Source organism: Melopsittacus undulatus, chromosome 6 (genome assembly GCF_012275295.1).
Source record: "Melopsittacus undulatus isolate bMelUnd1 chromosome 6, bMelUnd1.mat.Z, whole genome shotgun sequence".
Taxonomy (NCBI): domain Eukaryota; kingdom Metazoa; phylum Chordata; class Aves; order Psittaciformes; family Psittaculidae; genus Melopsittacus; species Melopsittacus undulatus.
This window is the reverse complement of record NC_047532.1, coordinates 56,046,186-56,118,274: the sequence shown is the minus strand read 5'-3', so window position 1 is coordinate 56,118,274 and position 72,089 is coordinate 56,046,186.

The window sequence follows — 72,089 nt, the reverse complement described above, 5'->3', positions numbered from 1 at the left end:
TTCTGAGATGGCTTCAGCTGCCCTCTTTCAGGGTGATCCATACCCTGAAAGCTATTTCCAACTCCACTGAAAGAGCAAGGACCATTCCAGGTAAAGAAGGTGAAAGTCATAACATCTGATCCTTCGTGCTCTAACATGGTTATTTGCTGAGTGCCATACCTGTCACTGAAATCCTATATTAAGCAGATTAATGAATTCTACCGTATCTGCATTATAAATGCAGACTGTACATACATGCAAACATACATTTTTAGTTGTGTAAATATTATTTATAATGGAAAATACAAAAATAGGAGCCACATGAAAATTCTGGCTTTCTCTGATTAGGAATTTAGCTAACCTGAAGCTGTGTTATGGAAATGCAGCTTGAAAGAATGTTGTGTATATCTGAGGCTAGGATCCTTTACTAAGATCATTTTCAAGTATATTTGGTTCTGGATAAATGAGCTACATAGAGCTCTAATTTAGTCTTTATGTGTACGCTGAATACACTACTTTAGTTACTACTCGCATTATTTTCAGCTAATTCAATAGCTTAGAAACCATCTTTCCTCTTTTAATGTATTCTAAAATATGTTTAAGGATCTTAAAATACAAATCAAATCTCTTCAGAGTGCAATAAAAGCACAATAAACAGTTCTAACATATAACTAAATACAATAACCACATATTTAAAGGTGAAAGATGAACTTCTATATCACTTGCAAAACTCAGCTATGTCCAATATTTCAGAACAACAAAAAAATCTGCAGTCTGAATTCAACCCATTCACACAAAATTTCCACTTCTCCGTTTCCAAAATATACAAAACTAAAAAAGAATGAGACAAAAACTTTAGAATAACAAGAAATTACTTCTTATTCTTCTCAGCCTGCTACTATAACTATGTATACTCATGAATTTATTCATCATCATTTGGAAATACAGAGAGATATTCAGTAGATGGACTGTGCTTGTCTAAGACACATCTAATTCTTAGACTAGATAAAAGCTTTGTAAACATCTCAGACCCCACAAACAATAGTCATAATTTAACTTTTTTTATCACACAGTCCTCATACAAAATTTCTTCAGCAGAGCATGAAACCACAAAGTTTATCCAGAAAAATAGCCCCAACTTTATGTCCACTTGATTGGGATGTTAAAATATCATACTGTATCTCTAATGACTATTAATAAACACATCAAGATACTTTCACTTAGATAACATGTTCTAATGACAGGCATAATGTGAGAAATTCTGCTGTTGGGTGGAACACCGGCTATTTCCCTGGTGGCTTTTCTGCATAACAACATAAAAGCATTCTATGAAAGGCATCCTCCTTTGAATTTCTACAAAGGATATATAAATAAAATTAGACAAAGAATATATCAATAAAGGAGAGAGACAAAGGATATATAAATAAAATTAGTGCATTTAAAAGAAAATTATTATTTTCTTTGTACAAAGTATGGGCAAATGACAGAACTTAGAGAGTAGAAAGATAATTTTACTCTCCAAAACCTTTTTTTTTAACTTTGATATTTTCAGAGTTAAACATTGAAAAAACTAAAAGTTAGACACTATGCACTACTTAAAGTTGTAATGAATTTGCATAAACAGCAGCAGAATTCCAAGTGAGCAACCTCCTACAAATACAGTTACTTTAAGAAGATTACTGCAGATTACAGGGTAGTTGAATACTTACAAAGACTTGAGGCCCTGATTCAGACATGCCTAAGCACAAACTGCCCTCTTACAAAATGTTATATTTAATGTTATATATATTAATGTTATATTTAGATAACCTGCACAGTAAAGTTAGACAATGCCTTTAACCACCTCAATCAGCTTTAACATGAAGTGCAATAACTGCTCTAAAATAGACAATACTTGCAGAGATTTTAGAAATCTTTGCCAGGAATAGGTTCCTTATAACAGATATTTTTTTCCCCAGGTGTTTCCATAAGTAGTTATGACTCTCAGTCCAACCAAAAGAATTAAGAAAAAGAATTTTTAATCAGGTCTTGTAACTTTTATAGCAAAAATTATTGAGAAACAAGTACTTAATTTCTGAAAATGATGTGGAAATACTAAATCTATAGAAAAAGAAATAATAACTTACCTACTGCAACACTGTTTAGAAAGCATATTAATTGTATTTAACTGTCCTTACTTAGATGTACTTTCAGAAGCAGCTATTTCCAGCAGTGTGAGAATTATTCAAAAGCCATGACGTGCTCTCCGGTACTGGTGATTGGCTGGAAAAGAACCAATTTGGAAAGCAGTAAGCTAAAAGAAAACCCTTTAAGAAAATACAAAATGTAATTGAAAAAATAAGTCTTTTTGAATAGGAAAAGTTGCTTTATTTTGCCTTAGTATGACTGGTTTACTGCTACATGTATACATTCCTACCTGTGTTTCATCCACATATGAAGGCCATGATCACAAGACACTTCGGTAAGATAGAAATGCTTTTGCTAGAAATATTATTCTTCTATCTGCCATTCTTCCTCCATGTAACCATAGATTATAACCTTCCCTCTTGTCGATACACTATTACAAATCTCTAAACAAACTGATAAATACAATTTATTCTCTTTCTCTGGTTCTCTTGGGCTGATATGCAACAACAGGAAGATTTATAAGCTTATTAAAGAAAGACAAGCCTTGGTGTTAAGGGTTCAGTATGTTCTAGAAAAAAAAGACACCAACTTCAAGCACATTTAGTAAGTAGGTGCATGACTTGTCATGTCTGTACATTCGAGCAAATGTAAAAAGAAATTTCTAATCATTTTTCTGAGCAACACATAGCTCCAGAGTCCTCAGTTACATGTTGGGTAACAGATCAGAACTCTTTCCATTAGTGGAGCAAAGGACTTTGCATTCATCACTGAGCAACACCAATAAATTATCACATGTAGCAAAGTGTCCCTGCCACACCTAGGTGATTAAAGTAGTTATCCAAATATCACTTCTACCTGCAGGAAACCATATAAACTAATAATGATATCCCAAATTAGAAACACACCAATGACTCTCCCATTTTTTATGTGCACTGAATTCTAAGAAACATCACAGTATAATAATTATCATTTCATATATTATGTTTCTGATGACAATGAAATACCAGAAATGACAATTCTGTTTTCAGGAAAGGACACCTCCAGTACAATAGCAGGGATAAAATAAAATGAGGGGGGAAAGCTGACCTTTTGAAGTGCGGTCACAACTCTTCCTAGCTTTCCCATGTAACAAAGGATGCAAACACAAAACTTATGCCTTTGTGTTCTTTTATTACTTAGGACACCAAGTATTTTGTCAGTAGATACTCAGTGAGAAAAAGCTGCCACCGGAGGAAATAGGGTTTAATTTATCTTTCAGCTATATAAATATCATCAAAACATGCATTTCTGCTAAACTTCAGAATGTTGTGTGAAGACAGACAGCTTACAATTTTGTTTTAAGGTTGTAAGTTCAGGATGTCCAACTACTTCAAACACAGACAAAATGTGTAGAAATGAAAGCAAAGTTCAGTTTTCTAGAAAAAATGATTTAGCAAACAATCACTGCTGATCCAAATACAGTTGTTTGTACTATAATGGCAATACAGTAAGAAATGTTATTCTATTATGTATCACTAAAGCTGACTGAATTAATATCTGAAAATCTTTTTTTGAAATCATGTTAATAAAGGATTACTGTAGCATTGATTTAGCATAATATTTTATTTATGACCTTATAAGCTATAATAATAAAATCCTTACTCAGATAAGGCATTTCTGTTTAAAGGAAAGTACTACTATAAAAACTTACAGTAATTGTTAAATCAGAAACCCATCCCTGAAACCAAAGCCATCATCAGTGTGTGAACTAGTCGATAGTCATAATGATTTTAGGAATAAAATGTTTCCAACACTAACGTCAATATCACCATTTCATTAAATCATTTATCAGAAAAAAAAGACATATTATTTCATTGCTTAAGTTTCTCACATTGGAGAATTTATTACCTTAATTAAAAAAAAATAAAACCAAACATGTTCCATGTTCTTTCAAGACTATGGGAAAACTGTTTCTTTACAAAGGTGCAGACATACTTTCACATTCATGGGTACATCAAAATCAACTTAAGAATTGTTGATTCTGTGTGTTTGAAAAAACCCATAGATTATTGGACTAATTTTTCAGTTTCTTACAACTCGACTGCTGCCATTAGTCTGATTTCAAAAAGTCCCTCAAGCAAGGAGTCCAATTTAAAAAGTTGCCATCTTGAAAGTAAAAGAAAGTAATGCCTCAAGGGAGTGCTTGCAGTGCCTCTTTTTTAGACACCAATTAGACAAGCTGTCTGCATATTTTCAGGCAAAAATACAACAGTGAAAGCAATACTTTTACAGAGGTATATCTGAGATAATGAAAAAGCAGTAGGAATAGACCCTACACTTATAAAAACAAAAAACAAGTTGCTACTCACACTCAAGTTGCTACCCACACTAAACATACTATTAAAAACAAAACAGCAGAAAAATGCTAAAGAACTATAGGCTTCAAGCCCCAAACACAACTGCCACTCAGTTTCAAAGGTCTAGACGTCCTCGCACCACTGGTTTTATTTTACATAGTCCTATCAATCATAAACTGATTTTGGGAAGATAAAACTGGCAGACAGAGTTTCAAGAGCAGTGACAGATGTGATCCACTGAAATGTTAGTTAAAAACCAGTAAAACAAAAGAGCAATACAAGTAAAATATCAATATACTTTTTTTTTAAGAGGAGAAAATAGAAAAAAAATCTGAAACCTTAAAAATGTGAAATGCAATAAGCTTGTACTTTACTGCTATCTGGAAACAAAATTTAGAAGTAGGGAACACTGTCAGTTCCATGAAATTAAGCTGTAGATGGTACAGCTGTAGATCCAAGCAGTACTCTTTTCTCCTTGAAACGTTAGGAAGGACATGAAAATCTTTTCACTATGTGCCTATAAATTCAATCTGATTTCCAAGCCATATAGTATACTATTAAAAACATCTAATGGACTGAGCTTAAACAAAAAAAAAAAAAAATACCACTCTGGAAATACAGTGACATACAACTAAGGAAGTAATTAAACCTCAACATTATTTATCAAGTCTTGAATCACTTCTTCCACTGTTGGATTCCTTACAGAATAACTCAGTCTAACAGCTCATCACAGTATTTCACAGATTGGCTTCTTCCCACACAGAGAATACTGCTCCAAACTGGTTTACTAGCAAAAGTTAGCATGAGATTTTGCATTCATTTCCATGTGTCTGGGACACTTAGTGTAACTGATGTCACACTGAAGAATTTTATTTTTGAAGAGAAGTTGCTTTCTGTAATACTACCCAAAATATCATTGCCACTGATTTATGCTTATTCTTCATTTGATAGTGAATAACAATACCCTGGGATAACTACAGATGAGCTCGGGGTAAAAAGTAAGCAGATGAAAGCAATTCAGTAACTGGGTATTTCATTAAGTTTCTTGACACCTGAAGATAAGATATTGTGGCACAACCGATCTAAACTATGAGTCTTTATATTAAATAATATACAACCAGATTTCTTTTTCAAACACAAGCTAAATTTAAGAACAGATTTTGAAGCACAAAATTCTGCAACATCAGTTCAACCAGTTCATGGACTCAACCAATTCATGATTCAACCAATCAGTTCATGGACTGCTCATTCAAACCACTATAATGAAGTTCAACAGTTTAAGCAGTCTCTCTGTAGTATACTGTATCACATTCAAGCATTTAACATAAGTAGATAAAAGCCAATGTACAGACGATTAACTTCTTTTTTGGAGGGCCTTAAGGTTCCAGAATCCATTCAGATTTTTGAAAAGCCAAGATCTATTTGTCCCAGCTAATTATCTAAGAGAGTGTGAGTCACCTGAAAAAAAACATCACTTTGATTCCTAAGCTATTTGCATGTTTTTAAAACTGCTACTGCTTATCCATCGTGCAGCACTACTGATGATACTAATGTACATGATAGTCGCGTTGGCATATTCTAGAGATACAGTAATACAAGAGAGGATTATTTTCTCATATCTATATATCATAATTTATAAATGTGTATACATATAGAGCGATAAAAACTACATGACACTTAACATAAAGTCTCCTATCTGTACCTTATCAATTTACAAATGAAGAAAAATCCCTAACACTTGATAATATTAGAGTACTGGAATGCATATATAGTCAGTCTTGTCCCTGAACATCCCCAAAGAATTGATAATCAAGTGATGCCTATTTTCATAAACTGTAAGATCTCAAAACTGAATTTTGAGCATCGTCATTTTAATCACATTTCCATATATATAGTGGTTTTGGCTGGGGCAAAGTTATTTTTCTGATAGTAGCTCACATGGTGCTATGTGGATTTATGACCAAAACAGCACTGAGCAGTGCTTACACAGTTAATACCTTTTCTGCTTCTCACAGCACCCCACCAGCAAGTAGACTCTGGATGCACAAGATGATGGGAGGGGAGAAGACAACTGGGACAGCTGACCCCAGCTGACCAGAGGGATGTTCCATACCATATGGCATCATGCTTACCAATAAAAGGAGGAAGGCGAGAGATGTCCAGAGTTAAGGCATTTGTGTTCCCAAATAACCATTACACATAACAAAGCCCTGCTTTCCTGGAAATAGCTACAGATCTGCCTGATGATGGAAAATAGTGAATGACTTATTTATTTTGCTTTGCTTGTGTGAACAGCTTTTATTTTATCTATTGGAATGACTTTATCTTAACCCATCTGTTTTCTGTCTTAGCTTTCCATTTCTCTTTTTCATCCCACTGAGAAGGAGTGAGCGAACAGCTATGTGGGGCTTGGATTCCTATCAGAGTTAAACCACAGCAAAAAGTCACATTTCAGGAGCATCCTTCAGAATAGCTGAAAACATTTGTGTTATTCAGTAGGTATATAAAAGAACCATCAATTTTACTCGCTTTTCACAAGAAAACAAAGGTCGTCTTATACAAAAGCAATTTTCTTTTTTCACTCCAGTTTTCTTGCCAAAAGAATTAATCTTTATGAAAGTTTGCGGGATGTCTTGGTTTTGCTGATACAGCTTAGAAACTGTTTATCAACATTATCTATTGCTTGTGAGTCAACATGCTATCAGTGGTTTTCATTAGCTACAGGATAAAGATCTTTGCAAGATACCTGGATTTCTTATTTTTGATTCATACAGATTTTAAGCTAGTGCTCTTGTGCAAGACCTTTCTGTTCTATAGGTAAACAAAAGTTTGGCATGTTGAGTATCTCTGATTTATTTTAGAGATGTAAGGAACACCAAACAATTCAGTTTCCTTGTGTCAAGCTTGTACTAAACAGAGCATTACCTACTACTACTACTTACTCGTTATAAAAACTACATGGAATAGAATTCTCAATGATTACTCATTATCCAGAGTAAAAATTACAAGACAATCTCAGATGGCATTAATTGGCTTACAAGAGAAATTTGTCAAAAACAGAAAATGAGAGGAAGTTCTAAAATTAGGAAAAAAATTAATATATTCAAACTGTTTACAACCACCTCCCCTGTAACACAACTCTTCTGCTTCTTTACTCTCTGCTTTTGTACATAAGTAGTGTAACAAAAAGTTGAAGCAAATCGGTGATTTGGAACAGCAGCCTATGATTTTAAAAATTTCCCAGGAACTGCCTTACTTTACAGGACTCAGCACATCTTCATTTCAAGAACTTGCAATGAAATACAGGTGAAAAATACATCTTGCTAAGCAATGCACAGCCTTCTTTTTCCAAGTTACACTTAAAATGATGCATCTTACACAGTAGTTGCTCCTTATTCATCCACCTTATGATTTTACTCTTGTAACCAGAATATTTCCAATAGCTGTATTTGAGACAGCTTTCTGTTTGAATGACCTTTCTCACATATTTTACATCAACCAGGCCTACAAAACAGTGAGCCTGGTGACTGCCTAAGTGCAGTGGTGGTTCAGAAAACATAGTAACTCTACTGCACACTGTGATTTTCAATTAGTGCCTGTGGGAGATACTGTTACACCAAATACAACTACAGTTATATTTATCTATACACTAGACATCGTGATTCCAAACAAGACGAGAGATTTGTGGAGGAAAAGAACCTTCCCTCACCTTTTGTGAACCCCTAGTAGTTTTTATTATTTACTGTAAGGTGATGATCTCTTATGGCTTCTGAACTTTCACCAGGAAAAACTGTGAATGTCGAGCTGTTGGGTAAACAATTCTAGCTCATTCAGAATACATGTGTCCCTGCTAAACAAACAGATGTATAAATATAGGAAAGTATTTTAGCTTGGTCTGCAAGTCTATCTGGCCTTCACAAGGGATTTCAGAGAAACAGAACATTCTTTTACAAACAGATCAAAGCCTTATATCTCACAGAGACTTTGAGGGTATTCCCCATTTGTTACCCTTTTGAAAGGTCAGAAAGTTTTAGCTTAAAACAACTCGAGTCCTCAGGCAGCAATTAAAGCAATGGTTAGTAGATGGGGAAATACTATGCTACAGCTACCATAGATCAGAGACAGTCACAAGGCCACAAAAAAGACTTTTGCCTAAGGCTGTGCCTAAACTCACAGTCCACAAGATGGTTTTTGGAATAATGGTCCTTGAAGGAATAGAGAACTGAAACTGGAAGTTAACTATGGCTGGGAAATGTTTCACAAGTTCATATTTTTAGTTTGTACTGAAAAAGCTGTAACCACAAAGAATGATTAACATGGAAAGAATTATCTTCTGTCCTTGAAATCCAGTTTAGGTAGGCTAAACTGGTTGCAAATGTCAACAACATGCAATATCAGACTTAACTTTTAAAATCAAAGTTTTGATCCATTTAATTTAAATTTTAAATTAATTAATTTTAAAGTAAATGTTCTTGAAAATGATACCAAGGAATTTAAAAAATAATAAAAATTCTCTCTATGGGTTCTCTTCAAAGAGGAAATATTACTCCAGCAGTTAGGAAACTGTAAAAAGAGTAGAAATGCATCAAATGTGTCCTGCTGGTTTTTTTACTTATGACAGCACTTAGTCTTCATCATCTGAAGTGTGACATTTGATAGTGGTTGTCAGATTTGGGGGTTGCTTTGAGTTTTATGTTTTGGTTTAAATATTGCCTGTTTCTTTAGAGCCCTGGATATGAGCCTCAAACAGCTTTAAGAAATGCAGTATGTTTTGTGTGAGTGATAAAGTTTGGCGGGGGTTTATTCGTCTGCCATTCTTACATGCATATCCAGTGTTTCTGAAACACAGTTGAAATTACTGTTTTGCTCAGTTGAACAGAAAGACTTTCTACTTTTCTTCAAAGTTATAGTGATCAGCTGTTAAATAAGAAAAGTCATTATCAAATCTCTAGTTATTTTTATAATTAATCTAGATACCACGTAGAAAAATCTGAAGTATTACTTCATTCAGCCCATGTTCTTCATGTCTAGATGGTTTAGTATTTCAGGGCTCCACAGTCTTTGCTGTTCCTAAATTCAGGAATTTGAGAGCTGACATTCATACTAGTTGCATGCCAGCTCCTAAGGTTCTATTCTATCTTCCTGTCAAGTCTATTTGTTCTCCTTCTGAGGCATTTCTTGTGCTATTTAGAGTTCAATAACTAAACAAATTAAATATAGTCTAACCCTTACCTTAAAAAGGAAACTCCTGCACTATTATGGCAAGTAGAGTCATTTTTCAAGAAGTCAGCTTTTGACAATGCTTATGCACTAACCTTCTGATCTTTATTGTACAAAGTTAATGACAAAATTCCCATAGGCTTCAGTTCAGAGTACCTATTTCCTTACAGTTGAGAAATACAGTAATTTTGATTTTTAACAGACTTACAGTAATGATGTTAAAAATTAAGATAGTTATATGCAATCTGCATCCTAATTTGTTCTGCACACACACTAAATTTCAAGCTGTGAAATTTCTTTCAATGTTTACATCCTTTAATATAACGTAAAATCATCAAATATTCATCATTTTAAATATTAGAACCTAGCTGCATTGGATTAATTATAACTGCATAAACATTTCTAGAAAACATGGTTGTTTAATTACCATTGAAAATGTGATCATTACTTAATTATTATTGTGCAAAGATATTGCAGCAGATTACAAATAAAATTACAGATGCTGATTTAAGCAGAGAAGTTTGCTATCTTCATTTTTCATCACTGCCATCAAGATAAAGAGAAAATCTGGTAAGACATCAGGGATTCAAACTTACAGCTAACCCAGGTGTTACTCATTAGGGTAACTGAGATGAAAACTGTTATATAAACTAACAAAATCTCTAGTAAGAATAAAAGTCTCCATTCTACTAATATATGTTTGGGTTTAGGCTTTCCAAGGATAAACACAAAAAAAAAAATATAAACTGTACGAGTAGTGCAATAATTCATATATTTACATTTAACTATTTGTGATACAGGAAAGCGAGAGTATAGTGCAATTTTAGTCAGAGGAATGATCCAATTTATTAGCAACTTTTTTAATATCAAGTAACTATAGCAGAAAAAACACTTTATTCTTATCTATTTTTCTATAATTATGTTGCCAAATATGCTATGTATAAAAAGAGTATTTCCTATAATAGCACATCAAACAAATTTTTCCCTCCTATGAATTCTCATCATCATAAGAGGCTGTTTTCCAAAGTAATGCTGTTTCTTGATAATAGCAAAAGGAACTGATTATCAGTACTGAAATTCAGACCTAACAACCTCACCAGTTTTTAGACTGTTAGCTTTGTTACCAAATAAATTAATTGTTCTTCAGAACTGTGACATAAAATGTCTTCCTTTAGAAGAAATTCCTGCTGATTAATTTCTGCACATGCAAATGCATTTATGTTATAAATATAGCTCCTCACTAATCTCTATTACTAGTTTAGTCAAGGATGTTAATTTATGAGAAGCTAGAAACAACCATAAAGTTTTAATAAGTACTCTTTGAGTCCACACGTCCATCAAGCTAAGGCTGTCACAACTGCATTTACTGTTTGTTTACATCACTTTTGTGAAACATCACATTCAATAAACAATTTACTGACACTTTGTGCCTTGCTCCATCAAAAAAAAAAAAATCATATTTGCACCTAGAAATATGTTCACTATATTAACAAAACTGTTCTAATACAATTGGATGTGATAGCTCACGTATTTGGGTGACAATAAACTAAGCCACTTCACAGCAAAAAGTGAAAGAAGGCTTCAACACATAAAGACAATGGAGCTAATATTCTTCAAAGGCTGTTGACATTTGAGCACAAAATCTAAGATTTTGAATACCTGGTTTCAAAAACTATCATCAACTAAAAGTATCATTCCTGCTACTAAATGCCTATTGAAAAGAATAAGAAACAAAATACGCAGCTTGAGAGATAAGCAATATTGCCAGCCAATCGCCTTTCAGTACTAGGTCCAGAAATAAGAACAGCTTTAGCTTGCCTAGGATATATCAATAATACTGAAAAATATGGGTGAGTTTGTACTTGTATAATGTAATATTATTTCAATTTTAAATTAAGAATTTAATCTGATGGCCGTAAATTGGAAAATTTTTTCAATTAGACCACTATCTGCATAGAGGTGAATTTCTCCATTTTTACTTGAAACTTTGATCAGCCTCTGATCAAGAGCACATCAAAAGTTGACCCTGATTCTGACAATGTTTTTGATTCTGCTTTATGTATCTGCAACTCATTTTACTTAGATAAAGCAACTGAACTGAAGCATTTAACTTTTCTATGCTCAAATAATGCAAAGGTTTCTTAAAATGTAAAACCATGTGAGATGCTAAGTCTTGCATACAAGTAACAAAACAAAGAAATTTTTACTATCTACACTTGAAACTTCAGGCTCTACATTTGATGTGTATAAACTTCAAAATTTGAAGTACCATTACTTGCTCCTTGCTTTGTTCATCAAAGCAACTGAATTGATTTTTTTTCTTTTGTTCAAGATCAATTCACATGGTATATGTGAAATATTTCAAATCATATTATTCTTAGTAATAAAAAAATATTAAATCCATAAATGTAATCACCATGGGAAATGTGATGTTATAGATTAGCCTGGCAATATTAATAAAACTTCAGGAAAGTTTGAGAAGGTGCCTCCCAAATACAGTAATAAATGACATTTTCTAAAAATATTTTCAGATAACAATAGTTTTCCTATAAATGTTTATATTATTGAGAGTAGAGGAGTGGGATTCTACTGCCAGCTATGATAAAATACAAACTGCATTACCCAATTGGTCCATACATTTGGTGCTTGGAAGCTGTGCAATACACAAATCTTACAAGATGACCACTGTGCACGGATTGTGTCTGAAAGCAGACTGTGTTGGATTTGATTAATAAAACTTAAAGATAAGGCTTTTGTGAAATCATACTTACCAAGTCAAGCACTGCCTGATCGGAAACCTTCATACTATTTTCTTTAAAGGGATCCTTTACATTTCAATTTCTACTTAAATGAGATTTGCCTAACTTGAAAAGGCAGCAAATCAGTTTTTGCCAGGTGACAAGTATTGCAACAAGTTTAAAAATCAAAGAGAAAACTTTCATCACCTGTCTTTCTCTGTTTGTAAGTTACAGATATGCTGAGTAGCAGCATATGAATGAGAAACAAATTAAAAATATGCTAATATATTGTATTTCTTTTATGATATGGCAAGAAGTATGCAGCTTGGATAAATCAAACTACACAACATCATTAAAAATCAAATGTAATATTCCAAAAATGACTAATAGAAAATGATAAAGAGTTCATAAATAGGAAGTATTAAACACACTAATTAGTACATCAGAAGCTGCAAGGGAGCTGTGTATCTTAAAACTAAATGTCTGCTCCCCCTCACCAGTAAGAAAACACTCAAACTAATCAACACAAGCTGATATATACTGAAAAATAGCTTCTGTATCTTTAATAGCTAATGAAATAGTCAAAAGCCTGAGAAAATGAATAATAATCTTTCATAACTAAGTTAACAGCATTTGTCTTGGCTGGTATCCTTCTCTAAGAAGCTACTTTTCATTTGCCTGTTTTGAATACTTCTTAATACAGACCCTCATATATCTTTAATTGTCTTCAACCTTGGTGATCTCAGAAGAGTCTTCCCAAAATCACAAAACAGTTTTGGCTTACTTGGCTTATCCTCATGAAGGTTCTCCAAATCAGAACAGAAATGAGGTTCCACTTCGGGTTTTATTAGTAACAAAACACTTTAAGGTAAAGAAAGGTATTCTCAAAGAAAAGTAAATACTCTCAGGTTACTTACAAATTCTTCTTATAGGTATGTTGCTATTTTAGACTTTAAAATGCAGAAAAGAATGACTATCAAGTTTGTTAATTAAAATATTTATTCTGCATCTATTGTTTCACTTGCAGAACGTTAAAATAAGAGTGGATTAAGGAATCTGTAAAACACTAAAACACTTTAATATGTATTAGAAACAAAAACCAATAGAAAAAATCCTGGAATTAAAATTCTTAAAAAAAAAAAAAGAAAACATAACCCAAACAAAGAGAAAGAAAGAAAAAACAACAGCAAAATAAAAATAATTAAAAACAAACAAAAAACCAAACCAATAACACAAAAAACCAAAAACCAAATATCTAAAGAGAGGCAAAGCTGAAGCTATGCAAGTTCTTTTACTTCTACATTGTTATGAGAAAAAACACACACTTCTCACAAAACATGCATATGCATAATTCACATACAAACACGGTGTTTAATGACTGCCACGGCCAGGTGGAGGGGAGAAAACACCGATACGATGTAGATTCACAAAATGCTCCGTTTATTGATTACAAGGCTGCTCTTAATATACTGTCTTACACGCGATCACGCATTACTTGATTGGCTGCTTCGCTTTGCCCACGAGGGATACACGCTCCCCTTTACCTCTCCTGATTGGTTTCACACCTTCGCTTCAGCTTAGCGTTACATCATGCTTCTGCAATTACTGGCATCTTGTTATTGCATTCCTGTTTTGCTGATCTTGACACTTCTTTTAACCTGGGGTCATAAGTTCACTTTCTCACAGCTTGCTGTAAGCCTGTTAAAGCGCCCATGCTCGACTCCCAAAATCTCCCCCTCTTTTTTCAAATAAGGCGTTCGTCATCTGCTGCATGCGTTGCATAATACATTGTAACAAACAAGGTCCAAAAAACAAAATTAACAACATAATCATTATTGGTCCGCTAAACATCATGATTAAACTCCTTAACCAACTACTTATTCCTAACGATTTTAACCAAGAGTCTATAGGATTTGTTTCTACAGTAAGTTTTTTCATTGTGAATAGATTCAGAATAATCAGAAAGATTTATACAACACATGCCCAGAAGCATTCTAATGCAAAGGGGATGTGAAGCAGCTGCAGAAGTAAACTGTACAGTGTTAACAGTCAAGGAGTTACACTCCCCCCCCTTTTTTTTTTTTTTGATCAGACAAAAAGCCATTTATTACAAAGCATTAACTCCTTATATACTATTGCTTACACACACCTACAGCAATTTGGCATATCATGATTGGATACTTGTCTTGAGGACCCTTAGTGACTAACATATAATTGGTTAAGCACAGGTGTGAGAACTTGACCTCGAACGCTTGCCAACAGTCCACAGTTCTCATAACTCAGTGAATTCCAGCTTCTTCTTATCTTGCTTGCTTAGGCTTCCTCGGGCCTCCCACAGCCTTGCTGTATCCCTCGGAGTTATTCAGAGCTCATGTACCAAATATTCATTTTCCTGTGAGAACACAGTCTCCACATCTCCCCCTTTTTAGTTTTATTAAAAGTTTTTTACAATTTGGTGTGTCTGCTCTAACACTGCTGGACTTGTGTAACATAACAACCTACTACTCTAGGTAGCATTATTTCAGTAAGACTGGTCTGATTTGAAGTCACTTGATGTCACCTTTATAACATGTGGCATACCAGTGAATCCTACACACCATGTAACAGGATGGAATAATGAGGATTTAACAGATGTGCTCAGTATACTTGTCCATTACCCATGGTCACACATAATAGAACAGATATTACAAAGATTTTACAATGATTTCTACCATTGCTGTTTCTTTATGTGGTTGAGTTCTGCGGCTTGGTATGTTTCGCTGGCAGCCAGTATGATCCTGTTGATAGCTGTACACAGCTGGGCCTACCCTTTTCTCCTGGATAGCTCTCTGATAACAGTGGAGGCCATCCCTCACATCAAGGTCTGGCATGACATGTGTCCCCACCGCTCCATGCCTGCTGGGTTGCAGCCAGCAGCGAAGCTAAAGGTTCTTCTTGGTTGCAGACACAGAGGCCAACCCAGTCTTGCCCTTGACTGTAGTAGCAGGCATTTGGTCAATCTCTGTCCTTGCACCTTTTTGTCAATGCAGAGTTTCACCTGCTTCACCCAGTAACAAGTCACTACTACAGCAAAGCACACACAGATTTACATTAGCAGAGTAACTATCACAGAGTGCATCAGCATGTTGAAGATGCTGATGACAGCAAGTGACTAACCAAAGAAATTTCTTACAGTGGAGTTCTCCCACCCTCTTAATTTGTTCAATTACCTGCTTTATAACAGTACCATCATATTAGAATCTTTCTAGCTTTTACCTTAGCATTTTCTAGCAGCTACTGCAAATCTGCATGTTCTAACATCTCTTTTACAAGTGACAATTCCATACAATACAAGGTATAGTTTCTTGTTAGCAACTGGCTAGTAAATACAGGTGGTTTTATATGCAAAATCACAACCTCTAATAATAGCTACTTTACAGGCACGCATACTCAAGTTGTTACTTTTCAGTTGCCCTCAAGTGATGTTTTACAATCATTTGTTTCTCTCTATCTCATTCTGCTTGGGGTTTCATGGTCAGCTCCTGTAGCTGATACATCAAGTTCTTCCACTCATCTTTTTTTCTTCTTTTTTTTTTTTTTTTTTCCAAAGTCGCTCACCCTGCTTTGCACAGCTAAAACCACCGGCTTATCGGCAACTGCACTTTTGCATTAACCTTTTCTTGCCCGAAAGGTTAAACTGCTACCTGTTAAAACTTTTACATGAACCTGACAACAAAAAATATACAGAACACTGTCTGCCCTCATCACACACACACACACACTCATATGGGATCCCACAAGCACACTCCACACAACTACAGTATTTGAAACACAAAATCCAGACGATCATTGTTCCCACTACACAGTCCCACATACAGGACATGGCACAAGGACCCTGTAAAGACTATCAGGAAACCAGCTCCAAGGAGCATCATCACAGTGCAAGGTGGCAGGCTCAACCTTAGTGGGCGTCCCCGCAGAGACTCTACCTCCCTCACATCGCATGAGGCTTGGGCTTTTTTACTGACCAAAATGCACACTCGTTCCAACACAGGTGGCCAGCCTATGTTGGAAGAAGTTGCCAGCAATACCTCTAAAGGTTTCCAAGGGTTGATAGAAACATGGACATACTTATATTTACCAACTTCTAGTACATGAGTATCACAGAGAGACTGTATCAAAGGAGTTGTATTTGGGGTCCCAACTCCACGGTCTGACACATTCTGCCCGATACCCCTGATAAGAGCATACAAGAGACTTTCCCACTGCGGGTTTTGAACCAGCATATACACCACAAGGAAACCGTGCAATACATCTGCATCCCCCACCCATTTCACTTCTCCCTTTACAGCTGCCCATATATCACGAGGATCTGGGGGATATAAATCAGGCTTCTTTTCCGGATGAATAGGCTCCAGGTCAAGAGCACCATCCAGGTCAGCATCAGCATTATCAGGCGTCAGAATCTCAGGAGCAGCAACAGCAAACTGATGAACGTGCACAGGCTCCTTCTCGGGGTCAATAGGATCTGAGTCGAAAGCATCATCTTCATCCCCGACATCAATCTTCGCAGCCATAGCGGCAACCGGCGGAGATTCGGGGGGGTGGGCGGGGGCGCACTGGTCTCCATGATCTCATTTTTTGACTTTAACATCTCTAAAACAGTTCTCCAAATTACTAACAAACTTTTCACAGCATCATTGCCTTTCGTGGCTGCATTCCACAGCTTAACTCCTGCCCCATTCCACAAGGATATCTCAAATCCAGTAGACTCATAAATCTCTGGGTAACGTGTCTTCGACCATTTCAACATTAACTTTAGGTCCGTCTCTTTAAGGGTTGCTCCCTTCACCTTAGGAAGGACTGAAAACATCCATAAATCAGGGGCTTCTTCCTTAGTAATTTTCTCCCAAGTCTCGAGATTAAAAGCTTCACCGACTCCCACAATTCTTCCCCTATCTTGCGCCATTGATCTTTGGAGAATAACTGTCCCGTATTTTCTAACAACCCCCTTCGTCGGCACCAAAAAATAAAAAGTCCACAAGTTCCTGTCGGGGTATCGAGTACCCTGTTTTCTTCGCTACGCATATCACTCCTTCTATCGTAGCCTTTTCTATCGCTGATACAGCGAAACCCATCCCGAACCAGACCGCAGTCTGCCTGACTCACCGGTCAGCCGTGGCCACGTAATTTGAGCTCCTTTCCTGCCTCTCTCGGACAGCCTGCCTCTCTCGGGCAGCCGGGATCTCCACCTTCTCTCGTCCGCGGTCTCTCTCTCTCCTGGTATCACATCGGGGTCACCAGAATGCCGCGGCCAGGTGGAGGGGAGAAAACACCGATACGATGTAGATTCACAAAATGCTCCGTTTATTGATTACAAGGCTGCTCTTAATATACTGTCTTACACGCGATCACGCATTACTTGATTGGCTGCTTCGCTTTGCCCACGAGGGATACACGCTCCCCTTTACCTCTCCTGATTGGTTTCACACCTTCGCTTCAGCTTAGCGTTACATCATGCTTCTGCAATTACTGGCATCTTGTTATTGCATTCCTGTTTTGCTGATCTTGACACTTCTTCTTCTTTTAACCTGGGGTCAGATGTTCACTTTCTCACAGCTTGCTGTAAGCCTGTTAAAGCGCCCATGCTCGACCCCCAACAATTGACAATTTAAATGAGGTCTTTAATATGTTCATGTTTCCAATTTAGACACTGAATGCTTCTTTTTCTGGGATGCTACTTGCAATTATTTGAAGAACAGCACATAGAAAGAGCCAAATGACTTGCTGAACAACTGAGTAATAAAGTACAGATTGTAAGTATCTTAAGTGTTCTTGCAGATTTAAATCTTTCTGACAAGCCCTATAGAAGCAAGAAGAACATTTGTGCAAATTCATTTAAGACCCCTAAAAGCCTTCTGCTCTATTCTTCTGGAGTAAAACTTGTGAGGTGAATTTAAATACATGCATTTTTTGGAACTACTGGTTGGGTTTTTTTCTTCCAAGCATATAGCAGCTGCATCTAAAAAACAGGAGAGAATGAAAACCCTACATACATAACTAAATTAGGTTAATATTATGAAGTTATATAGTAAGAAATAGTTATGTCATGAAAATAAATACTTCCCTGGTAATGCACTAATGATCTGCTTCAAGTCTGAGAGCACTTGCACTCAGATGATGATTTTAAAAGCTGCCAAGTATATTTAGCTATAAAATTTCTACCAAAAAGGAACTGTATAACTATGTTCATCATTAGCACTAACAAATAACACTTTTTTGAGAATATTAGAGAAGGGGCTTGTTCTACTGATGGCTAATGTGCTGACAGTTATCAACAGACATTAAGTGCTTGTTCAATAAAAACCTTTTTCTTTTTTTTATCCTTTCAGTGTACCTGAAAAATGCAAATGCAGTTTGGGGAGTGCAAGGAGGTCTGCCTGCCTTCTATTCTGCCACCAAAATAGTTGCACAGTTTTATTACTGAAAATAAATCCCTTATCCCAGATTAAACCCATTCAAATAGTCCGTTCTGGAAATGCAAACAACATCCTGGTTGTAAAAAGCAGTTGTGCAGGTGACTGACCATATCACAATACCATGAAATCTGAGCATTGTCCTGGGTTTTGGTGGTTTTGTTGTGTTTAGTTTAGATTTGTTTGGTTTCTTTTTGGGGGGAGTGTAGGTGTTGGGGGGGAGGGGTGGGATTTATGTGCCCCCCTTCCCTTCCCTTTTTTAAACCATGGCTTTTATGACTGAGACATGAAAGTACAGGCTACTTAGAAAAAAGTCCATAGTTTTACCTACCAGACTGACAGAAAACAGAGCATGTGCAAGTTGAATCACAGAAATAAATATGAAGATAAAACAGCGTTGCAAAGGTAACACCCGATAGCTTGGGTTGCAACAGCAGAACTTAATATATCTTTAAATGTTTTCATTAAAACACATTCCCTTTCTAACTTGTCAGCTTTCTTGGGCAGATGTTCTCATTCAAATGCTACAGGACAAAGTTCTGTTTTCTAACCTAACCCTGTATGGAACAGCTGGGCAGCCATAAGGCACATGGGCCTCAAATGGTGCCAATTAATCACCATGTGGGTTCAAGCTAACACAATGCATTTGGCTACTGGGTCATCAGTAATTAGGTTCCCCCTGAAGCATCAGCTACCAATTAAAATAAAACCTTCACAACCCTAAAAGGCCACATATTACTGTACATCAAAAAATTCTGGTTTTGTAAAACATTTTATCCAAGTTCCCTTCAATACAAATGCTGAACAACTCCTTTGTTGAGCACCAACATGAAAGTTACTCAAACTTTTCTGGTTGGGATAGTAAAAACCAGGAATGTGAGAGATGGCATTCATACTAGTTGTATGCCAGCTTCTAAGGTTTGCTGGTATGATTTGCTCTATAAAGACACTTCTGTTCACTGACTGCAAAGAAACATAACAGTACTAAACTTCAGGTTTTCAAACTCATCTTTGTTAGATGCCTGAAAATGATAGTAGACACACCAGAACATTAAATATTCAGTGTCACCATATTAACATTAATGTGTGAGTCTTCATCCAGAATGCGCATACAATTATAGTCTCCAGACTTGGAAGAAATAAAAATTATCATCCCTGCTGAATCTGAGGTCACCTCATTGTCATGGTTTAAACCAAGTCTCCCAAATCCCGGAGAGTTAGGAAGGAAAATCCAAAGAATGTAACCCCCATGGATTGAGATAAGAACTGTTTAATAGCTAAGGCATAACACAGAATCACCACTGCCATTACCACTGATGCACGGATAGACTCCACAACTAGTTAAAGTTGTAAAGTAGGTATGCTTTTATTCAGTGCTGAGGTGCATGGGGATAGCTCCTGCAAAGCATGCACCCCTCAGGGTTGTTGTCCCTTTACATTTATTCTCTTAAGGTATACATAGACATGAGGTTGCTCAATCCGCCTATACATATTTATTATCTATCCCCGCTTCGTATTATAATGAGCCAGAAGGTCCTTTGCACTTGCGCAGTGCCCCTTCTGATCATGGGCAGGGGTCTCAGGATGAAGTAAATGAGTCTTCCTCCTGTGGGCAGGGGTCTTCAAGATGAAGTAAATGAGTCTTCCTCTTCTTAACCTTTACACCTTTTAATCTTCAGACATGGATTTAGGGTTAGTCGGCGCCCAGTCTGCTTCTCCTGCCGCTTATCAGTAGGACCCAACACCTGTGCTTTTGTCATGGTCTTAAGGCTTGGTCACCCAGTCTGCCTCTCCTGCCGCCTATCAGCAGGACCTTTCATCTGCTTTTGTCAGTAGAATTAGCATCTGTTTCTTCCCCTCCAGCAGTAATCAATGCCTTGGCAAGATGGCAATGGCAGGTACTTAGGACAGACAAGACTTTTGTTTAAGCAAAGGAATTCCTTTAACTCCCTTGTACAATTTCTCTGTATTACCCCCCTGTACATTGGTTACCCGTGTATCACCACTACAAATAATAATGATACAGCAAACAACAAGTGAAGAGAATACAACACCCCACCAGCCACCAACCCATAACTCAGTCCACCCTGCCCGGCTGAGCACCGCGTGCTCCCTCCTCCATTTTCCTCCAGAGCTCCACCCCTCCAGCTCTCTCTCTCCCAGTTACATCCTGGGCATCACGTGCTATGGTATGGAATACCTCATTGCCTAGCCTGGGTCAGGTGTCCTGTCTCTCCTTCCTCCCAGACTCCCCTCCTCCACCTGACTGGAAAAAAAACCTTGAACAAAAACACCCTCAAAACATGCTCAAACCATGACACTCATCTTTAAGCATCTGAAGCAATGCAAACCCCCTGTGAGAAACACATGGCCTGACAGGACTTTCATGTAGGTTACATCATAGGCATTGGATAAATTTACTATGAAAAAAGTAATTATGAATGAAAATTTACTGCGTTAAAAGTCTCCCTGTAATTAGCACTGAGAGGAAAAAAAAGAACAATAAAAACCCCTACCAATCAGATGTCCCCCTCACTCCACAAAAGGTTCAAGCAAACACTAACTTACGAAGACCACTTCAAAAAAGTAGAGTATTCCAGGTGTTTATCTCTCACAAAGCTCTCACAGAATCCTGCACATCATCTACCTGTTTCTGTTCTTTAAAGGCAATGTAATTAAGTCAGATATTGACTACCTGCCTGCCTTGGTTGATTAATCTCTGATTTACAATGTTGCTTTTAAGAAATCAAAAGTGGCCTTTAAAAGGCTAAAAGCTAAGCAGGAATAACAGTTACCCAGTGCAAAAAGTTATTTCATGTCTTCTTTAAAAATACCCAAGACTGGCTTGAAAGAGAGAAAGGGTAGGGCCTTAATACTGATGATGAGATTTCATGTCACATCAACATTCAAAGTTTAAAGAAGTTACTTTTGTGAAAATCTCTATTACTATAGAAGTTCCTACCAATCTCCTGCTTATGGCACGTTCACACAATTACGCAAGATATACCATAGAAATCTGTTAAGTATGAAAAGATGCTATTTCTATTAAAAACACAAAGGAAGTCCTGAACATGAGTTGTCAATTGAAATCACTTTCTCCTGCAGTTTTCATGTGGAATTTCAAGTTTAGGTGTACCTGAGAATCAGAACCATGTTGAAAGCCTTGGCAGAATACTATTTCAGTGTCATTTCTTTTAAGTCTTAGAAAATATCTAATATTGAAACAATCATATGAAAGGCTGTCATTTGAGTTTACTAAAACTATAGGTTCTAATTCTGCTTGTGACAAGCAATTGCAATGTGACAAGCATAATTCCATGGTTTTTTAGACAAAAGCTATGGATAGCAGTCATTATAAATTAAGGATGAGTTAGACTTTAGTGTTTGGGTCTGGTTCAAATAAGCTTGAAAAGAACTGGTTACTTATTTAATCTCTTAAGTGAAAAGTTTTTAAACATATCCAAAGCTGAAACATTTTACTATGCCTATTACAAAACTAAAAGCCTTTTGCAAGATGTTATGTGCTTTTTTTGTGCTAGCATTACAGTCTGTTGGTAGGAATAGCAATAAACACTGCATGAACACCTTGAGCAGGGGAAGTCCCACCACTACGCTGTCTTGCCATTGATATATCCTCTCCTAGGAAGCAACAAGAGCTACTCACAGCACTGCAGACAGCATATGTGCAAGTGGCTGCTCCCTGACCCTGCTTCCCACTGTCTGGAGAGCTCAGCCAGCAATACCTAATTTCATACAAGCATAGAAATCAGTATCACCATAAATACAACAAAGCTTCTCTAAGAAGTCCCTGTGCATTGCAGTTCCCTACTAGCATACTGACAGCAATACACAAACAAATTTCAGCTTCAGTCCTCCATGAAGAATAGGGCTACTCAAGCTTTACAGTGCTTTAACAAGCTGCTTGTGTTTTCAGGACTTTATTATAGTATTACAATGTAGTATACGCTACCAAACACAAATTCTTATTCGGAATACCAATTTTAAAAGCTCATCTTCAGATTACAGTAGATAGTAGATATTCTTGGAGAACATCTGTTCTTTTTTTGCATAACTGAACCTTCTATTGATAACAATGAAAATCTTCTTAAGACAATATTATGAATCATACTTCAGAATGACTGTGCAGCAAACTCATTTGCTGATGTTACCTTCATTTCCCTTTCACAAATAGTATCATACTTTGAAGGAAAAAAAAGATAAAGAAAGATTGACTATACACCCTGGAAGTACAAAATGTAGACTTTTGAAAAGAGAACAGAGTATTATACAAGTTGGAATTAACAGCAGATATGTACCGCATAATCAGTATATATGCTCTTAGGTGGCTTCCTTCTTAAGAAACTATTCCAAGGAAGTATTAAGAGTACTACCTCATAATTAGAACATTGTCTCCATACAGTATTTGAGAATTGATCATTTGTGAAGTAATTTCAAGCTGAATTATCTTGTGTTGACATTTCAGATATATATTCACTAAAGCATACAATAAAAGTTTAATGTAAGCTTTCTGTCATCCTTCACTTTCTGTTGCACATCAATTCATCTGAAGGTAGTTGATTCGGAGAAAACTCCAGGAACAAACTTGCCAACAAAGTTTTAAAGCTGACAAGCAGGTATTCTTTATTGCGGCACCGGGAGACACAGGGGATAACTCCTCCTAACGTGTGTCTCTCTATTGCTACACAAGCCATCCTTATATAGTCCCTGGGCATACATACATATTCATGAGGCTACGTATGGATTACATCATTTTCCAGAAAGCTCCCCGCATGCGTACAGAATTGTGGTGGTGGTCTCTGAGGGTCGTTTACTTCTTCCAACAATCTTCATCACTTCTGGCAACCTTTGAAGCACACACAGTAGATGCTTATAGCAGTTTAATTGGTTCACTAGCACCAGAGACATAATAATCCCCCTATCCTCCTACTTATCAGTTAGTTTACCCGCAGCCTATCCCGGACACCTGCTATTCCCAGATACTCCTTATCTCTGCATCCTGTTTTTCTAGACTGTTTTTCTTAAGACCACATCAACTATAACGATTTATCTTGTGCCAGTATGTTCTCTAGCTGTACTCTATTTTTTCTATGTATTATGCACCTCAGTAATTTTCCACTGCTACTGTTACAAAGCCATTGAGCTTAACATTGCTTAAAACTAATTTTAAAGGTTTATAAATTCCATTTTGTGATTTTGTGTTCCCCTTATTTCAATTCCCCCCTTTTCCTGTCCTTTTGCAAATTCTTTTGCAACATTTTATATATTGCCGTTACCATCAAAAGTCCTTTGAAATAATTTCCCATTTCTACTTGGTGCTTAATTTCATTCCTTTTCCAATCTTCATAATTTATCATAGATAGTTTACAACACCAGAGGGAACATTGTATCATACCACAAGTAATCAATATTAAAATATTTAACATCAATATTCTTGCAACCAGTTGCCTCAACTAGGAGAGATTTGGTAACTATGAAGTTAACTTTTTCCATATTTCTTCAAAACCACAGGAGGTGTCATCCACAGCCATCTCATGAAATATCTCAGTTTGTTTCCAAATTTCCTCCAGATATGTTTCAATTATGCCACTTTGGTCTATGTAGGAACAACAACTTTCATTGATTATGGAACAAACTCCTCCTTGTGATGCCAATAACATGTCTGGAGCCATTTGGTTTTATACCACTTTAGATAGGCTCGTTATGTTTTGTTGTTCTGCCTGCATTATATCAATATCTTTACCTTCCATTTCCTCTATGGTTGCTGAGATATTTACAATTGCTTTCTCTAATTCACTTACTCCCAAAGATGGAATTAGCCTTCTCACAAAACTATGAAATGCTGTGTGCTGTTCAGTAATAGGGTTAAACCTTCGCTTAACCCGTTTAACAAAACTTCTAATCCAGGTTCCGGAAGGATACCTGTCGATAATAGTAAAATTGGGTATTATAGCACCTAAAGTGCCTGCCCCTTTCCAGCTGGGGGGTAAAGTCTTATAAACATTTTCTCCACATAACCAATACCATCCTTTCCCTTTAGGAACGGGCCACCACTGAACTATGATACCATCTATAATTTGAATGGTGACCTACATCTGTGGCATTTAAGCAAGTATAGTTTCCTACCCTGGTTCCTGGTGTAATACATTTTTGTGCACAGGTGTAATATTTATTGCCTGGATTAGGATTAACTATTCCAAATTTTAATCTTTCGTTTGAATACAAATTGCTAGTGTTCACCCACAAATTTGTCCATGAAACAGTGTTATGAATTGGAACTCCAATTAATGGGAGTTCCAGGCTTTCTCCTGATTTAGGCAACTGTGCACACACTCAACAGTCACTACGATTAAAAACTTCAATAACATTTTGCATTAATTTCAGGTATAAATTCTGGTCTCAAGCTTGTGCACCAGTTATCATATGAGTCCAAATTATGACCGACGCAATTTCATACGTAAGGGTCCTGAAGGTTCGATCTGCCATGTCTTCTCTGCTTCTGGTGCTTTCTTTATTCTTGAATAATGTATCCAAGCAGGTTGTTCCTTTATCTTCACTGCTGTAAAGGTGGTCAGCAATATCTGGTACAGTCCACTCCAGTTCTCCTGTAGAGGATCTCCTGAAAAATTCTTAACATAAACCCAGTCTCCAGATCTGAACGGGTGAATCGGATAATCCAAATCTCTTGCTCTTGTCCCTGCTACTCTCTTATTATCTCCTCCCATTCCTTTCCCAGATTGACCAAAAACTGTCAGAGATAGCCTTCCCCCACTTCCTGAAGACTTTCTCCTTTAAACTGGGACTGTTATGGTCTTCCACATAGAATTTCAAATGGGCTAACCTCTTCTTTCGACCGAGGTTAGTTCGAATTCTCAATAGAGCCAGTGGTAAACCTTGGTACCAATATAATTTCATTTCCTGACATATTTTACTAATTTGTTGTTCGATCAGATGGTTTATCTTTTCTACGTGCCCACTGGCCCGAAGCCTGTATGGAACATATACTTGCCAATCAATTTCCAATTTTTGCTAATTTCTTGTAACAAGTTTGCACTAAACTGCAAACCTCGGTTGGAAGAAATTGCTGCTGGTACTCCAAAGCAAGGTATTATCTCATTAAATAATGTTTTAATCAGTTGTCTTGCATTATTTATCCTACAAGGGAATGCTTCTGGCCAGCCAGAAAAAGTATCTGTTAACCTCAACAAATATCGATAACCCCCTTTTCTTGATAATTCAGAAAAATCTATTTGCCACTGCTGTCCCAGGCAACTTCCTCTCACAGTTGTCCCAATTTGATTTCTATTTTCAGTTTTATGCATATTCTTAAGACATAGCTGACATTGTTTTGTCACTGATTGAACTGTGTTGTATAGATTTCTTCCTACAATTTGTTTGTCTAAATATTTATATAAAGAGTTGCTACCCCAATGAATTTTATTATGTTCTCCTTGAACTAACTTCCAGAGTTGGTTATAGGGGATTACAATTCACCCATCAGGTATCTGAACCCAATCCTCTTTATTTTCCTGTCCTTTTAGATCCTCAATCAATTTTTATCCTCTTTTGAATACCTAGGTTTAGATTTTTCAGTTGTTAGTTTGCCATCAGGGATTAAGGACATGATTTGTGATTGTTCAACTGCTCGTTTGGCTTCAGAATAGGCCAAATTATTTCCAATTTCCTGATCAGAGTCACCTTGTTGATGTCCTTTACAGTACATAATAGCTACTTCTTCAGGTAGCTGAACAGCCTCCAGTAATTGTAGAATTTCTGTAGCATGTTTGTTCAAAAGTCCTCATTCTTTCCAGATAGCACCATGTGCATAATCAGTCCAAATATTTATCCTTTTATCTTTAGCCAATTCCAGGGCTCTTGTTAACGCTATTATTTCTGCCTTCTGGGCAGAAGTATTCGAGGGTAAAGGTTTAGCCCCTGTTACCTGTGAAGTGGTGTTAATGGCATATCCTGCCTTTCATTTACCATTTTTCATGAAGCTACTACCATCAGTAAACCAAGAATCAGCATCTTCCAGGGGTTTTTCTTTCAAGTCTGGTCGGCTCAAATATACAGTCTCTATGGTGGCCAAGCAGTCTTGTGTTAGTGGTTCTGTCGATTGTTCCTGCAAAAGGATGCTGGATTGACAATGTTAGTGACCACACTTTCTATATCATCTTGTTCCACAAGGGTGGCCTGGTATTTAAAAAACATGAAGGAGATAACCAGTGGGCTACTTTCTGTTCCAGGACTGCTGATACAACATGGGACATTAACACAGTAATTTTTGTCCCAAGGTGAATTTGCGAGCTTCTTCAATATTCCTGACAACTGCTGCCACAGCCCTTAGGCATCTGGGCCATCATTTGCTCGCTTCATCCAGCTGTTTTGAAAAACACATCACTGCCCTTCTGTAGGGTCCTAGTTTTCGAGCAAGGACCTCCAGAGCTATTCCCTGTTCTTCATAGGAATAGAGCCAAAAGGGTTTAGTTACATCCGGAAGTCACAGAGCTGCAGCTCTCATTAGCTCTGTTTTTAAATTTCTAAAATCCCCCTCTGCTGAATTAGTCCATTCTAAAGAGGGAGGGTTTCCCTTCAACAGTTCATATAGTGGTCTTACCAGAACACCGTAATCATGGATCCAAAGTCTGCACCATCCAGTCATTCCCAGTAATGTCCGGAGCTCCTTGCCAGTTGATGGTCGTGGAGTCTGACAGATGTCTTCTTTTCTAGAAGCTCCAAGTTCTCTCTGTCCTCCTGTTATTTCATATCCTAGGTAGGAAACTAGGGTTGGGATTAGTTCGGCCTTTTGTCTGGATACCCAATAACCATTCAGTCCCAGAAAAGTTAATTCCACTGTCCACTGGATACATTCTTTCTTTATTTCTGTAGCAATTAATAGGTCATCCACATATTGTAACAGAGTCCCCCTCTGAGCAGGTGGCTTCCATGATCCTAGTTCTCGTGCTGATTTCCAGAAATTGCTGGACTGTTTTAAACCCTTTAGGTAATACTGTCTAAATTAATTGAGTTTCCCTTCCTGTGTCAGTATTTTCCCATTCAAAAGCAAATAAATTTTGGCTTTCTTTGGCCAATGGTAAGCAAAAGAAAGCATCCTTTAAATCCAAGATAGCAAAACATTTCTGATTATTATTCAATTTAGTCAATAATTCATACAAATTAGCTACTACTGGACAAATATCCTATGCAGTTTTGTTGACTGCTCTAAGATCTTGAATCAATCTACAACTTTTATCATCCTATTTCTTTACTGTCCAGAATATTATATTCCAATTCACATTCAATTAATAATATATATTTTAAAATTTATCAATGACTCTTTTTTTTTAATTCCCTTTAATCTTCTAATTTTCAGGGATATTGTTTTATTCTAATTGGGCAGGCCCCCCTTTTTATTTCCACTTTAACAGGCAAAGCATTTTTCACCTTACCTGGAACTTCAGATGCCCATACTCCCAGATATACCTGATTAAGGATTTCTTCTATTTCAGGGAGGTCCTCCTGTTTGCTTTTCTGTTGAATTAAAGATAAACTCAAAACTGCAATTAACTTTGTTTTTAACTCTAAATTCCATTCTGCCTTCTTTAAATATTGCTTCTCACCCTAAGAAATATTTTAGAGAACTTGGCATGCATAAAAATTTATGCATTCCTATTTGTTTTCCCAATTTGTAGTTTAAGGGTTTCAGAAAGAATGCCTCGGGTTGTTTGTGGGTTTTGGTTTTTTTTTCCTCTTTTTCTTGGTGGCCAGTAGCTCCCACATCTGTAACGAATTCTTTTCTCTCAGATTTAACACCGAATAAGTTGCTCCTCTATCCCCTAATATTCCACTTAATTTTCTCCAGTCCCTATTTTTAATTTAACCAGTGGATCTGCTAGGGTAGATTCCCCAGGTCCCTGTCAGTCTAGTTCCCATTCAGTCGCTGGAGCAACACCATGGCACTACCCTCCCCCCCAAGGGCAGTCTGACTTCCAGCATCCGAACTCTCCCCCCCCCCAGTTTCAAAGCAACCACTGCAGCTGTGGCTATAGCACGACCCAGCTTTTTCTTTTCTACCTGTTCCCGGTTCCTATACGCTCTCCATGCTTCCTCCTGTCCACATTTATTCAACAACCCCTCAGTCCCGTCCGTGAATATGTCAGTTCCCACTTGTTTGCCTGCACCAGCACCCATCCCACACTCAAACAGAGGAGCTGCGTGAGCTCCCCTCCTTTCCCCCTTGGTTTTCCTTTTTTTTTCCTCACAGTTGCTCACCCTGCTCTGCAGGGGCTGCAGATGCCTGCCTCTGCAACAGCACTTCTGGTTTAACCCTTTCTGAACTCGGAATGTGCATCTGCCGATTGGTGCCAGTGACAGTGATCTCTTGCTCCTTATGAATATCAGATAGGACAGATGCAGAGGATGCTCCTCTCGGAGGTACCTGTGAGAATTTTACAGCCTATCTTCCTGATTACCGCTTTTTAACTTTAAGCATCTTTCCCCAGTATCACAGGCTGAACAACATCTCTCCATCTTGACTTTCAGTTTTTCCCTGTCCTTTTCCAAAGCCAAAATTAAGGGATCTGGCAGAGCCATATTAATTTTGCATTGCGTCTGTCACTCCACGTGGTCTCTTAAAGTGAAAAACATATCGCCATACATTACTTCATGCCATTTTCCTTGCAGCCTCAAAACAACATTAATTGCAACAATGTCTTATAGTTCAGGTTCCATTTTTAGGACATTTTTCCTGATCTTCCAAAGTATACAAAGGCCACCATCGGTTACAAAATTTTTCAAAACAGCTGGACAACATTTTCTTATTTACCGAGCCCTAGGAGACCCTCCCAGTTCTTTCCAGTGTGCCAAAATGCACCCTAAAGGACTCTTTTGCATGATCTCTTCACTCTGCTGATTTTCCATTATCAGTCTCTCACTCACACACACACAGGATCCCACAGACACAGTCCGCACAGTTACAACACTTGAAACAGAGACTAAAATTCTATCAAACAAACCACAGTTAATAACACAGTTATAATATCCTGTCATCAATACCAAAATCACAAGACCAAAATCGTTAATGTCACAAGCCACCACAAGATCCAAAACAATTTCCACGAGACACCCCCTGCATCTTGCAGGACCCAAACCACAAGAAGCCCCCTGCTTCTTGAGGGTGTATACCAGTAAAATCCAAAACCTTTTCTACAAGACTCCCACTGCGTCTTGCACGACCCAAACCACAAGAAGCCCCCTGCTTCTTGTGGGTGTATACCAAACGGACGCTGGCAGCCGGGTATACGCCTTTACCTACGAGATTTCTTATCTCAATTTACGGAAGGCTTCCAAAACTTGCGTACGCTTACCAAATGAACCCAATTACCAATGTAGTCTTTATGCAAGATGACCCCTGCACCTTACAGACTATAGAAAAGAAAAGAATACCTTTTATGAAGACAGTCCTTGTCTGCTCCCGCAGTGATCCGAATGAGTCGAGGGGTCCCTCCGGGAAAAATTCCCGAGGGCCCTAGGGAGCCCTGTCCTCAGTGGGTCCTGCAGCCGAGCAGAGAGGGTCCCATCTGGGTCGCCAAATTGATTCGGAGAAAACTCCAGGAACGAACTTGCCAACAAAGTTTTGAAGCTGACAAGCAGGTATTCTTTATTGCGGCACCGGGAGACACAGGGGATAACTCCTCCTAACGTGTGTCTCTCTATTGCTACACATGCCATCCTTATATAGTCCCTGGGCATACATACATATTCATGAGGCTACGTATGGATTACATCATTTTCCAGAAAGCTCCCCGCATGCGTACAGAATTGTGGTGGTGGTCTCTGAGGGTCGTTTACTTCTTCCAACAATCTTCATCACTTCTGGCAACCTTTGAAGCACACACAGTAGATGCTTATAGCAGTTTAATTGGTTCACTAGCACCAGAGACATAATAATCCCCCTATCCTCCTACTTATCAGTTAGTTTACCCGCAGCCTATCCCGGACACCTGCTATTCCCAGATACTCCTTATCTCTGCATCCTGTTTTTCTAGACTGTTTTTCTTAAGACCACATCAACTATAACGATTTATCTTGTGCCAGTATGTTCTCTAGCTGTACTCTATTTTTTCTATGTATTATGCACCTCAGTAATTTTCCACTGCTACTGTTACAAAGCCATTGAGCTTAACATTGCTTAAAACTAATTTTAAAGGTTTATAAATTCCATTTTATGATTTTGTGTTCCCCTTGTTTCATAGTGCAGTTCTTGATCCCTCCTAAATTACTCTTCTCACAATCTTGTGTAGACTTCAAAGCCTCCTCTCCTTCACCTTAGCTTTCCTGAAGAACATAGCCTAACTGGTAATAAATTTTAATGGGCCTTCAGAGATACCATGGCACTGCTAAGCTAACACAACTCAACAAATAAAGTGAGTCTATGTGAGCTGCACAACAGAGCTTCACAGTGTTGAAGATTTTTCTTCAATGAAAAAAAAATCTAAAGTTAACAAAGGCAAGAAAAATGTGATTAGGAGACAGATTTCGTCCTGCAGGTACTTGATTTCACAGCAGTTGGTCTCAGAGGTGCTGAGTAAAACTGCACTTGAAATAATATAATCCCTAAAGATCCATACTGAACTGCTAGGCAGCATGTCTTGAAAGAATGGAAATAGCAGTCCTGTTAAATTTGTTTCTCATACGCAGAAAGAACATTCTTGGAGTTTAAATCTTTATTATCTTGACAGGATACGTGAAAAAGGGAGATATTTGTTAAACCAGTGACATACTGTAAGACTGCAGCTCAGATTTATGCTTTTGTCTAACTAGCAGTTACACAAAAGGAGGACTGAAGCGACCCTTTTCTCTCTTTGTTATGTAAGATTTCTATGCTGATTATTACAACTTATTATCAGACTATGTCTTTCCAGTATTTCAGTCTAAGTACAATATAATCTTTCTCATTAGAGCAATAACAACACTTCCAGTAAACAGCACCCAAAGCCACTCTCAGAGAGGACAAAATAAAGGCATTACTAGGAAAATGAGATATCGTTTCAGTAAAGCTGAAGTTACTTCAAAACAAGTTTCTTGGTAGATTGGTAAATCAACACTGTTTTACAGAACTAATACTATTCCACTAAGAACAGCAGTGGGGAGTGGTGGTATGTCCTCTGTTATACAGTCTCCTAGGAGTTCAGTAGGGCTAAATATTGCTACAATGGAAGAACAGATACACTGCAATACAGATCCAAGGAAGGCAGAAAGTCCCTTAAAAAGAGTTATACACACTTTTGCCTATAAAAAACACAAGCTCAACCAGTGCAAAAAATGCAATGGCTTTTATCTAACAGGATGGCATGTTTTGAGAAAGCCTAAGACTGGAACTCAGAAGTTTCTGTTTCTAATTTTTTCTGGCTCTTCAGAAAGTACAGAAAGTTAATCTGACCTCTCCAGTTCCGATATCCTTTAGGGGGAAAAAAAAAAAGAAAAAAAAATATTTTAAGTATCTCTGGAAAGCAGTTTAAGATGAGCAGATTGAAAACAGTCCTATAAAATCTAGATAGTCTTTATTTTGAAAAGAACTGGTCATTAGATGTGGCCACATCTCTGGAGTATTACATCTAGTTATGGGCTCCACAGTTCAACAAATACAAGGGATTACTGGAGAGGGTTCCTCTCTAATGAGGAAAGGCTGGGAGAGCTGGGCCTGTTAAGCCTGGAGAAGACAATTTAGAGCACAAAGTAAGTCTGTGCTAACAGCAACCTCTTTGCATCTCTGCATATACACTCTGGTTTCCCTGGCAGTGTTTCATGGGGGAGTGGGTGGCGTAAGAACAGCTTTGCCAAATTAACCACTTCAGTGATGTCCTTTCTTGGCAGCTTTCCACTGTGTGTTTTATCCTTCAGGGAAATCTGCTCAGAAGCATCAACAAATTGGCACTCCTGTTAATTGAGCTCAGTCTGAAAAGATTATTTTTATTTTTTTTTAAGAGAATGATTACAAATAATACACATTCTTCCTTGCAAGTACACTTACACAGCAGTGGCAGGATCCTTACTTAAAAAGATAACGTATCCTTTATAAGGCACGTATGACGCTTCTGAATGACACGCACTGAGAATCAATTTTTATAGATTATCATTTGTTAGTTCCTCCTCACTCACCCCTTCCTCCATAGAATGAGAAATCATCAAGGAGACATATGACGAACCATACAGGAAGCAACTGCCAAAGTGTTTCAGTGTGAATCTGACAGTTCAGAAAGTGGAAAATCCTTTATACATTTCTCATGTAGGAAAAACTAGTGCATGCAGATTAGAGTGCCCCAGTTTCTTTGCAGAGGAAGCTCTCTTCAACCACCTTTTCTTTTTCCAAATTAGATACTGCTTTTCTCACTAGCACAAAATCCTAAATTCAAACATGATTTTTAAAAGGATTTTTGTTCAGCAGCTAAATATAAGGATACTATGCTCATTTGATACTACAAAATTATGTGCTCCCTTTTCATTCTGAACTCTATGTCTACTTCCACTCTGTTACACAGATAAACCCTTAATTTCCCTTTAAAATCTCTTTTTTTTCAGTATGATTAAATGCTGACCCGCATGAAGCAGCGATGATGCTGACAGTGAGGAAACAGACACAGATACAGTATCTGCCTTAAAGAAAAGGCAAGAGAAGTAAAATGACACAAGAAGGTGATCAATGAAGATGACTGAAACTTAAAATATCTCAGCATCACAATCTAATATGTAAACAGAGAAAGAAAAATATACTTTGCAGTACACACACTGAACTTGTCTCCAGAAGGATATTTTTTAATTTGCTGCTTTTGTACCTTATGTACAACCCTCTATAAACAATTTCAAGGAGCAGCAAGGGCAGGCTGTTTTGTAAGGGAAATTTGAGGCAGGAATGACAAGTCACAGCAAAGGAGGCAGGGCTGTGCCCTCAGCAGCTCAGATGCAGTCCTGCAGGAGCCAAGCAAGGCATAGAGAGCAGATCCGGCAATGCTCACAGGTTCTGCCAACTGTCCTGATCGTCTGGCATGTCTGCAATGACAGGGCAGGTCTGGGTCAGAATCAGTATGAGAATCAGGGAGCTACAAGACTGGGCATAGGCATAGCTGCAGCATAGCTCAGGCAGAGACAAAAAAGCAAGAATCAGAGCTTTAAAGCTGCCATGTTAAAAAAGGGTCATGTCCCTCCTGAGGATCCTCAAGGCTGCAGAGCTGTGCCATATCAAAGGTGGCCTAGATCCCCACAGGAGGGCTTGTGCTCTGAACTTGACGGGCAACAGCATTTTGTAGGGAAAAAGTGAGTGAGAGTCACAAGGGATAAGATTAATTCCCATTTTCGTTATCCACCCACAGTGTATTTCTGAAGCAAGTTTCTTCACTTTTTTTGTTTCTTCTACCTCTTCTTGCCTGTTAAATCACACCCTCTCTCATTCAGGGACCCCTTACATTCCTGTCTGCACGACTCAGTTACAGTGGAGTCAGGTGCTATACGACAAGCAATAGTGATAACCGTTTTATCTCCCTGCTGTAAATCTTGAGACAGGAAGGGTTCACATTCAAGAGTGCAGCTCAAATAAAAAACAATGCAATTTCACTATATGTTTAGAAAAATCCTTATGACTTTAGTTACTCCAAGATAAACTTCATGCATATGAAAGATTCAAATCTCCAGAGACCAAAGATCACCAAAAGTTTTTGTCGTGGTTTAAACCAAGTCCCCCAACTCCCGGAGAGTTAGGAAGGAGAATCCAAAGAATGTAGCCCCCACGGATTGAGATAAGAACGGTTTAATTGCTAAGGCATAACACAAAACCCCTACTGCCATTTACTACTACAAATAATAATGATACAGCAAACAGCAAGTGAAGAGAATACAACACCCCACCAGCCACCGACCCATAACTCACTCCACCCTGCCCGGCCGAGCACCATGTGCTCCCTCCTCCATTTTTCTCCAGAGCTCTCCCCTCCAGCTTTCTCTTTCCCAGTATGCCTCCTGGGCATCACGTGCTATGGTATGGAATACCTCATTGCCTAGCCTGGGTCAGGTGTCCTGTCACTCATGACTGTCCAGCCTTGGGAACAGTCTACTGGTGCTCCTATGTACTTGTCTAACCTTAGACAAGACCCAGACCTGACTCTGCTTAACTTTTGGGATCAGACAAAATGGTTGTGGATGGAACACACTCTGTGTGTGTGCCACCATGCCGAAAACCATCACAATCAGCAGGCAGGTCCCAAGGGCACCCAAAAGCCATTCATAACCGTCAGAACTCCCAAATGATGCTGCTGCACTTGTCACTGGGGCTGATGTAGCTGCCCTGCTTGCCAGTTCTCCCACCTGGCTGGAAAAAAAAAACCTTGAACAAAAAACACCCTCAAAACATGCTCAAACCATGACAGTTTTAAATAAGGTTTCCTAATTATCAGAGTACAAAGACAAGGTCAGGTCTGTTGTGCACGCAGCTTTTCTTCTCAAGGATGCAAGAAACAAAATGAAACAGAAAAGTAAAATAAAATCTACTTCTGCCCTGAAAATGAACAGAAAGAAATTCTATCTGCAAAGTAAATCTTCCAGAAAACAGCTGGCACCAAACCCAGAAACTAAAATAAAATTTGCCTGTAACTACAACAGTGCTAACAAAATTCTGTAACATGAATTAATATTAAACATGATAAAAATCCCCAACTTTCAGTTCACACGAACAGTAATGGAAAAGTGTTCTTAAAAGAACCACTAATATGTTTGAGGAAACAATGTTGCAAAGAACAAACACAGTCTGCCTCTCTCCAAGTAGTCAGCTTTTAGTATTTTTCCATCTATTCTGAAAGCCAGGAATCACCTGGGAGAACAATGTATTGATGAAATGCAGAAAAACAGATACTTACACATTTGACTGCCTGATGGAAGAGGAAAATGATTAAGAAAATCTCAAGAGGACAAGATCACAGATCTGAAGAATGATTCTGATAGTTTCATATGAAATAGTTTTGGCACTTAACATACCCTTTTAGAAGTAGAAGCACAGATTTTAAAACTAATTGTGACAAAGATAATACATGATGATCAACTAAGAACATCATGTGATGATACCCTGTATTTCAATTCATATATTAGAGAAAAATGAGTATAAAAGACTTTAAGTTTAGACTTTAACTGAGTTTGTTCTAAAGCTTCTATAAGCTGTTTCAATATACATAACTAAAGATGCCTATTCTGTGTGAAACACAAAAAATCTGTTTCTAAATTATTTGTTACTGTAAGTGTTCTTGTATCATTTCAGATTAACCAGACAGAAGGAGCTAGGCAAGACTGACTTTGTGGTTTCCAAAGACATCAGCATTTACTGAATTTGAAACAAGTAGCACTTTGGGAATCTCAGCACTGAACTGAGTAGGAGTCAGCACTGACAGAGCTCCAAAAGTTTTAAATTATCTCCAAGACTTCTTTACATCATTAAAAAGTGTATTGTTTGGGAACAAAACCAGGACATTGGAAAAACAACTCTTTAACTTCATCATAGGTAAAGCAGGAAACATAAAAGCATTTCTTGCAGTTCTTTACTTCTTCATTCATTTTTGAAACTGGAGATCAATGTTGTCAGATAATGAGGGACCGCAAATAGGCTTCGTAGAAGTAAGCTGGGACTGCATATGTGAAAAATCACATGGTGCTTCTAAAATGTCACTGAGGATCCACTGTGCTTTAATCTTACTGTTCCACTAAGTGACTATGCAACACTGAGCAGATCCTGTAGCAGGTACTTTATGTACAGATACCGAGCCTTTTGTGTCTGTCTTGTTCTTAGAAAAAACAATTTTCTTTCTAATTACGACTGTGAAGATAGGAATTCAGAGTGTGAGAGAAGAAGCATTAGCCTAAGGTGCCACGGCCAGGTGGAGGGGAGAAAACACCGATACGATGTAGGTTCACAAAATGCTCCGTTTATTGATTACAAGGCTGCTCTTAATATACTGTCTTACACGCGATCACGCATTACTTGATTGGCTGCTTCACTTTGCCCACGAGGGATACACGCTCCCCTTTACCTCTCCTGATTGGTTTCACACCTTCGCTTCAGCTTAGCGTTACATCATGCTTCTGCAATTACTGGCATCTTGTTATTGCATTCCTGTTTTGCTGATCTTGACACTTCTTCCTCTTTTAACCTGGGGTCATAAGTTCACTTTCTCACAGCTTGCTGTAGGCCTGCTCAAGCGCCCATGCTCGACCCCCAACACTAAGGGAAGATTTTTAAAGACAGATTCTTTTTCTTTATTGAGGCTAGCAAATGCCTAGAAATATTCTGCTGCTGTCTGGTTAGACAATATAATCAAATGCACAACATGCAACAGAACATTGCAGGCAAAACATCCCCCCTTTGGCTGAAAAGAAACCTGAGTTTTTCACAAGAAAAATGTTTTCAATATCATTTGTTTCATTCACCTTAGTGAATGGTTAAGCCTGTCACTATTACAAGATCAGACGTACAATTTCAGTCTCAGTAGAATGTGTAGAAATTATTGGCATAACTGCAGTAATTCTTGAAAGGGATCCTCGGTTCAGCTTCAGGGTGGGAGGCAGGAAGGAATGATAAGGGGGAGACACAGGATCCTCTGGGATATCATAAGTGGCACCCACACTAACTTCTTCCAGACAGAGTTCATAGAATCATAGAATCATAGAATACTTAGGATTGGAAAGGACCTTAAGATCATCTAGTTCCAACCCCCCTGCCATGGGCAGGGACACCTCACACTAAACTTTCCCACGCAAGGCTTCATCCAACCTGGCCTTGAACACCGCCAGGGATGGAGCATTCACAGCCTCCCTGGGCAACCCATTCCAGTACCACACCACCCTAACAGTAAAAAATTCCTTCCTTATATCAAATCTAAACCTCTGCTTTTTAAGTTTCAACCCATTACCCCTTGTCCTATCACTACAGTCCCTAATGAATAGTACCTCCCCAGCATCCCTGTAGGCCCCCTTCACATACTGGAAGGCTGCTATGAGGTCTCCACGCAGCCTTCTCTTCTCCAGGCTGAACAGCCCCAACTTTCTCAGCCTGTCTTCATATGGGAGGTGCTCTGGTCTCCTCATCATCCTCATGGCCCTCCTCTGGACTTCTTCTAACAGTACCATGTCCTTTTTAGGTTGAGGACACCAGAACAACACACAGTACGCCAAGTGAGGTCCCACGAGAGCAGAGTAGAGGGGCAGGATCACCTCCTTTGACCTGCTGGTCACGCTCCTCTTGATGCAGCCCAGGATACGGTTGGCTTTCTGGGCTGTGAGTGCACACTGCTGGCTCATGTTCATTTTCTCATTGACTAACACACCCAAGTCCTTCTCCGCAGGACTACCATGAATTCCCTTTTTGCCCAACCTGTAGCTGTGCCTGGGATTGCTCTGACCCAGGTGTAGGACCTTGCACTTGTCATGGTTAAACTTCATGAGGTTGGCATCAGCCCACCTCACAAGTGTGCCAAGGTCCCTCTGAATGGCATTCCTTCCCTCTAGCCTATCAACAGAACCACACAGCTTGGTGTCATCGGCAAACTTGCTGAGGGCACACTCAATTCCATTGTCCATGTCAGCAACAAAGATATTAAACAAGACCGGTCCCAACACCGATCCCTGAGGGACACCACTTGTTACTGGTCTCCAGCTGGACATTGAACCGTTGACCACAACACTTTGAGTGTGACCATCCAGCCAGTTCTTTATCCACCGAGTGGTCCACATATCAAATTGATGACACTCCATTTTAGAGACAAGGATGTCATGTGAGACAGTGTCGAACGCTTTGCACAAGTCCAGGTAGATGACGTCAACTGCTCCACCCCTGTCCATCACTTTTGTTGCCCCGTCATAGAAGGCCAGCAAATTGGTCAGGCAGGATTTTCCCCTAGTAAAGCCATGCTGGCTGTCACCAAGCACATTTCTCTTTTTCATGTGCCCTAGCATGCCTTCCAAAAGAATCTGCTCCCAGATTTTGCCAGGCACAGAGGTGAGACTGACTGGTCTGTAATTCCCCGGGTCATCCATTTTCCCCTTCCTGAAAATGGGGGTTATATTTCCCTTTTTCCAGTCATCAGGAACTTCACCTGACTGCCATGATTTTTCAAATATGATGGCCAGTGGCTTTGCAACTTCATTCGCCAGCTCCTTCAGGACCCGCGGATGGATTTCATCAGGTCCCATGGACTTGTGTACATTCAGGTTCTTAAGATGGTCTCGAACCAGATCATCTCGTACAGTGGGCCCAAGGTCTAGGTTTTCACAGTCCCTGCGTCCGCCTTCCAAGACTTGGGTGCTGCGGTCAGAGCCTTTGCCAGTGAAGACCAGGGCAAAGAAGCCATTCAGAACATCAGTCTTCTCCAAGTCCTGTGCCTGAAAGTTTCCGGAGGGGTGCTACATTGTCCTTAGTCTGTTTTTTAGCTGCTACATACCTATAAAATCCCTTCCTATTATCTTTAACATCCCTTGCCAAGTTTAGCTCTAATTGGGCCTTAGCTTTCCGAACTTGGTCCCTAACTACCCGGACAACATCCCTGTATTCATCCCAGGCCATCTGCCCTTGCTTCCACCCTTTATAAGCCTCTTTTTTCCTGTTAATTTTTCTCAGCAGCTCGTTATCCATCCAAGGAGGTCTCCTGGCCCTCCTGCTGCACTTCCTTCTAGTCGCGATGCAACACTCTGGAGCTTGTAGCAGGTGATCCTTGAATATTAACCAAGAGTCTTGGGCCCCCTTGCCCTCTAGGGCTATATCCCATGGAACCTTGCTAAGCAGGTTCCTGAAGAGGCCAAAATCTGCTATCTTGAAGTCCAGGGCAGTGAGCTTACTGCACGCTCTTCTCACTGTCTTGAGGACCTCAAATTCAACCATCTCATGATCACTGCATCCAAGACTTCCCTGGAGAGTCAGATTTCCAACGAGCCCTTCCCTGTTGGTGAGCACGAGGTCAAGCAGGGCACCTCTCCTCGTTGGCTCCTTTATTGCTTACAGAAGGAAGTTGTCTTTCACACAATCGAGAAACCTCCTGGATTGCTTGTGCCGGGCCGTACCATCGCCCCAACAGATGTCAGGGTGGTTGAAGTCCCCCATGAGAACAAGGGCCTGTGAGTGTGAGGCTTTTCCTGTTTGTCTGTAGAGTTCTTCATCCACAGGTTCCTCTTATCAGGCGGTCTGAAACATATCCCCACAGTAATGTGTCCCGTCACCAATTTCCCCTTAACCCTGACCCACAAACTTTTTGTTAACTGATCACCTGTCCCCAGACAGAGTTCCATACTCTCTAGCCTATCCCTAACATAAAAGGCAACTCCCCCTCCCCTCCTACCGGGCCTGTCTTTTCTAAAAAGCCTATAACCCTCCATTCCAATGCTCCAGTCAAAGGAGCCATCCAACCATGTTTCAGTGATGCCTGTTATATCATAGCCCCGTAGATGTGCTCACATCTCTAATTCCTCTTGCTTATTCCCCATGCTACGGGCATTTGTATAGAGGCATCTGATCCGAGCTCCAAATGAAGCCGGCTCAGTGGCTGGAGCGGCTAGAATATTACTACATTGCTCAGAGTATTTATTATAGGTGCTGGCAACTGACTGGCTGTGTTGGGATGGAATGATGCTCCCCTCCCCCAATGCTACTAGTTTAAAGCATCCTTGACAAGTCTGGCAAGCCTCCCAGCAAAGCCACTCTTCCCTTTCTTTATCAGAGCAGTTCCACCAGCTGCCAGTAGGCCTGGCCTACAAATGTGGGCCCCATGTCCAAGACACCCAAACCCTTGACTATGACACCACCCTTTTAACCATTTATTAACCTGTCCAATCCTCCTTGCCTTTGGAAGGTCCTCCCCTGTGTCTTGGAGAATTGTCGAAAAGACTATCTGAGCTCCCAAACCCCTGACCACCTCTCCCAGAACTCTGTAGTCCTTCTTTATACTCCTCAGGGTACTACTATCTATATCCTTAGCACCCACATGTATCGCTAGAAGCGGGTAATAGTCCGTTGGACTTACTAGAACAGGCAGCCTCTCCGCAACATCCCTGATCCGTGCCCCAGGTAGGCAACACACCTCCCTTGCGACCGGGTCAGGCCGACAGATAAGCGCTTCTGTCCCTTTCAAGTCAGAGTCCCCTACTACTACAACCCGCCGCTTTTTCCTGGCGGCACCAGTAGAGATCTTCTGTACCAGTGCACCAGCCGACTGTTTCTGATGCAAGTGCATTTCCTCATCAGCCCCCTGCAGGACAGCAAAGCGGTTCTGGGTGGGTACAGCAGATTTAGGAGGAAGCCCCTTGCTTTTAATTGCTCTCTTCCTCCTTTGGTTGTTTTTTTTTTGTTACTAATTCCCAGCTTCCCTGATCAACAGCCTCCTTCTCTCCTCCATGAGCTACAGGGGAATTTTGAGGCCCCTGTGCTGTTTGGTCCTGGAGCAAGCAGTCCTGCTTCCTCTCAGCTTCCCTGACATCTTGCAGCTTACTGACAGCATCCCGTAGCTCAGCCACCTGCTGGAGGAGGACCTCCATCAGGGACCAGCGAGCGCAACCCTGCCCATTCTGCCCCTTTCCCTCACAAGACCAGTGCAGGCATTCTCTACACTCCAAGCTCTGCACCGCAACCTCCCCACTTACCGGCTCTGTCTGTGTGCCTACGCTGGCCACCACTGGGGCAGCTGGGGCAGAGCTCCCAGACTGGACCTTGGTTACACGGCGACTGCTCGCCATCCTGCTCGCCTGCCCGCTCAAACTGCCGTGCAAACTGCCTCGACCCACTCTGTTTGCCTGCTCTGTTCACCGCGCTCCTGGTCACCACGCTCCCTGGGTAGATTTTTAACCACTCACAGTTGGTGCCCCTCCTCCTGTCTCCGCCCCCGGTGAGTCACCTCCTCGCAGTAGCTGAGCTCTTTGCAAGTCCTGTCAAGGACTTGAGGCTCCCTCCTCAGTGGCTCTTGTTGCTCTGTGGTGAGGTTTCTGGACGCTGATCTCCCCCGGCTCCGCTCCGGTGCCACAGGCGTTCTTTTTCAAGCCACCCCCCTCAGCAAGTGGAAGAATTTTTTACTGTATCACATCAGTAACTTCCCTGAAGACAGACTACTCTGAATAACAAAGGGATTCTTGCTGAAGAAGCAACTAATGGTTTCAGATTCAGCTTTCAGCTACCTCAAGTGGATAACTGAATAGAGCCAGTTTTCAGTTTAGCCTAATGTGAAGGCATCAGCCTTTCAGAAAAATAGCATGGCAATCACTTCACACCAGCAGTTATACTTCAGTTATCTTCAGGTACAGGCTACTTTCCCGTTGATCTTGACCAGGTTTGTCTTCTGATATCTCTATACATACTGACTTCGGTATCATGCGCATTTTATAAACATTTTCATCCCTTAGCACAATCAGAAAGCATCTTTTGGATATATTTTTCAAGGTGGCAAGCAGGCTGTGGGTATGTATATGCAGATCGCCTCCTGACACAACAACTAGCTTTTTAGAGTTAGGGAAAGCACCTACCAATGCTGATGAGGCTTAATACTAACCAGCAATGTATATGGATTTACATTACAGAATCCTGACCAAATATATATTTTATGGAAAAATGTAATTAGGCAGGTTGCTTTTTGTTAATATACAAAATTAAGATGCAAATCCAATAACTATATTAGTTATACAAGTATTTTGTAATTGGTTTTGGAATTACAGCTGATTCAACACATATTTGAGGTTGTTTTACTTGGTAGATATTTCTATAATTTTCCTCTTTATTTTCTTTCTGACACATTCTACAATTGCTATTTATGAAAATACAATACACAATGATTAGGGGGAAAAAATCACTTCAGTAAGCAAGTTGTGAGAAATGCCTTTAGAAAAATTTAACTAAATTTAACCAAAAACCTTTAGAAAAATTTAACTGGGGACAAAGTCAGTGGAGCAAAGGTTTATTTACAGTGCTGGGTGCATGCCTTCATATCCTGCATGCACATTTGCAAGTACAGAGTCAAAGTTTCTTACAGTCAAGCCTTTTACGTAATCATAGGAATTTCAGGAAGACAAATCCCACCTCCTGCTGGCTGACGCAATCTTCTTTCTTTCTTCTGTGCATATCCAGAAGAGTCTTTTAAGAGCTAGGTGATAAAGGCTAGTAGTCTTCTTTGATATGAACCTTTGACCTACTTATACCTATGCATGTGCCTAAAGCCCTTATATAACTTGTTCTGTTACTTCCAGATTAGATATTGGTTCAATTAAGCATGACTGTCATATATCCTATGTCCGGCCATAAAAGACCCTTGTTCCTGTTTGTTTCACAGTTTTGGGAGCTTACATTCTTCCTGTCCACCTACGTGGCTGTGCTTAAGCAAGATACAATGCAAAAACAAAGATAAAGCAAGCTTTTGCTGAAGCAAACTATTTATACTGTTAATCACACCTTTAACTTTCAGAATAAACCACCGAATTTTATGTCTTCAGTGAAATATGCTTACTACAAATGAACATGCCATTCCATTACTTGAAGAGCACTTACACATAAGGCTGTGCTGAAAACAGAATTATTTCTCAAATCAGTGTTACATGATATTTCATGTTTTGAATTATTTTAACAATTAAGACTTTTCTATTAACCATCTGCATATTTTCTTCAGCTGTGACTCAATAACAGAACATTCTGTCTCATGAGTGCATTTGACTCATCACATGAAGCACAATATATTTACTTAAGAACACTTGTGCTTTAGAACTAGCTGTTAACATAGGATGAAAGCACCTAACCAGAAAAGGCACAAAAAGAGCTTCAAGCAGGCTGTACCAAAAAATTTAAGATAAGTGCAATAATCTATATGAAACTTGGTATTTTTTTACCCTTTCACAATTGAAAGATTTTAAAAAATATTTCCATCATGATTTAGATTGTTTAGACTATGCACATCTAAAGAGTAGACATTGAATTATGCCAATAAACAGAGAAACATAAGATGTGATTTCAATTTCACTATTTAATATAATCCAACATGATTCTCTCAAGACTAGTGTCTTGACACGCTTGAAGAAATTGAAGAGCTTCCTTTGTTTCAGAAGACCTGGTTAGTATCATCTACTTTTACCTATTAACAAACATTTTATGTTAGCAAAGGTAATGAAAACAAGTTTCACCATTTCTTAGACAAGTTACACTGCTTTATCAATAAACAAGTCTAGTTACACAGCACTGAGAATTGCTGCTGGGTTGAGGAACAGCATAATTTGATTTTACTTATGTAAGAGTTAATTCACCACAAAAGACTTAAATTACCATGTTCATCAAGATCTCTCCAGAGATGACTATAGAGAAAGTGTTTCTTAATAAGCAGCATTTACTGCTTGGCTGATTTTCATTTACTTCCCCTCCCCCCTGCTTTTTTTGACAGAGCTGTATCTAATAATGTAATTATTAACACCAAGGAACAGCAATCCTTATTACTGTGCATATAGGATCCTAGAAATCTGCGGAAGAAAAGAAAACACTTATTATTTTTAGGATATTGAAAACTCCAAACCTCATAATGCAAATCCTATCCCAGAAATTTATATCTCAAATTCTACCTGGCATTAAACAATGGGCTGAATCCTTCATTTTATAGTTGCTGTCACTTCAGTCAATCACTCAGACTACTACAGTCTACACAATATTATGTTATTCTCCACATAAGCAACCAGCACTTACAATTAGCTACCTCTATACTAGCTCTCCCTAGCCTTACCCAGCAAATCTGCCTACATTCTGTGTTCCGGTCATTTATACTGCTCCCTATTTATGACTGAACATCTGGTCCAGACCTAACTTTTTCAATCAGGTGAAGACCATTTGAGTGACCTGTAAACAGCTTTAAAATTTTTCAGACTTGGTGAAAGACTGAAAATGGAATACATTTATACACTGGGCAATAGAGAATTCAGAAGCACTTGTCTTCTTAGAAAGTTTATTTGCCTGTCCTTATCTGTCAAACTGTCTCATTTCCACATTCTCAGACACCTTACAGAGACCAGTCCTTTCACACACAGCTAGGTTAAGTAAAACAGTTGGCAAGGATCACCACTGCACATAAATACAACTTTCTAAACAGATGGATACATTTATTCTTAGCCCTTATTTGAAAGAACACTTTGAGAAGACTCAGAGAAATATACCAAGTGCTTGTTCTGTGATAGGTCATGCATACAATCCTGCTGAAAATGATAGTGGTTGTAAATTATGAAAAGCTGCAGTCTAGGATCTCATAACTGGGTGGCCTAAATATTAATAAGGATATACATACTAATGATGATGAAACAGTTGTCCATGGAAAAGCTGATTTAGAGAATATTCAGTTTTATCTTTCTGACAGCTCACATGGCAGCACATACAGTATTCATTCCTTTTCATTGTGCTAGAGTCAAATTAGAATATTGTTTAAAGATAAGGGGCACTAGCATTCCACTTGTTTGACCTACTTATTCTATTCAGTACTTTCTAATCTTTAGCAAGAAGGGCTTTTAGACACAGGGCAAATATTCAGCTCACAGCAATATAAAATTTCCGCAATTGCATTTTGAAAAAGAAGAATTATTCCAGATTTACACCAAAATAACTGGGAAAAGATTGTGATGTTTGGGTTGTTGTTTGTTTTTTTTTTTTAAATTTCTCCCTTATCCAAATATGAGAATAATATTGAACACAAAGCATTGAATTCTCTGTTCTACATAGCATTTTAGCTAAATAATATTTGTATTTTGGGATGTATTAACCGATTAACCCCAGTTTATATCAATATAACTTAACTGTAATTTTATCATCCATGCCTGTGACAGTTACAGAAACAGAACACAAAGTCCTCACACACAATTCCTACACAACCATGGTCATGACACACTGTGTTTTACCTTAACATCAGGCCCAGAATTCTGTCTTGTGTCCCACACCAGCCACCCAAATAGTAACCATTTTCCTTATTCTGTTGTCTTGGTGATTTATTCTTTAAGGTATATCAGAAACAAAAGTTTCAATTGATTATGCACAGGTCACTTAGGATATCCTTAAGCAGAAGTTCAAACCAATCAAAAGCAACTTAGCCCTGGCATTCTATTCCTGAATTTCTTGTTCATAATCACTGACATAGTTGGTATGATTTCTGGTGAGAACACTTCAGGTTAAAAACTATTACAGGACCCTATGGCAACAAAAGCTCAGGAAGAATTTCAAAACAGATTTTAAGGCTCACTAACCTAAGAAGAGTTAAAATAAGTTATTTCCCATTTAAAATGTAATGTGTAACGTTGTTCCTATTCTGAAACATACTAGATTCATACTATCACCATCACAGAATACAATTTGTGATAGTAAGTTAAAACTACTTATGGTAGTAAACTACATAAAATCATAGAATCATAGAATTGTTAGGGTTGGAAAGGACCTTAAGATCATCTAGCACCAACCCCTCTGCCATGGACAGGGACACCTCACACTAAACCATGTCACACAAGGCTCTGTCCACTCTGGCCTTAAACACTGCCAGGGATGGAGCATTCACAACCTCCCTGGGCAACTCATTCCAGTGCCTCACCACCCTAATAGTAACGAACCTCCTCTTTATATCCAGTCTAAACATCCGCTGTTTAAGTTTCAACCCGTTACCCCTTGTCCTATCACTACAGTCCCTAATGAATAGCCCATCCCCAGCACTATATATAATAGTCCCCCTTCAGATACTGGAAGGCTGCTATGAGGTCTCCACACAGCCTTCTCCAGGCTGAACAGCCCCAACTTTCTCAGCCTATCTTCATATGGGAGGTGATCCAGTCCCCTGACCATCCTCGTGTCCCTCCTCTGGACTTGTTCCAACAGTTCCATGTCCTTTTTATGTTGAGGACACCAGAACGGTATACAATAAACATCAGAGTTTACTCAGAATACAGTACTGATCTTCTCCTGCTGTGCATTTCATAATGTAAGGTTTACACCTCTTAAGGACAACAAGTTAATATAGGCAAGATAAAAAAAATCCTGTGCTCTTGTTTAGAACATACTTCATCAGAACCAAAGCAACCTCCAAGATGAGATACTAAAGATATTTACCTGTTTTTAGAGTTTGTAACTTTTTCCACTGTCATGTCTCAAACCATGAACAACGTGTGGATACAGAAATTAGATATTTGGAAAACAAAATGCTAAGACGTCCTTTAGGTCCTCAGAAACTGATTCACAGCTTGACCACTGAATTCAACTAATACTTGCCATTCACTTGATACAAAGATTGTGAACATCATTCAGCACCTGCTTGCATTTTAAATAACAGGAGAAAACTTTCAGTGCCCTCTCATGAACAGATTGATACATAAAAACTGTGGTTTGTTTCTGATTTGCATAAATTCATTAAAACAGCTGAGAAATAAACCTTCTCAAAATCACCTTTTAAAGACCTTGGTTCAAGAATGATCTCATAATTCTTCACTGAGACTTCCATTTGTCAGCCATTGCTATAGCAATACAAGTTAAGAAACCATATACAATAGTAACAAGAAAAAGAACCAATTCACTTTTCTCATTAAAAGAATTTGTGTCTGAAAGTTCTACCAAACCCAAGTGCTTAAGGAACAGCTAGCACAAAGTCAAGTCTACTTTCTGAGACCATGATGCTATTTTGAAGTCTTTTGCCAGACTAATGAACAAAGGCAAAGCCGAGTAGTGCACATGTGAATAAATGCAGAAGTGTTATGTGGTGCTTATAATAAATGTTTGGCCAAATAAATGCAGGTAGCTGCATATCCCATAGGTAAAAGTAACGGAGGGAGTATTCCCCACATAGGTTGATGAAATCACTCAAGACTGTAATATATTATGCCGTACAGCATATATAAGAACAAAATAATTTTCTCATGCACATTGTGCAAAAACTGCATCAAGAATTATTTTCAGTTTTTCCTTATAACCAACACATAGTGTATTTGCCAACATATTTCACTTTAAGTTATTGAGGACTTGAAATAACTGAGATTTGGAAAAAATATGGAAGATTGAGACAGAGAATTTAAGCAAGTCAGCCTGATTTCAGTCCCTGGGAACACATTTCTGCACCCACAACTAGTATGATGATTGGCAACTGCAATGGATTTGTAAAGGGTAAATGACGTCTGACTAATCTGGTCACCTTTTATGATGAAATGATTGAACTTGTGAAGATGGGGAGAGCAGTGAACATCATCATTTATCCCAAGTTTAGCAAGGCTTTCAACACTACCTTTCACAGTATTCCTGTGTTTAATACAGGAAGTTACAGTCTACCTGGGTGGACAGCCAAACAGATTGAAATGGCAGTTGGATGATTAGGTTCAGAGGGTAGCGAGATCAGTGACTCATGCTCTACCTTGGTGCTGATAACAAATGCAGTACCACACGGGTCATACTCAGATCTTTCCCTTTTAATATCTTTACCTCTTACAAAATAAGTTCAAAAAGGACTTATGGCTGTGAGACAGAACACTCCTGAAGTTTGCAGATGACACCTATAGAACAAAATAAGTGAGAGAATCTGGTTAAATATGTTCAATAAATTTCCTTTCTATAATGCTGAGATTAAACCACAGATTTATGAAAGAATCGCAATTCCAACACGTCCTTTTATCATTTTTGTTCCCAAGTGGTTTCCTAAAATATTGTTTTTTCCTGCTCTTCCCTGATAATTATTTCACTTGCTGAATTTCAGCTAAGAAATTAACAGTATTTCAGTCAAGATTCTTCACATAAAATACTCCAGTTGGTGAATATATTACTGAAAGAGACAGAAATAATTAAACTCCCTACCTAGTCTGAAATTCTGTTATGATTACTTTTCACTGAATTAAAAAATAAAAATAAAAAAAATTGAAAGTTTAACTGAGAACATGTCTTATATACTGGTCATAATCAACTCAAAAAGCAAAAAGAAACATTACAGAACATCAGTACCACTTGTTCGTGGTTTTAAAATAGAGAACAAAGTAGTACTGAGTAAGGCTATTGCTGTAGTCAGAGATAGGATCCAAAAACAGGACAAGGGAATAAATCAGCAACAGATTTATATCAGGAGCTATTTCTTACATTAAAAATGTGTCTTTATAAAGATTTGGCATAAAGCTTTCTGTTCAAGAACATGCCAGGTCCTCATATATATACTGCAGAAACCCCACAGGGATATGTATGAGAAAATGCTGATAAGCGAGCAACAACAAAAATAGAAATTGCATTGAACAGACTCAGCTGAAAAGCCTTTATTTAGACAGAATAAAGAAATTCAGTCAAATAATTAAAAAATTACAACCACAACACCAGCTTCTTTTAAATCCAACACGTATCATGTATTAGCTGCTGACAATTCTCTGGTGCCTATTCAAGGCAAAAAATCAGGTTTTACAATCTCATACTTTGGTTACACACAAAGATAATAGTTAACAAATAACAACAAGTGCAGAGATATGAATAACAATGTTCTTATACGTTGATTCTTATCTGATGAGCCAGAACCTCTTCTAGCGTATTTGGCCATATCATCACACACTAGACTAACTGAACCCTGTATTCTGCCAGTGATAACGAACACCAAAGGAAAACAAGCTGACTGTAGCAAAGTTCTTGTTATCAAGCCTGTGCCTTGTAATTCTGCCAATTTTGTGGGCAAAGTGGCAACACACTGTTGGTTTGTCAAAGCTGGCATGTCTCCAGGCAATGGCTTTCCTACCTCCAGCTGCTGTCTTGAAATCCTTTAGTGTCACTTAAAACTGGGATCTAAATTTTTGCTTCAAGACCCACATATTCTGAGTGGACATACAAGTGAGAATGACATTATTGATAAGAGGATGTTGAGGAATGCCAATGTGGGCATATCTTTGCCTTAAAGAAGGATAAATTTACATAAAAACTAACCTTAATGAAAAAGCATTAACATCCATCTATGTATGCACATTAAGTAATCCTCTCTTATTGAGTCATAAATTGGTCATATTAGATGGAAACCCCTAAAATAGGATTTGAGCACAAGAACCAAAATCATCCATGTAGAAGTTCATCATTGTTCCTGTAAAGATGAGGATGAGTGTGGTAATACAAAAGTAACTTTAAATAGCTGCTGCCAATTTAGATTTTTCTAAACTCCTGGTCAGATCTCCTCTGTTAAAGCCTTTCAGTGGGCTGAGTCAAGTTTTGTATTTCAGTTTGTAGATGAGTTAGATTTAAACCATAAACAAGCATACAGCCTGCAAGATGGGTTCCACCTATGAGAACAACCTGTGTCTCAGGATCTGCCCTGGGATGTTTGGTACCTCTTCTATTGACGGAGAAATGCTTATTGAGGGACTAAAACACCACTGAGGAATGTATGATAGATAAATGCTTGACATGATAGATAAATGTTTGTTGCTGTAAAGAAAGAGCGCATTTGCACTAGTCACAATATCAAAGGCCATTTGGTTTGCATAGAGAGCTCCAGTGTTCACTTCCCAGGATGGCTGTGCATGTGACAGCTGGAAGGATTTGCCTTCCCTTACATTATCAGATGTGTATGTCAAACATACAGGCAGACACACTTTATCATGTGCTAACATCACATGAGACAGTCTACAGGGCTCAACAGACAGTTCAATAGCCAGCTGTACAAGCTTTTTCATGGGAAAAAATGTTCACAACTTTCACTTAAGAAACTACTAGTATTATAACAGGATTTTAAGTTTTGCTCAACATTCACATGTACTGAGTTCTCAAAGCAGTTCAGGCTGAAAAAAACAAACATGCCAGTATTTACACTGATATTAACTGAAAGTGTAGACATACATTGATTCAATATTTTTGCTAAGAGGACAGCTGTAGGTAGTTTGATCCAAGCAGAAGGAAACTTAAAAGAAGAAAGCAAACATCATTTTTTAATAAATACTTCTGACAATATCTGAGGAACACTGGAAAATTTTTCTAGTCCTGTTTCTGAAGGACAAATAATAGATAGTAATGCAGCATTGCCAAATGTTTGACCAGTTACATTTTTTTCCTAAACAGACTACTGATAACTGTATGTATATATTCATGTTGTCACCCTAATAAAACAGCATATGTTAAATTATTTAGAGCTACATGTTTAATTAATAGATATAAATTCTATAGTTGATCATACTGTTATATTACTGTAACATATATCATTGGGAGTCATTAATATTTTCCTTTCAGCTAAAATTGGTCTCAAGTTATAAATACAAGTCTTCTGCAAACTCTTTTGCCACATTTTTTTAGTTCATACACAGATGCAATTTGTGTATGTTACAGATGCAAGTGCAGACTGAACTCATCACTGCAGTCTAACAAGTGAGGGGAACATGCCCTCAGAAGCAGTGTTCCTGTGATTAATGTCTTTCTCATGCTACAAACACATGATATGCATGGACTCTTTCAAAAGCTGTATTTTAAATTCAGGGTGTAAAAAAATGCTTTAACAAATTTTATATAACTAATTCTGCTTTGCAAAATATTTGTAACTGAGATGGCTGTCAGAGTGCGATGTAATACACGAAGCAAGTTACCACTGATAATATAAACTATGGCTAGGAACATACCCAACTGCCAAATACAGATCACTGTATTTAAAATTGTTGCTTTTCTTAAAATGCCAATAAAGAAAAACTCTCTACTCCATTCTGCTAAGAAACAAATGCTAGCATCATAGGAAAAATAACCAGAAAGTATCATGAGCTAAGGCATACTACTTACATGGAGGCATGGGATCAGAACATGAAGAGCCGTATCATCCAGCAACAGAAACAGAAAGCACAGAGGGCAGAGTGAAGCCTGCCAACCTGCAAAAGAAGCAGAAGGTCTGGGTTGCTAGGTACCAAATTTTGGAAAGCAGTTCTCTGGCAAGTGGTTAGGAGAGACGTAATCCTCATCCCAAAGGTTCTAGGTGTGTCACTTTAGTCAATCGGAACATAGTGTTAATCACAATTATCACTTCTTAACTATTAAAGGAGTGAGATTACTATTAAGGAGGAGAAAAGCTACAGTAGACCCATATATCCCTTGCTATTCATTAATATGCTCAGCCTGTAGAAATCTCTGCAAGTTTGGTGGCGTCAAAAATCTTAACCGATTTATAGCAATAAATATCTAGCTTATGGTCATTCCTTTACTCCTTTAGCTGCTACTCCACAATGAATTTGAGACAGACAGTAACAAAGTAAAAGAGCAATCCTGGTAAATGATAGATAATTCATTCAAGTATCTTTAAACACCAGACCTCAGCAAGAATGCCAGCCAAGTCTGGAATCCTGCTGTCTTAAACATACACTGTTAGTTACAATTAGTAAATATTAACATATTTAATTTGCATTTACAGTCTCTACTCAAGAACAAGATAAGCTATGCTCTTTGTGCAACAAAACTTTCAATTCCAATAACAGTATCACGGAGATCCTCAAGTTTCATTCTTCCACACAGGTTAGCCTTAGATAACCATTACAAAGCAGATGGAGACGTTACGCATCATATCAACATCAAAATGATCCAGTCTACTCAGCTGCAAAAGGCCAGAAGAAAACCTAATTCTATAGAAACAACAACTGAAGTCTGGAACGTTTCTCTGAATGTGTATTTTGCATTTGTAGTCTGATGTATTAGAATTCTCCTGGGTTAGGTCCTTTTTTTTTTAAATTTGACCATAAAATGAAGTTATCTGAAAATAACTTCAGGCTGTTACTGCACTGAAATAATGCTAAAGGCAGTGTTTTATTGCTCCAGAACAAGAGGGACTGATGTTTAATCTCAGTGTCCTTCAGTTGGGAGCAGGGGGAGATGGGCAGGAATAAGGCAGAGAGGGAACTTTCAAATACAGTCTTACAAATACTTATCATACCAGAAAATATTCTCTAGAATTAGATTTTCCATGCATTTAAGGAGACAGATTTTGTATGTCTGGTCTAGATTGTAAGGATTCCACCATCACAGTTGTAATTTTAATGAAAAAAATCTAATAAAATTGGAACCTCATTTTAATATGCACTACACACACAAAACCAGGAGTTTTGCCCATAAGGTTTTAAAATATGTGCTATTAGAAAAGACTCCTAATTGTTGCAAGGGAACTGCTGTATTCTACTAGAAAGAGATATGGTTAACAGTTAATTATTTAGGCTTCTATTTATTGATATGCAAAATATATTTCCTCAAACAAGAAGCAAACAGATATTGTAGTCTTGAACCTTTTAAGTCACCTCACAATATTATGAATACCTCAGAAAAAGACTCAAGAGATGTCCTCAGTCTTTGAACTCTCCACTCTTATGACATCATATTTTTCATAATAAACATTTCCACCTATAACCTGGTTTCTTTTTATTGACATACTCTTCTTCACTTCCTCAAAGCAAATTTCATTCTGCTTTTCTGATTGTCTGTCGTTTTACTCCTTTGGCTCTTGAGCCTTTCTGACCTATTCATTCCTCACCCCATAAACCTGTCATTCTCATTTTTCTATATGTTTAAGGAGGAACATATTTAACACTTCCATGAACAAGCAGAAAAATATGATCCTAGCAACTGAGGGCAGAGGGAATGATTATGTCTGGACTAAAGACTACTGTGTTGTTGACATGATAAACATTTATATCCTTTAGTGTGTCACTGTTAAGCTTTTTCTTCTAACAGATTATCAGTAACAGACAAGGAGGGAAACTGTAGCTGAGTGTAGTAGATAAACACATACTAGATTGTACCTTAAACCAAAACTAGAACATATACATAAAAAACTCTACTCATATCTACCTAAAATAGGCTTTAAACTCATTCTGCATTTGGCTCTTGTGGTACTCAGGCTTTATAACTCAATTCATTCAATGGTTACAAGAAAGGGTTTGATAAAAGAAGCACTTCCTAACTTATACTATTACTAACTGGGGGTGGGAAGGAGGAGGAGGGTGTGGTGAATTAAAAAAAAAGTACATATCTTTAAAACCAAAACTTCCTCTGCAAACAGAAGCTGCCTCAGAATGCATGTAGTAAGAAAATCTTCAGCAGATGTTATCTAAAATACTCTTTTACAAATAATAACTAAAGATTTCCACATGAAACAGGAAAGTTTCCTTCAGTACAAGTACTAAATTTTATACAATTAGCACAATACCTGCATTTATGATTCACCTGTAGATCAGCATGTTTCCTTGTTTAGAACTGTAAGCATGAGTTAGTGAGCAAAACATTTTATTGAATAATCTCTGAATTACTATCATCATAGCAGTCTGACTGCTATTACCGTACAGAGTTTAGTTTCAGTACTACCCTGGAAGATGAAAGCAAGAAGGGACTGACATAACACAGTTCCTTACCTTTCATTAACAGGAATAGGCTAGAAATATTTCCTTAGAGAAAGATGCCACTGCAAGTAAAATTTGTCTGTGACAGCACAATAGAAACTAAAAGATCCACAGAACATCTGAGATAATCAGGATAAAAATTTAAAATTTTTGTTCATTCTTTTATAAATTATATATTATAAATTAGCTTAAATTCAATATTTTATATATTTTTAAAATAATGTATTTATAAATTAAGAAAAGCTTTTTTAAATATGGAGGGGAGAAAAAAGTCTTTTTTATCAATATTAAAATTCAATACAAGTTCATTAGCTTTCCAAAGGCCTGCCTTCTAAGTGGGGGGATGAAGAGGTGGAATGTAGGGGTGCATGTAGATTTGTTCATGTCAAAAAGAAAAAAGTCTCCTAGAAGAGTAGATACCTTGCTACAGCTTTGTTCTGCAGACATGTGGTCACAAAGCACATTAAAAAAACACAAGTAAAATGTTAAAAAACTGACTTGAGCTGTATCACACACAAAAGATATTCAGAACAACTGTACCAGAGACCAGGCCAAGAAACTTCAGGCTAAAATAAAATCACAAATTAATGTTGGGAAGCAATGGGTTGTTTTGGGGTGTTTTTTTGGGGTGGGTTTTTTTTTTTTGGTTGGTTGGTTGGATTTTTTTTTTTTTAAAAAAGAAAACACAGAAATTGTTCACAATCTTGATTTATGAAATAAAATTGTTCACAATCTTGATTTATGAAACCTGGGATAATTTTGTCGCCTAAGAACTTTAGCCTAAACATTAAGAATGCAGACATTACTGCTGGTTTCTATCGTCTAGGCAAGGATGAACTTCAGTTCAGCAGAAAATTAGTCTGGTAGCTAGAGGGGAAAAAAAAAAGAAGAATTAAAAGAATGGTTTTTGTTTATGAAGCCTAAGGCTGTGAAATGAAGTATTTCACAAAATGATTATCTGAAAAACACAGCTTTAGATTTAAATTTTCATCTTGCCATTGACTAGATTTGTTCTTTGGAATACTAATTATTTTGCCCACCCTGGCTTCTCTTCCTACCTCCCACCTTTGTTTTTTTCCAGAAACTGAATAGAAAAAAATATAGTTGGAAAAGTTAGTAACAATGTAAAACATTAAATAAAATTATAATTGTAATTTATGACAGTGCGTTAGAACTGCCTTATTCATAAATACAGTTTCCCTTCCCCATAAATATTGTTTTTACCCTTGAGTGAGAACCAGTAAGATAAAAGTGTTGCTAAACATCACCATGGTCCAATAAAGCACAGCGAGCTTGCAAGCAGGGAAATCTCATTTCAGGTGTCCTGTTAACACTCTGTGTTCTAATTCTGGCTATGACAGAACCTGGATTGGGGCTGTCCCATGTTTTTTGCTTACAAAGCAGCTAGTTCAACAAGTTTTTCTCTCTTCTGGGGCTGTCAAAGTGCAGCAGTACTACAGAGCAATACAACTTGCTTTTTGTGTGTGTATGTGTGGGTACGCATGTGTATAAATATATATAGCTACTACCATTTCACACCTATTTAATTGGGCTAACAGTGTGAAGACGGAAGCAAAAAATTGCATCTCTGAGGAAAGGTATTTAGCTTAAGAAAAATACAGATGCCTGGGTAAAAGCCTAGTAAGTCATAACCCAAATAAAATATATAAAACAAAAAAATTGATAAATTCTTAGTTTGATAAAATCTCTGATCCACTAATATAATGCTTAAGACACACTCGCACAATATTCATTTACATGTTCTCATATTAGCTGTAAGAATGTTTGTCATTCTAGATGATAATGTAGGAAACTCATCTTCCAGAGACAAAACTGTTTCAAGCTCATTCATATTTGTCACCGTGACAAAAATAAAACCAGCAGCTAGTTACTCCACATGCTTTATAGACACCTCACCTGCATGCAGACAGACTGAAAGGTCATGTAAATAAATTACTTTTATGTTATATTTGAATACAAGTCAGGTAAAGTTTGTTGCAAGTGAAAACCAGATAAAAACGCTATTTACCACCTTCAGATTATGAAACAAATTCTGAATTTCAACTAATGCTCTAAATCATAGAATCATAGGATCATAGAATAGTTAGGGTTGGAAAGGACCTCAAGATCATCTAGTTCCAAACCCCCTGCCATGGGCAGAGACACCTCACACTAAACCTTCCCACGCAAGGCTTCATCCAACCTGGCCTTGAACACCGCCAGGGATGGAGTATTCACTACCTCCCTGGGCAACCCATTCCAGTGCCTCACCACCCTAACAGTAAAGAATTTCTTCCTTAGATCCAGTCTAAACCCCTGCTGCTTAAGTTTCAACCCATTACCCCTTGTCCTATCACTACAGTCCCTAATGAATAGTCCCTCCCCAGCATCCCTGTAGGCCCCCTTCACATACTGGAAGGCTGCTATGAGGTCTCCATGCAGCCTTCTCTCCTGGGGCTGAACAGCCCCAATTCTCTCAGCCTGTCTTCATAGGGAGGTGCTTCAGTCCCTGATCATCCTCGTGGCCCTCCTCTGGACTTGTTCTAACAGCTCCATGTCCTTTTTATGTTGAGGACGCCAGAACTGCACACAGTACTCCAAGTGAGGTCTCACAAGAGCAGAGCAGAGGGGCAGGATCACCTCCTTTGACCTGCTGGTCACGCTCCCCTTGATGCAACCCAGGATACGGTTGGCTTTCTGGGCTGTGATCGCACACTGAAGGCAGCTCATGCTCATTTTCTCATCGACCAACAACCCCAACCCTCCAGGGCTGCTCTGAATATCCTTTTTGCCCAACCTGTAGCTTTTCCTATTTGTCTGTAGAGTTCTTCATCCACAGGTTCCTCTTGATCAGGCGGTCTCTAACATATCCCCACAGTAATGTGTCCCATCACCGATTTCCCCTTAACCCTGACCCACAAACTTTTTGTTAACTGATCACCTGTCCCCAGAGTGAGTTCCATACTCTCTAGCCTATCCCTAACATAAAAGGCAACTCCCCCTCCCCTCCTACCGGGCCTGTCTTTTCTAAAAAGCCTATAACCCTCCATTCCAACACTCCAGTCAAAAGAGCCATCCCACCATGTTTCGGTGATGCCTATTATATCATAGCCCCGTAGATGTGCCCACATCTCTAATTTCTCTTGTTTATTCCCCATGCTATGGGCATTTGTACAGAGGCATCTGATCTGAGCTCCAAATAAGCCAGCTCAGTGGCTGGAGCGGCTAGAATATTACTACATTGCTCAGAGTATTTATTATAGGTGCTGGCAACTGACTGGCTGTGTTGGGATGGAATGATGCTCCCCTCCCCCAATGCTACTAGTTTAAAGCATCCTTGACAAGTCTGGCAAGCCTCCCAGCAAAGCCACTCTTCCCTTTCTTTATCAGAGCAGTTCCACCAGCCGCCAGTAGGCCTGGCCTACAAATGTGGGCCCCATGTCCAAGACACCCAAACCCTTGACTATGACACCACCCTTTTAACCATTTATTAACCTATCCAATCCTCCTTGCCTTTGGAAGGTCCTCCCCTGTGTCTTGGAGAATTGTCGAAAAGACTATCTGAGCTCCAGAACTCCTGACCACCTCTCCCAGAACTCTGTAGTCCTTCTTTATACTCCTCAGGGTATATATATCCCTAGCACCCACATGTATCACTAGAAGCGGGTAATCCCATGGATCCTTGCTAAGCAGGTTCCTGAAGAGGCCAAAGTCTGCTTTCTTGAAGTCCAGGGCAGTGAGCTTACTGCACGCTCTTCTCACTGTCCTCAGGACCTCGAATTTGACCATCTCATGGTCACTGCATCCAAGGCTTCCCTGGAGAGTCACATTTCCAACGAGCCCTTCCGTGTTGGTGAGCGTGAGGTCAAGCAGGGCACCTGTCCTCGTCGGCTCCTTTAAAGCTTGCAGAAGGAAGTTGTCTTTCACACAATCGAGAAACCTCCTGGATTGCTTGTGCCGGGCCATACCATCGCTTCAACAGATGTCAGGGTGGTTGAAGTCCCCCATGAGAACAAGGGTCTGCGAGTTTGAGGCTTTTCCTATTTGTCTGTAGAGTTCTTCATCCACAGGTTCCTCTTGATCAGGAGATCTGTAACATATCCCCACAGTAATGTCTAAGATTTGAATAATTATCCCTTGGGTTCTTGAAGGACCCAGTAAAAACTAACCTGTCAAGTGCACTGATCCATGAAAAAAGCTTATTCCAGTAAGAACAAAAATAAAAGAGGTCACACACCAATTAACATAGGAACCCTGTATGATCTTCACAATCTAATTATGCATTTTCATTTTCCATTGCTTCTTCCCTTTCAAATTTTAAACAACTTTATAATCTTTAAATGGAAGTAATAAAATTAGTTTGGCCTTCTATTTTGAGACTATTGCTAAGATTTATCTTTAATTTACTCCTTTGTCTGACAGAAACCATATACGGTTATATCAGCTACCTGAAATAAATAACCCAGAATCAGAATTGAAGGAGACCATAAAAACGTTCTAGTGCTTTGAATAAGGATTTTGAGATTCACTTGTGAGAAAAAAGTACAACCACTGGGTGTGAACAGATAAGTCCCGAGTCACACTGATGGAGTATTTAGCCTAATAAACAACAATCAACACAAGCCATCCCATATTACCTAAATGAATGCAAACAAAACAAAACAAAACACTGTCTTGACAGGACAAGAGGTAATGGGTTAAAACTTAAACAGGGGAGGTTTAGATTGGATATAAGGAAGAAATTCTTTACCGTTAGGGTGGTGAGGTGCTGGAATGAGTTGCCCAGGGAGGTTGTGAATGCTCCATCCCTTGTAGTGTTCAAGGCCAGGTTGGATGAAGCCTTGGGTGATATGGTTTAGTGTGAGGTGTCCCTGCCCACAACAGTGGGATTGGAACTAGATGATCTTAAGGTCCTTGCCAACCCTAACTATTCTATGATTCTAAAAAAAAAAACCCAACTAAAAAACCCTCAACCAAGCCTTTAAATCTTCCATATCCAAAAACACTAAACCTCTAAATAATGTAGTTCATTTGTCCTAACCAATCTAAGGGCATTCATCTTCAAGTCCACTGATGTACTGTGGCATCTCACTAACACTGACTGAATCATCTTCAGAGCTTATCACATTTGGAACTTCACGAAGGCATGCAACACTGGAGATGCTGTTGAAATACCACTGAATTATTTAGGATTCATTGTATGTTAAGAAATACAAGTAGGAGCAGTTAACATCCTTATGGTCTTCCACTGAATGAATTTCACTGTGTTCTGCATACCAGACTTTTTCCACTTTACCAAAAGTAATATTGGATCTAAACAGAAGAGTGCAAGGCAAACTATTTTCTCTGTTATGCCACAGTTGCATGGCCTTCAGCCTCAGATGTCTGCTGTTAGTTTTCTGAATATTTTACCAGGAGTGCTGGTAAAACTAGCTTTTTGCCATATGTTTTCAATCCTCAAATAGGTTTTTAACTTAATATAGGTTTTTAATCCTGTAATTGACTCAAGATAGTAAATGTAAGTTTTCTGAATCCAAAACCACAACTTGTAACACACAGCCCTGAGCAACAAAATGTCAGGAATATTACCTCAAATACCCCAGAATCTTTCAGATGAAAAATGTATTTTTATAGCAACATACAGATTTATAAATATTTAGGCTGCCATAATTATTACCATCTGACATCTGTCACTTTTCAATACACATTTTTCCTCAAGTGACAGCTACATTCCTCCTGAGAGCCACAGTTCAGAATTTTGAAGAGTTGTGTCATTTTAAAGAGGAAGAGATACTGCACAAGAAAAAGCAGAAACCTATTACAATTTTGGGCTCTTAATAGTGCACAAAAATTCAACTGATGTTGTCTGTGTCAGGTTATCAACAGGTTATTTCCACATCTCTTTAAAAATTGTGTAAGTGAAAAAGGGAAATAAAATTAGTTCAGTACTGATTTTATGTTTACTATTAAGTATTGTAACTTTAATGCTAATTGCATGGTATCAATAACACGTATTAGGTTTTAGGCTTCAATTTCTAAACCATACCTTATATTTTATATGTTAATCTAATAACCTCGCCTCCATTTTCAAACAGGCAATCTCACAAGTTTTATATTAATGTCTTCTATTATTTTTTTCTTTCACAGACCCCATGCTTTTTCTGTATTTAGCTATAATTTAGCTGTATTTCTGTTAGCTAGGCTCTTTGACTAAGTTAGGGCATTATTTATTTTGCGTATCAGCTTCATCATTAAAATGAAACAAGGATGTCTTTTGTATTGGATATATATTCCACTGATACCACAGATATAACCACTGATACTGCTCACAACTCAGCATAATTCAGAATAGAGCTCATCCAGGAAGTTAAGAGGGGTTTTATGTTCTCTGAATGTCCCCATTTTCTATGGAAGTCACAGCACAAAAAGTAACTTGAACATTATTTAGGACTGCCTTTCATATTTATCAAGATACTGAACTGCCTGGATGGGCGCATGCAAAGAGTTGTGGTCAATGGCTCAATGTCCAGCTGGAGACCAGTAACGAGTGGTGTCCCTCAGGGATCGGTGTTGGGACCAGTCTTGTTTAATATCTTTGTCAGTGACAGGGACAGTGGGATTGAGTGCGCCACAGCAAGTTTCCTGATAACACCAAGCTGTGTGGTTCGGTTGATACACTGGAGGAAAAGGAATGCCATCCAGAGGGACCTTGACGCACTTGTGAGGTGGGCTGATGCCAACCTCATGAAGTTTAACCATGCCAAGTGCAAGGTCCTATACCTGGGTGGGAGCAATCCTAGGCACAGCTACAGGTTGGGCAGAGATTCAGAGCAGCCCTGTGGAGAAGGACTTGGGGGTGTTGGTCAATAAGATGAACATGAGCCAGCTTCAGTATGCATTCACAGCCCAAAAAGCCAACCGTATCTTGGGTTGCATCAAAAGGAGCGTAATCAGCACGTCAAAGGAGGTGATCATGCCCCTCTACTCTGCTCTTGTGAGACCTCACTTGGAGTATTGTGTGCAGTTCTGACGTCCTCAACATAAAAAGGACATGGAACTGCTGGAACAAGGCCAGAGGAGGCCACGAGGATGATCAGGGGACTGGAGCACCTCCCATATGAAGACAGGCTGAGACTGTTCAGCCTAGAGAAGAGAAGGCTGCGTGGAGACCTCATAGCAGCCTTCCAGTATCTGAAGGGGGCCTACAGGGATGGTGGAGAGGGACTATTCATTAGGGACTGTAGTGACAGGACAAAGGGTTACCGGTTGAAACTTAAACAGCAGAGGTTTAGACTTGATATAAGGAAGAAATTTTTTACTGTTAGGGTGGTGAGGTACTGGAATGGGTTGCCCAGGGAGGTAGTGAATACTCCATCCCTGGCAGTGTTCAAGACCAGGTTGGATGAAGCCTTGGGTGATATGGTTTAGTGTGAGGTGTCCCTGCCTATGGCAGGGGGGTTGGAACTAGATGATCTTGAGGTCCTTTCCAACCCTAACTATTCTATGATTCTATGAACAGAGACTTACTCCCCAGGTGAACAGTTTAAATCAACACAAAGTCACTGAATGGTTGAGATTGGAAGGGACCACTGGAGGTCATCTGTCCAACCTCCCTGCTAATGCAGGGTCACCTAGAATACATTGCCTAGGTATTAACACAATTGCTAACACCTAGATTTTTAAATGTTTTTATTCATATTGACGGTCAATGGAATCAAGAGACCAAAAGTGCCTCAAAAAAGCGAAAGCTTTTAAAAGCAGGTTAGATAAGCTACACCAGGAGGCCATATTACACTGCAGATCAGTGCAGGAGAGAAACACTGAACCTGTGAATGCTACTGTTCTGGGTACTCACTCAGATAAAATCTGTAGCAGTATTTTCTGGTTCAGGTAATTCTTTACAACACTTTTACCTGCCCTTTTTATTCAAAGTAGAAGGAGCTACTACTTTTGGAGACAAAAAGGTCTTTTCCTACTGTTGTTCATATAGTTAGACAAGAAAATTAAAGGATTATAAAAGAAATGTGACCAGTGGAGAAGAGTCAGATATGGAAGGGGGAAACACGATTAATTTTGCTGAATTGGTTATTTAAAACATGATTTGCAACCTACATACAAAAACTGCCTGCAAGGCACCCTTCCCTCACTATTACTACACTCTCTCAGAAGCTGCATGCCCCATTTTCACCTCAGTAAGAATTCTACTTTCTGTTCTTCATTTGAGACCCAGAAATCTTCTTCCCCGTATGGGAAAGATGGACTCTACTGCCCTTTTCTTCCATCTCTTTCTTGGTTTATTAGACTTCTCTTCCATCTCTTTCTTGGTTTATTAGACTATCTTTCTGCCACATGCTCATTCACATTAAGGCTTAGATTCAGCAGTGTCTAAACTTAAGTTTCTTGGGAAGAGGGAAGCAATAGGTAACCCACGCTGCATTCACCAGCCCCAGGCACCCCTCCAGGTGCACGGGTAGCCTCCTAAATCTTCCTATGAAAACTGCTTCCAGGGCAGCAAAAAACTGCCCAAATGCTTTGAAGAGTTAAAGAAAGAAGAAACACCACATTCACACACTTTTCAGTAAAGTATTTGTTTTACATTAGTATAGAACATCTAAGAGATAAAGAGATTAACTGACACTTACTTTGATTTTTGCACTGTTAAATTGGGTTCTCAGAGGAAGGTAGCAAGGAATCTGAACTCCAGCATTTCTACAGTATAAGAAACTAATTAGTATGTGGGTAACTAAAAGTATATTCTTCTCCAATTAGTAACCTGAAGAGCACATTTGACAACATGAAGCCCTCAAAACTTGATTCTCCTACAGAACAGTTTTGTCTAAACCAGCAGGATACTTTAATAATATGAGTGAGAAATATTGAGAAAGTAGCATGTGAAGCAGACAGCTACATGCAGCTTTGTTATCTTCTCTTTCTCCACTCTTGAACACTGTAGTCTGCTGAAGTAAAAAAATCATTTATCCTCTGGCAAAGCTACGTGGGGTGGGTTGTTTTTTTTTTTTGCTAGAAAACACAGAGCTGAAGAGCTTTCTTGGGCTTTTCTCTTTTGGGTTTTCTTTTTCCCTAGGCTTTAAATGTGATGAAGGAGGAAACTCTGCAGGCTTTCCCTTTATAGCAGAGAGACTCCTGCAGAGTATTGATTAAGGTGATACCTATTCTCCTGCAGACAAGATTGTCGAACAAACCAGACATCTATGTCACTGAACACAATCCAGGAGCCCACATGCATGACAACTTATTTCATACTGAAAATAGATTCCTCCTTAGTTGCCTGCACACTGCCTGTCTAGTTCATATCACACTGAAGATTTTCAAATCTGGCTTTGAGATCCTGCCCAGTAAAACTGACTATTTAAGAACATGTCGTGGTTTAAACTAAATCTGCACAGTTCACCGTTTGTTTCCCCTCCCCCCCTCACCTTCCCACTCCCAGAGGGATGGGAAGGAGAGCCAGAGGAATACAACTCCCACGGATTGAGGTAAAATCAGTCCAGCAATCAAGTTATAACAGAAATCACTACCGGTACCAATAACAAATCAATGTTAGAGGAGACAAACAGGGAGAGAGAATACGACACCACCCACGAGCCCAGCCCGGAAGAGAGAGAGCTCACCCCTCCCCTCCTGGCCAGCTCCCAGTTGCCTCCCCAAGCCCAGCCCGGCGTGTTAACCCCTTCCCTCCCGGCCAGCTTCCAGTCCCCTCCCCGAGCAGGACGTGCTGTGGCATGGAATACCTCCCCGACTAGCCCAGACCAGCCACCCTATCTCTCCCTCCTCCCTGGCAGAGCATGAGCTACTGCTGAACCCATGACAGAACATCAGTAAGAAAACATTCATTTAAGCCATCAAAGAGGCACAGACAATAAATAAATAAATAAATAAATAAATAAATAAATAAATAAATAAAAACTGGAAGGAGCTAGGAGATATTTTGAGGGACGAGGAAGAGAGGACAAGATTTATAAGTTCAAGGTAAAAACCTTCCCATTTTATGTACGCATTTGGGCTTTACAGAATAGTAACTATCATTCTTCAAATACATGAGACAATACAGTTTAATTTTTGGTATAAATCCGAAATTATTTGCAGTGGGTTTTCTTCTTTTAATTAAGCTTTTAAAAAATGAATTCCTGAATTCACTTTGAGTTTCAAGCTCAGTCATATTTTGGAGGAAGAGAGGCAAAATATTAAACTAATGGAGCAACAGGTTCTGGGGTTAGAAGCCTTAGAATAATCAAGAGGCAGTGCATGTATGATGTTCACAGATAAGATGTACTTAAATTAGGACATGTCAGGTAATTTATTTAGCATTAGTGCATCACTTCAGTTTACAACAGGCAGTGCAGGACCAGTTCTACAGAAATAATATACTTGATGGAAAAGAATATTGAAACACTAGGCGCACAGTCAAGCCAATCAAACCCAGGCAGCATGTTTGAAGCAAACTCTCAGACCTTTTGATGCTGTGAGAGAACTTTTATTTTCAACAGAAAAAGAGGTCACCTAATAAATGAGCGGCTGAGATTATTTACAATACTATTCAGCTACAAAGATTTTAAATCTGAAAGATAAACTTGTTACAACTAGCAAGTAACTATTCACTACACAGCCTCACCAAGCAGAATTTCTAAGACCAGTGACATGGAACTTTCTCAACCTACAGAAAGTGCAATAACCTAAATATATGTTTTCAGAATACTTAGAGACAATTTCTTTATTCCCAAATTGCCACTTTAATATTGCATACTTAGCATTATCCCCAGCAGAGCAAGGTAAAATGACCATGTTTTTCTGGAAACCAGATTTCCGTTGATAAGTTAATTGAGAAGTTTCAGTAACTTTCTGACAGATTTTACTGGAAGTTGCAATAACCTTACTAAGACAGAACTATTCAGATTTTGTTTCAACATTTATAGCATACAACTGTCCAGATAGAAACTGGTATAAGTATCTACTTAGCAGAGAAGTGACATGTCCAGTAATTCTAGTTGAGTGCATCAGACAGATCGTTTTTCTAACATCGAAGAATGTTACGTATCTTGACTCTTAGAGTCATTGTACAGTTCTTACGCATGACAATAAGAAAAACAGTACAAAAACACACTCAACACAAAGAAAACAATAAAATGGAAATGTACCACTTCAAGCAGCAGTGACCCCATAGTAAGCACTCATGACACCTGCAGAGGTAATAGAATATAGCAGAAGGAAGAAAAAGGATAATCTTTTTGATTAAAGTATTTTTAAGGTAAGCTTTGACAGGCAGCAAATCTAAAGATGTTCTGAAAGATGATAGTGGACAGGTTCAGTCACATTCAGTAGTCATCCACAGAGACAGAGCTGCACAACACAACTGGGAAGTGTCCTTAACTGGAGAAGTAGATCTGAAGTGGGAAAGAAATGCACATCTCTGTCTGACAGCCATTTTTTTCCCTTAAAATGCATTTGAAGGTAGAAAAGATCTAGACTGGCTAGTAAAAAATTAAAACCAGAATGATGTATCAATGCACTGTCCACTATCACAATGGAGAGCTACAGTGTGCAACATTCAGAAGTCTGATGAGTCTGTGGATCCTCATATTGAACAGCTTTGTTGAGCAAATTTCTTGTCACTAGGGAAATGACAGTTGATTTGGAGTGCCTGCCTTGCATTAGGTAAGATGAAGAATGGTTGATATGTACAATTTTTGGCCTGGAAATACTCTGTGGCATGCCTAGAAAGACAGTGTTGTAAACACTTAAATATTTTAGGTCTGGAGACTCATTGATAAATATCTCATGTCAAAGCAGCATGCTGGGAATCTTTTCTCTAGGCAAAAATACTGGCCTGCTATGAAAAGGGGCAGAGAGGGAGAGAAGTATTAATAAAGAATGGGCAAAAGAAGGGGAAAGACAACCTGTGTACAGGAAAAAAAAAAAAACAGAAAATAACAGACTTGGTAGATGGCAGCTACTGTTTTCAGATGCTTCTAAATGATTATGGCAAAATTCTTCCGCTAATGTTTGTTGAAGGTTTAAATAGCAAAATCAAAAAGTAACTTTTCATAAGAACAGCTTCTGGACTGTAAAGAACCAAAAACCTAGCTCTCCTGACTTCCTGTATAACATGGACTCAGAGTTCAGCAATAATCATGGAATGATTTAGGTTGGAAAAGACCTTTCAGATCATCAAGTCCAACCATTAACCTAGCACTGCCAAGTCCAACACTAAACCATGTCTTTCAAATACCTCCAGGGATGGCAACTCCAACACTTCCCTGGGCAGCCTGTTCCAATGATTAATAACACTTTCAGTGAATAATTTTTTCCTAATATCCAATCTAAACCTCCCCTGGTGCAGCTTGATCCCATTTCCTTTCATCCTTTCAGCTGGGACAAGAGACCACCGCTCATCTTGCTATACCCAACTTTCAGGTAATTGTAGAGAACAACAAGGTCTCCCCTGAGCCTCCTTTTCTCCAGGCTGAACAGCCCCAGTTCCCTCAGCAGCTCTTCTTGAGATGTGTGCTCCAGAACCTTCACCAACTTCTTTGGACATGCTCCAGCACTTCCATATCTGTCTTGCAGTGGTGAGCCTAAAACTGAACAAAGCACTCAAGATGCAGCCTCACCAATGCTGAGTACAGGGGGATGATCACTGCCCTGGTCCTGCTGGCCACACTGCTTCTGATACAACCCAAGATGGTGTTGGCCTTCTTTGTCACCTGGGTACAAACTGGCTCATGTTTGGACAGCTGTCAATCAACACCCCCAGCTCCTTTTCCACCAAGCAGCTTTCCAGCCACTCCTCTCCAAGCCTGTACCATTGCATGGGGTTGCTGTGCCCCAAGTGCAAGACCTGTAATGTTGCCTTCTTCAGGAAAAGGAATTCTGCTAACACCAACTTTTTTTTTCTGTAGAGTGCAGCTAAATCCCATGAAGTCTCTGGAAATTTGCACTGATTCCTGCAAGATTAATCCATAGGTTACTGTGCAGTCTGGGTTTACAAAACTTGTGACAGGGGGTTGCCTCAGCAGTAGAAGGATACTCAGAGCTTAATACAAGGCCTCTGCAGAGCAACAGAGCCACAGGAAGGTCTTCTCTATCATCAGCCACATTTCTCTCCATGTTCAGTTCCTAATCATGGAATAGAACTGAGAATAGGATTTTGACTGACAGCTGTACCCGTTCCAAACCATTGTTTTTTCCTGTAATTTTCTAGGTAACACTTATAGAGATGAGAGACTAAGATGACACAACACGGTGTGCGATGGCATCGTACTCCATAGCAAAGCAGCACCTCTACGAACAACAAAATATCAGAGGCTTCCACTTTAACTCAGTTCAGTCTCTGTAAGATGGTACAGAGTGTACTAAGCATCACCTTCCCAACTTCTCTTTCTTCCATAGACGAGTGACTTGGACCTGCTGCTGTAGCTCCTTTTTTGCTGCTTAAACAGCTAACAAAGGTAACTGTTCAGCATGTGGCTGCAAGAGATATTAAAACAAAAGAATACAAATAGAAACTGACATTATCTGCAGGCGTGTTCAGGAAATACGAAAATTAACAATGCTTCAAAAGTCTTTCTAAAAATCTGAGCAGGCAGCAGACTCGTGCTTCAGAACAGGGCTTGTACTCAGATTCTATCCCAATTCTGAAAGTCCTTTTGGACACCTTCCGCAGCAATATTTTTACTTAAAGTTGAAAAACAATGACAATTTTGTCAATTATCTTTTATCAATGAGGACATTCATAGTTATTTATTCGAGCATGTCAATTATAGATCTGTGGCTTTTAAAAGATGATTATGGTGTACCAAAGAAAAATCTTAAAAGTATCACAGCTCTTTTCACAGAAAAGAGCAAGGAACAACAGTGCTGCTTTGAAAGAAACATTTCCTCCAGAGCTTACAGAAACAAATATTCTGAAATCTTTCATTAGTTGCATTATAAGTATTTTCAAGATGTTGTACTGTTAAAAATCCTTGACAGAATCAAATGCTGCAGGAGCTGCATACATGTAAGAAAACAACAGTATTGTCTGGCACAAGAGAGAACTTTATCATTCTGCTATCTATTCACATTTCTATGTTGCTTCATACCCTAGTAATCCCAAATGATAAGGATCCAGCCAAGCTTATGACAAAAAGTAACAAGTCTATGTGCCTGAAGTACTGTCAATTATGTGTTTAGACATCCAATTATAGTAAATTTCATCATAAAAACAAACACAAAAAAAAAACCCAAACACACACACAAACCCAAACAAAGCCAAGTCAAGAGTAACAAAACAAATGGATGTCACTGAAATAAGTTCCTCAGCTGGACAGCACTAAGTCTGAGAAAAAAAAATCTCCTGCAGTCATCCCCAGTAGAACACCCTAATTGTATATGTAATATATTAAGAGTCAAAACACACTGAATGCTCAGCACGGACACATACAAGTTAGAACAAGATCCACCTTATGTGTAAATTCATTCTTGTGGAAGGAAGGTAAGGGTTTGTTTGGGTTTTTTTGGGGGAGTTTAGGGTTTGGTGTGTTTTTTTGTGTGTATGGGGCTTTCTGGGGTGGGTTGCTTGTTCTTTTGGGTTTTTTAAGATATTCCTTAAAAATCCATCTAACTTTCTGGTAAACTGTAGATCTGGTTTAGAAAAAGAACACATCTGTCATGAAATACATTGATGATGATTTGCCCTTTTATAAAAAAAAAAATACTTAAACCTCTGAAAGACGTTAATGTAATTAAATATGCTATTTATACAAAAGCTCTGTAAAAAGGTCTATATAACACCAGAAGAGTAAACTATGCCTTGTACTCAGCACCTTTTATCTTGTAGATTGTTACTGACTGAATAATATTAGCACCAATGGAAGTTTCTTTAGCTTTAAGGAAAGCATATCAGGAGTGTGTAGAAGGAAATCAACACTTAGCTATTCCTGGTTTTTCCCTGTACTTCAAATACTGACTTTATCCTGCTTGTTCCCACAGTCAAGATTTCCATTTAAACATTGGTTTTAGAATGGTACTTCTCAGAAGTCAAATTTGCCACAACCTTATTTCATCACAAAATACTTCAATGCATGGAAAAAAAAAAGAAAAAAAAAGAATGCACATAAGGATAGGAAGACCTTGTTTAAAACTCCACTATTTTGGTCCTTAGGGAAATTCTAACACTTCAAAAGTTGATTTCAATAAACAGAAAGTTGACAGTCTGAAGTTTATTGCAACATAAAGGCTTCTAAAAGCGATAGATATGACATAAATATGAAGCAAAATTCAGTTTAACACCAGACTGAAGTTTAAAGGAAGATTTAAGTATACTAACATGTATGTGAGTAGTTTTAAAATAATCACAGGATAAGTAGGTATCTGAAAGGCATTTTGACAAAATTATTCTTATAGAAAAAAAAAAATCAGTATTTTTTACCTGACAAAAGTGTGTAAATTATGTAAGGGAATTTTTTGTTTGTTTTTAAAGCCCACTAAGTTATTCTTTTTGACCAGACAATTTTTAAGCTTTGCTTAACCATACATACAGTAAGAATAGGTAACTTCACTGTAAAATTAAGCATACAGGTGGGGGTTTTATTTCCTTCAGTCCTTTATATTCTGGGGTTGATATTCTTTTTCAAAGTCAGCATCTTGAGTAGCAGAAGGGGCTGTAATCATATTTCATATTCTATTTGTTATTTCATGAACAATAATTACTCATTCACAATGAAACAGAAATGAAGACTGTGGTTCTGTGAGAAGTCAAAATGTTGGACCCCACATACTTGTTTCTCAGAGCAGGAAAGTTGATATACAGCTACATCAAGGCCTATTTTTGTCACCTAAACCAGATATCAGTAGCAAAGTTATGAAATATGAGCAAATCATCTCTGTAGGGAGTAAGTTCTACAATACCCCGTTAGGTAGTAGGAGATGGAAAACCTCACAAGAGATGGCCACAAGTATTTTCAAGGAAAAACAGTGAAAATTTTATTTGCTAAAGGCATAATCACTTGCTGAAAAGCATTCCACTGAAATGTATAAAGACAGAAGTGTATGATTGTCACAAAAATAGCTCCTGTTAGTCTTGCTGTCTTATAAAGTCACATATCAGGGCACACTCTAGTGCTAATCAGATACTTTTGAGACATTTTCACCACTTAAAACTTTTTAGAGGCTGTGAAGTTATTCAGTCTGTTTAGCAAAGTAACATAAAAGAAATCTACAGTGCCAGTCCAAAGAGGTAACAATAACACACTGCAGTTCTCAATCTCATGTAAAATAGCATCAGAGATTGGAAGTGGGACAGATATATGTAGATTAAAATAAGCAGGCAGCTAAATTAATGGAATAATGCAAAGAGAATAACTGAAAAAGGCATATTTATGATTCAATAAAGAAAAAAAGAAATCTGCTACCTATTTAGGTGTTAGAAATCCTGACATCACTAGTAAGTGAGAACACTGATGAGTAAGGTGGCACATCTATTAGGTACTGGCAGTAACTAAGCTGAGAAAACATGCAACTCTTAACTACCTGGCATTTTAAAGAACAGCTCAAGCAGCCAGTATGAAATTAAATAAAAGGATCCACTGCTGTTTCTATGTAGTTATTGTAAAATGCAAATCTTTTGTCTAACTAGAAAACACTTGCTGAAAATCTGACTAGTACTATGAATCCTTCATTCAATCAGATGTTTTTATTTAATCTTGCTGCCTAGAAATCTGTCTATAGGGGAAAAAGTATGCTAGAACTGCTCCATAAACACGAGGGATTGGGGAGTAGGCTGGGGCATGTTTATTAGCTGGTATAATGCTAGTGAAATTGGTTTTGGCTACAGTTTATGCCAATTGACTATCATGTAAAGGAGCAAGAAAGAGACATCTCCAAAAACAATAACGTACTTTTGCTATTAGAAGAAAGCTTTAATGACCAACACAAAAGTCAATTTCACCTTCTGCTTTTGACTGTGTGGACTTCCTGATGACTGCTGAAATAAGACAAATACTGGAAGATGTAACAGAACAGTACTGAAGAACAAAAAGGCTTTACAGGGCTCACAAGCTACATTCCAAAGTATTTCTCCTACTGCATGTTTATCTGCTAAATGAAAAGCAGTTACAAGCTGAAGCATTAAACAAAAAGTACAACATAGCTGAACTTCAGGTCTTATTAAAGTGATTTCTTTGTTGGTACCTTTTAGCTTTAGCTTTATTTTGTGATATTACTCATTTCCAAGACAAAGCCATTTCATATCCTCAATCAGCTGTGCTGTAATGACTTCAGGATCTAATTTTTGCAGGTGGCAAACTCAACTCCATCAATAATTTTTACTGTAAAAATCCCATAATCACCAATACCTGCTAATTCATATAATCATAATTTATTTATTATAAGACAAAATTAATCATCATTAACCACCCAACAAACAAAAAAACCACACAAGCAAAACAACAAAATAACCACCTCCAAGTGAGGCTGTCTCACGAAAGCAAGACTTAATAACTTGGTAGATGAGTATACCCACATAATGCCCAGTTAAAGTCACTGGGTTTCTGTAGTTGCAGAAGTCTTTTGGTGCACAGCATCATCAGGACTAGTATATGTAATTCTCTTCAATATCAAAAAACATTTAAAAGAGTTTAAAAAGAATTAGGAAAAATATAATTGCAAAAAAGCTACTTCTCCCTAGAAAACATATATAAAATATACGTGCATCTTCTGAGCATATAATTCTGGATGTTCTTTCAGTTACTGTTTGCATGGACAAATGCTGAGCTTTTCATTAGTTATTTCTGGTAAATTTGACTTAGAGGACCAGGTTGTTCGCTATGCACTACAAAGACCTCTTCACTGAATAGCATTGAAAA